Source organism: Zingiber officinale, chromosome 5A (assembly GCF_018446385.1).
Source record: "Zingiber officinale cultivar Zhangliang chromosome 5A, Zo_v1.1, whole genome shotgun sequence".
Classification (NCBI taxonomy): Eukaryota; Viridiplantae; Streptophyta; class Magnoliopsida; order Zingiberales; family Zingiberaceae; genus Zingiber; species Zingiber officinale.
Genome location: NC_055994.1, coordinates 82,468,262 through 82,540,350, shown reverse-complemented (window position 1 = coordinate 82,540,350; position 72,089 = coordinate 82,468,262). Strand labels below are relative to the sequence as shown.

Here is a 72,089-nt window from a genome sequence, read left to right as displayed (position 1 = left end):
CTTTTGGATTTGTTGGACCAGGAATAAGTACTGTAAGAAACATAAATTCATCCTTCATACACATCCATGGCGGTAAATTGTACGATGTTAATATAACTGGTCAAGATGAATATTATTGCCCTGACTGACCAAATGGTTGAAATCCATCGGCAGAAAGTCCCAATCTCACATTACGTGGTTCAATTGCAAACGAAGGAAATAAAGCATCAAGATGTTTCCATGCAGGGGAATCATAAGGATGACACATCAGCGCTCCCTCGTGCTCATGTTCATGATGTCATATCATGTGGCAAGCTGTAGCAGTAGATGCATACAAACGTTGAAGTCAAGCGGTTAACGGAAAATAATACATGACTTTCCAAGCAATTTTTTTCTTCTTCTGCCCTGGTATACGAGTACCATGCTTATAACGAGGGTGTGAACAGATTTTGCATTCACGTAGATCATTGTCTTCATTCCAAAATATCATGCAGTTGTTTATACAACAATCAATTTTCTTTACAGGCAAGCCTAAACCTCTGACCAATTTCTTTGTATTGTAAAAACTATCAGTCATTATGTTATCAGCAGGAAACAATTCTGACATCAATTGACATATGCCATTATAGCATATTTCTGAAAAATGATGTTCTGCTTTCATATTCAATAACCTAGCAGTAGCTGATAATTGAGAATGACCAGAGGGAATTCCTTCCCACACTTCTCTTTCACTAGCTTTTAACATTTCATATAGTTGCTAATATTCAGGTGTTGGTGTTTCATCTATATTGGAATAATCAACTGCAGCATTCATCGCATCGTGAGCCATTGACTGCATTGCAATATCATTAGTTGAGATATCAGGAGCAGTATAAGTTGTGGCAGATGACGTCCCACCAGAAGGTCCAATTGATTCATACACATAAGTCTCCCCGTGACAATACCAATTATAGTAATTTGGTACAAAACTATTTCTGCATATGTGAACCTTCACGGTATCCTCATCACGAAAAGCTCTATTCCTACATTTCTTAAGATTACACGGACACCGTAACTCATCACCATTCATACATTCTGGATGACTCTTAGCAAAGTTCACAAATTTTTCAACTTCAGCAATAAAATCATCTCTAATAAACCCATTTTCCAAACGATTGTACATCCAAGCTTTGTTCATAGACATTTTGACCTTAAACTAATAAATTGAAAATTAGCAAATATTACCGTACAAACACGTTACAAATGAAATAACTATATTATATTACAGAATAATATACGAATATATCTAAATTAAACCATGTTAAATAATATCCAGTACAATTTTACTAAAATATACCTGAAGATGTGTAGGTCAACCGGAAAAGAGCAGCAAATGCTATCTGTATACAAAATAAAAACACCTTAGTACAAAATTTTACTAAAAATTAACAAGTACAAAGCATAAACAGAGCAGTGTCCAACGCAGCAATGACCACCAATGCAGCGTCTAGAACAGCCGGCTCACAAGCAAGGGGCCAGCAGGCCGCCGGCACAGCGGCTAGCAGGTCGGCCGGCACAGACGGCCAGCGCCGGCCGCCACAAAGGGAAGCAGGGAGAGGGAAAAAAAGCGAGGGAGAGGAGTTCTTACCGGCGAAATCGAGGAGGAGGAAGAAGTTATCGCTGCGCGCGCGTGGAAAGAAAGGAAAGGCTAGGGTTCATGATTTAGGCGGGGTTACCGACGGAAACTAGTTTCCGTCGGTAGAACAAATTTTTTTTAAAAAAAAACATTCCCTACCGACGGAATATAAGATTCCGCCGGTAATGGGAATAATACCGACGGAAACTTTAGTTCCGTCGGTGATTGCCAATTATTACCGACGGAAATTTATGGTCGTCGGTAAAACTAGATTTTTTTGTAGTGCGTTTGTTAGAATATTAGATTTAGCACGGATGGATTAGTATTACCTTAATGCTACCAAACTAATGAACTTATAATTATATGTCTGTTAAAATCAAATTTAATATTTTTAAAAGAAATATTTAAAATTCGTACATAATTCTAGAAAATAGATCGAAGTTTATAACCCATTATCCAAAATGGCCATCGTCCGTCGATTCGTTCCGACGCCTGCACGAATCTTGACGTACAATTCATTTCTACTTCCCTGCGCGACGAGATATAAAAGGAACCCCTGAGATCTCCTGGATAGACGAGCACATCCGATTCCAAGTTTCCTTGGGAGGTCTGGCAAGAAGTGATTAGGCTTTTGGTCAAGGGAAGGACCCCAACTTTCTGCTCCTGATTTCGAGATCCTTCAGAGGGATGATGAGGAGCATGGAGAAGCAGCTGAAGGGCGAGTCTCTTTTCCATCTTCGGTTGTTTTGTTTCCCCTCTATCTCTCGCTTTGACTTAATAGATCTGGTTTTGATCCGTATATGTTGCTTTACCTGTTAGAGTGTATACTAAAAGCCTAGCTTTTGGTATAAACATTTATCTAGAAATAAGAATCACATTGGTCAAATGTCTACATTTATGATAAATGTAGTTGTTCAATTAATTTATATTGTAGATAATATGGTGTGTGGTGTCACACACAGAGGATCATGTTGTCAGTATCTTATAAATTATAAACAGTAGCTCACGACCATAATGGAAAGGAACAAACCATTGGAAGGTCGTAGTGTAATTAGGTATCAGTTTATCTTGACTGTATAATTACACTAGTACACTCAGAGTGTATTGAGTAGGATCATTTGAGGTCGTTTCTTTTATACTGACTTTATAAAGAAACAAAGACCTCGGTTATTATGGAAGTGTGTGCTCTTAATCCTAATATAATAACAAGCACATATATTTGATATTTATTTCTTTAATTTATCAATGGGTGAGATTTAGTTCGATAAATCAATAAGCCCGATAAGTTGGGAAATGGTATCACTTATAGTGTGTGTTGTTGATTATAAAAGGAAACTGTGTCCTAGAGATACTAGGTTGATAATGTCCTCAAGAGGAGCTCATAAGGATTGTCATGTTAAACCCTGCAGGTGGACTTAGTCCGACATGATAATAAGGTTGAGTAGTACTACTCTTGGACTAAGATATTAATTAAATGAGTTGTCAGTAACTCACTTAATTAGTGGGCATTCGATATCTTAAATACAGGGAGACTAACACACTCATAATAAGAAGGAGCCCAAAAATGTAATTTGGGATTGGTGCGGTAGTTCAATAATAGTTCTCTAGTAGAATGAATTATTATTGATAAAATTAAGTTGTGTGTTCGGGGCGAACACGGGATGCTTAATTTTATCGGGAGACCAAAACCAATTCCTCCTCTCGGTCCCTATCGTAGCCTCTTATTTATAGAGTACTATACCCACCTTCATACCCATGAGAAAGGGGCCGGCCAAGCTAGCTTGTGGTTCAAGCTAGGGCCGGCCAAGCCTTGGTTCATGGGTGGCCGGCCCTAGCTTGAACCCAAGCTTAGGTGGCCGGCCCCCATTAAATTAAAAAGAATTTTAATTTTTATTTTTATTATGTGGAAGATATAATTTATTACAGAGAATTAAAATTAAAATATCTCTCTTTAAAAGGATCTACAAAAAGATTAAAAGAAAGAGATTAGATCTCTTTCCTTATTTGTAGATTGGAAAGATATTTTATTTTTTCTCTCTGAAAAATTATTCACATGTTGAAAATTAAAATTATAGAAATTTCTTTATATCAACCATGAAGGGATTTTAAAAGGAAATTTTATTTTTTAAAATTTCCAAAGACAAAAAAGGAAGTTTTAATTGTTGATTAAAATTATCCTATTTGCTCTACATGAGGTGGCCGGTCACATACAATTAATTAGGAAAATTTATTTAATTTTTTCTTAATTAATTGTTGTCAAGGAAAGTTAAGGAAATTTTATTATAAATAAATTTCCTTATTAGCCAAAGCCAAGGAATATAAAAGAAGGGGTAGGGGTGCCTTCATGGTGTACAACCTCTATTATTTTTCTCCCTCTTTTCCTTGGTGTGGTGGCCGGCCCTTCCCTTTCTCTCTTCTCCTCTTGTTGGCCGAAACCTATCTTCTTGGTGGAGCTTTTGTTTGTGGCCGGATCAAGGAAGGAGAAGAAGGAGAGAAAGCAAGTCTCATCTCTAGCATCCCTTGGAGCATTGGTGGTGGCCGAAATTATTCATCCTTGAAGAATATTATTGTGGCCGGCCATCCTCTTCCTTTCTTCCTCTTTTGTGGTGGCCGAAACTTATCTCTTGCTTGGAGTTCTTGTGGTGGCCGGATACTACTTGGAGAAGAAGAAGAAGAAGGAGAGAAAGCTTGTATCCCTTGGAGCTTGGTTGGTGTTTTGTTCTTCGTCCTTGGTGAAGCTTCTTTGTGATTGGCCGAACCTAGCTAGGAGAAGAAGAAGGTGCTTGGTGGTTTCTCATATCGGAAGATCGTTGCCCACACAACGTCCGAAGTTAGAAGAGGAATACGGTAGAAGATCAAGAGGTTTTTCTACAAGGTATAACTAGTAATTTTTCTTTCCGCATCATACTAGTTATTTATGGAAATAATACCAAATACAAGAGGCTTACGATTCTAGAATTTCGAATATGTTTTTCGATGTTGTGTTCTTTTGTTTTTTTTCTTTTCCTTGTGATTTGATTGTTCTTTTCGGTTAACCTAAAGTTATTTTAGGAAATTAAATATTATCTTTCTATAAAAGATTTTGTCTAGTCGGTGGTGGTTGCTCCCATATCCAAGAAGGTCGTGTGCCTCGCCACGTCAGTACTGGGAACCAATTATGGAAATTAATATTTAATGGAATTAATAACTTAAGGTGATTTGGGTCGAACGTGTTAAGTTCCGCAGGAGATCCAAGTCAAAACCTAAAGGAACAAATAGATTAAGTTTTGGATCAAACGTGTTAAGTTCCGCAGGCGATCCAAAATTTAATTTAAAAGAACACATGGTAGCTAGGAAAAAGGTTCAGACCTTTGTACAAAATTTTTGTACAGTGGAACCTCTAGGTTTTCCGAGTAGCAACCAACATTACCTTGTTTGTTTACTTTGAGTCTATGTTCTTGTTCTCGATTTCATGCTTGTGACGCTTTATGTTTAAGATTCACGCGATCCGAGGAAGTGAATTTTCGGTTGGGAGGAATGCAAGGGGCAAGAGCTGATGGGCGTCGTGGGGAGCAAGCGAAAGCGATTTTGGAGCGGAATCTCCAGTGAATCAACAGTGGGTTGATATTTCCCCTCTTTTTGCACTCTTCGTCTCTTCTTTTCTCTGCTTAGGTATTGGAAAAGCAGGGATTTCTCTAGATTAGGAACAGTGTACGGCAAAGAAAGTTAGTGCTCGTGAATTGGTATCATCACGGTGCCTGCTTTGAACTTAATTTTCCATCTTTGGTTGATCCCATCCGGAAGTTGAGTCAGACAGAGGTTGGCCACGTTATCGCTGGTGTTGACGGAAAGTCGTTGAGACGTCCGCCTGACCGGGTACCCCCCTGGAAAGGTCTACACTGGCGGGGGGCGGGGGATGATGATGGGGATGACGAAGCGAGGGTCCTGCGCACACTCAGACAAGCCGCCTATACGTTAGAGACCCAGAACAAGAGAAAAAGTCCCCGGGTCAGGCCCTCCGACGCTCAAGTCAGGTACTTTTTCCCCAGAAGAACAATGAAAGGACGAAAAGTAAAAGACGAGTGAGAAATGACGAGTGAGCGTACTTACGTAGAGACAAAGCTTCCCTTTTTATACGGCAGTGGATGCTTTTGGAAACTGACGAGTGTTAGGGAATGTCGGGTGTCAGGATTTATCTGGCGGTGAATGACACGTGACATCCTTCTATAGGTCTGAGGAGGGATCAGAGGGCAACGAGCCACAGACCGTTAGCATATTCCCTGACAGGTGGTGATTATTCTCTGACGGGTTGTTACGATTCTCTAACTTGATTGTCGTGTAGTGCTTGTCCGCTCCGGTCTGTTAACCTTAGACTGAGTCTTCGTACATGTAAATCCTGATCTGTAGGCCCAGACCTACATTCACTAGCGCAATTCCCAGCTTGTGTTTGTTGTCCAGCGAATCTAGATCTATACGTCCCGCCCTACATTTGCTATTTGGTCTATCTCAGTATATCCAGAGTTGCGCCTACCGCCCTGCTGGATTTGTACGTCCCGCCCTGCATTTGCTATTTGGCCCATCTCCGTAGATCCAGACCTGCGCCTACTGCCCTGCTAATCGAGGCCTTTGCTTGTCGTTCCTTAAATCTCATCCGTATGCACGGCCCTATTTCGTATCTTACCCCGACCTATAAGCCCTTATCCCCATATCCTGACCCGTACTTCTCTGGTATGTGTATTATGTCCTGCGTATCTTGTCCTGTAGATCCCGGCTTGTAAGCTCTATTCCACATCTCGACCGGTATGTCTTTGGTCTGCATACCTTGCTTTGCGATCCTTGTTTTGCATATCCCAACCTGTACGCTCTGGCCCAGTTATCTTGATCTGTAAGTCTATAAATCATGCCCTGTAATCATTGGTTTGCACATCCCGACCTGTACGCTCTGGTCTGATTATCTTGCTTCGCAAGTCTATAAATCTTACCCTATGATCCTTGGTTTGCACATCCCGACCTGTATGCTTTGGTCTGGTTATCCTGCTCTGTAAGTCTATAAATCCTGCCCTATAATCCTTGGTTTGCATATCCCGACCTGTACGTCTTGGTCTGCGTATCCTGTTCCGCAAGTCTTTAATTTCTGACCTGTAACCTTTGGCTTCTGAGTTCCTACTCGACACGTAGGCCTAACTCTGGAATGTCACTCATGCCCGACCAAGACCATCCTATTACCTGGCCCTCTGAACTCCATGTAGGCGGGACTTTTGACCTCCACGTAGGCCGAACTTTTGACCACCACATAGGCTTGACTTCTGACCGCCACGTGAGCTTGACTTTTAATTGTCTCGTGGGCTTGACTTCTGACCGCCCCGTGGGTTTGACTTCCGACCGCCCCGTGGGCTTGACTTCTAGAGCCGTCAATTTGGGTTGGGCCCGTTGGGTTGGCCCGCCCCGCTAAACAATTTAAGCGGGTTAGGTTAGAATTTTATCAACCCAAGTCCGTTGTGGGTCGATCCGCCTAGGCCCGCGACCCGCATGGGTCGGCCCGCTCGGGCTTGGGTTGACCCGTGGGTTAACAAACACATGTAAGCTAAGTTTTAGGCCAATTTATTATCTTTCTTTGTTATAATTTTAAAATAAAAATAGTACTTTTCATCCAACATAAGTACCTATTTGTGTTCATTTATATTTAAAATACATGTTTATGTATACATCTAATTGTAAAAACTTTTTCAAAGTAAAATGTTGAAGATATGAAATATTTTTTATTATTTTTTAAAATTTTTAATGGGTCCGCGGGTTGGCCCGCCAAACCCGCAACCCGCCTTAGAATGAGTTGGGTTGGAAATTTCCCAACCCGCCAAGTTGGCGGGTTGACCCGCCCCGCCCTGCCAAATGGTTAGCCCGCCACGGGTCGACCCGCCCCGCCACGGGTTGACCCGTCTAACAACTCTATTGACTTCCGACCACTTCCCCTATCCGACCCCACCATCATGCGTCGTATCAAAAGTCTCCCCCTCAAGTCTAGTCGAAGGAAGCTCCAGTCCGACTAACTAGACCCAAGTCTCGTTCTTGCCTGACCTGTCCTTTGGGTCTCTTTGGCTGCTGGCCCTTTTCCCGATATCCTACTCAGAATTTATCACCTTTCCTAAGTGAGTCTTTATTGCCTGCGCGTTTACTCCGCTATTCTCGATCTTACTATTTTCCCATAAATGTCACACTATTTCCCAAATATCCTCACAGGTTCCGAAGTTAGCTCTTCAAATTCCCCTCCTTTAAAAGAGGAGTCGCGTATACGGTTGCCTTCATTTTCTTCAGGATTCCCTCCTTTGTACTTATGGAAGCAAACGAAGTATCTTCTCTGCGCCATCAACTCGCTCATTTGACCCAATCGCTAACTCACAAAAATGAGGCTCTACTTGAAATGACGCAGAGTAGAGACCTCCAATCTTCTCTCTGTCAGGAAATGGAAGAACTCTGGCTGGCAGCTAAGTCCAGGACGAGGGCTGAGATAGCTATGAAGCATAAGGCTCGCTCCGATCTGCGTACTCAGACTCATTATATTACCTATTTGAAGCTAAGGCATGAAGACGTTGTATCCCTCTTGTAGGAGGAAAAACGGATCAAAGATGAAACCATTGTCCAACTACAAAGCACCATCTAATGTATTAAGGAGGAGCTGGCTCAAGCAAGAGCTCATTTAGAGAAGAGGAATCAAGCATCTCAATCTTGTAATAATGCAAACCCTTGAAAGATGTTTCTCTACCCTTGTTAAAGAAACAGTATTCTCTGCCTGATCTGCTTATGAGGATGACTATTGTATGCAATAGACTCGAGTTTCCTAGGAAATTCTCCAAAAAGAATAATTTAACAAGGATAATTTACTTACCAAACCTTTTTCTTACCTGGAGGTTTAATATCCGTGTTGAGTTCCATCCTGGAGGTTATTAGTTTACGAAGAAGAGGCATAACTTGTAATTTTCTTCCACATCATGCTAGTTATTTTTCTTTGTATGAATTCCAAACACAAGAGGCATTAGATTCTAGTTTTTTCGGATTGGTTCGAAGTTATGTTTTTTTTGTTTTTCGAATTTGTGATTAGATTGTTCCTTTTGGTTAAACCTAGAGTTATATAAGGAAATTAAATATTAGCTTTCCTTAAAAGGTTTTGTTTAGGCGGTGATAGATGCTCTCATACCCAAGAAGGTCATGTGCCTCGCTATGCAATCATGGAAGCCAATTTTGGAAATTAATATTTAATTAAATTTATAACATAGGTGGATTTAGATCAATAGTGTTAAGTTCCGCTTGCGATCCAAGTCTAAACCATTAAGAACAGATAAGTTAAATTTGGAATCAATAATGTTAAGTTCTATTTGCGATTCCTAATTTAACTTCTAAAGAACACAATAGGTTATTAGGAAAGGTTCGACACTTGTACAAAACTTTTGTACAGTGGAACCGGTACGATCTTCCTAGGACTAACCAACAGTAGCTGCTATAACGTATAGCAACTACTGCCGATTAGCTGCTACAACATGTAGCATTTACTCTATATTAGCTTTATGTTGAAGCTGCTACACGCTATTGCCGATTAACTGCTACAATGTTGTAGTAGCTACTGTCGATTAAAGAAAAGTTAAAATTATATTTTACCAAGTTGATATACATAACAATAATATTGTTAGGAGTAATATGTGCTAGAAAATTTAGCTATTGTAAAAATGACTTACCAAGCGACAGCTAGACATTGTAGCAGCTACATGAACAGTTAGCTACTACAACGTGCTCTAGACAGCTTAACAATACATTTACAGGTGATTTATAATAGATTAATCTAGCTTTTATTTGTCCCTTATAGCAGTACTGTCGATTGACTGCTACACATTGTAGTAGCTACTGCCGATTAACTGTCACAACGTGTAGCAGCTACTTGATATTAGTTACTATACCCTGTAGTAGCTTGACAAGACATTTATAGCAGTATTACAAAATATTTACACCACCTAGGAAAAATTTATGGGATTTACAATAAATTTACAATCAGTTTTACAATAAATTTACACCACCAACTTGTCAGTAATCCAGAGTTTGTTAGTAAAAATCTTATGACCAACATGAAAATTGTATTCTCTCATTCCAGTTTGTCTAAAGTTTGTTAGTCTTCCGTACATTAAACTCTCAGCATATCGAATAACAAAAAATGCACAATCTAAACTGAAAGATAGAGTTGATTTCACACTGCTAATAATCTAATTGCAACCAGGAATATGGAGATGTATAAAAAATATGGATAAATATATACTTATGATTTTACTTGTGTTGGACCTGAAATTGTAGATACGTCAAAGTCTCTTGACATTAACGATTGTAGCCCTGGATACCACATATCGTAGTAAGATGGATCCATATTTTTTAAAAAAAATCCACCTACATTAGGATGAAGTTTGTAACCAATACACTCATAAATCCAATACATAATGATTTCTTCAACATGGCAGGTACTTACAAAACTTTGAAACTTAGATGTGTAGAGTTCTGAGGCTCCAAGGGAGTTATAATGTATATAGTGAGCTTTTTGGAGGTCTACGATCAGTAGGTGTCATTGATCGTCTGCATTATATAATGGACAAAATATATATCTGATTGGTTTGTCATTGTCAGTGCTTGTTGATAGACCAAATGCCTCATAAGATACCATTGCAAACAAATCCTGTGTATGCACATAAACATTGTTGGAGGAATATATAAAGAATAAAAAACTCGGTAGTAGGAGTTGACGTTATATTTACAACAAAACCAACAGGATAAAATATAGATGGCCAATAAGGTATACCAGAAGTTTTGGCTTCCTCTGCAATGATTGCAAAATATGCATTTATTCAATCGCCATCTCTACCCACAGTCCAATCAAAAACACACATGAAAGATGACATATTCAATGAAATCGTTCCGTTGGATCATATGTCCTTTGTCGTAGCTGTTGGTTGCTACTCGGAATACCGTCCTAATTTCCCTGTATAAAAATTTGTACAAGCATAGAACTATCCTAGCTACCCATGTGCTCTACTAAAGTTAAATTTGGATTGCAAACGATGCTTAACATTATTAATCCAAATTTCCCTTTAGAAGTTAAACTTGGATTGAGAACGAAACTTAACATTCTTACTCCAAGTTCAACCGATGTGATCTTCCTAAGTTAAACCATATTACAGAAGTTATCAAATATATATTTCAAAGATCGGCTTTCAGGTTAAATATGACGAGACACTAAGCCTTCTTGGGTATGGGATCATCCATCACTTCCTAGACAAAGCCTCACAAAGAAATCAGATATTTAACTTCTTACAGTAAAATAGGTTTAACTATAGAGACCTCAATAGAAACACATTATCGAAACAAAAAATCGAAAAATAAAATCGATAACAAAACGATAACTTAAAATCGATAACCTCTTGTGTTTATTTTTTCAAAATCTATACAAAAAATGAACTAGTTATGATGCGAAAACTAATAACTAGTTATATCTTTTATAGCTTATAGATCTCTTGATTTTCTATTGTATTCCTCTCCTTCTCTTGGACGTCGCGTGGGCGACGATCTTCCAATATGAAATCCACTCAAGCTTCTTCCAAGACTTCCAAGATCCGGCCACCAAATAACCTCCAAGGGATGCTAGACAAGAGAGCTTCCTTCTCTTCTTCTTCTCTTTCAAGCAACCGGCCACCAAGAGATCTCCCACAATTGATGTCGCCGGCCTCCAAGGGAGAAAACAAAAGGAGAGAAAAGAAAGAACAAGGGGCGACCACCAAGGAAGAATAGAGAGGAATAGAAGATGTGTTATCAAGTGAGACACCCCCCTCCTTTTTTATATTCCTTGGTCTTGTCAAAAAAGGAAAGTTTTATAACAAAAAATAAAACTTCCTTTTCTCCCATGATATGGTCGGCCACAAGCTTGTGCTCCAAGGAAGGAAAGATTTTAAACAAAATTAAAATCTCTCTTTTAAAATCTCTTTTGTGGATAGTTATAAAAGGAATGTTTTATAAATTAAAATCTCTCTCTTTTAAATCCTTTTATGAATATCTATAAAAGAAAAGATTTAAAATAAAACATGGTTACAAAAAGAAAAATTTTATAACAAAAATTAAAATCTTTCTTTCACATTATAGATAACTACAAATAAGGAAAGATTTCAAATCTCTCTTTAATTCCTTTGTAGAAAGCTATAAAAGGAAAGATTTTAAAATTTAAAACTATTTTTTAAAATCATCATAAAAGGAAAGTTTTTAACAAAATAAAAATTCCTTTTATTTCCTTTTGTGACAATCTAAAAAAGGAAAGTTTTATATTAAAATCATCCTTTTAAATCCTTTTTATGAATCTCTATAAAAGGAAAGATTTTACAAAAAAAACTTCCTTTTCTTCTTGTGTGTGATCGGCCCCTTGCTTGGGCACCAAGCAAGGTTTGGCCGGCCCTAGCTTGGGCTTCAAGCTTAGCTTGGCCGACCCCTTGCTTCGTCTCCAAGCAAGGCTTGGCCGGCCCTAGCTTGGGCCTTAAGAAGCTAGGCTTTTTAGTTGATATAAGGCTTTATAAAAGAGGCTACTGTTGGACCCAGTGGTAGTTTTGATGTGATCAACTAAGTTGGTTAGGTCCTGCTTTGTGTTTGATCCCTGTGTCTAAGTGTGCAGGAGCTTAGGAGCGCAGGAAGTCGAGCGGAAGACGCAGCTAGCGAGAAGGACGACACGGGAAGGGAGTCGACGGGCTCGGTGCGTCCGAAGGACGAGAGAGTTGCGGAAGAGTACTCCGATGGGCGTGAAGAATGTGCATGGCGTTCGAGGGACGTTAAGCCAGGACGGAAGGCTACTCGAGGAGAAGACTGGGAATTGGATTCGAGTGAGCCCTATTCCGGTTGACCGCAATCACCCAAAAGATCGGAGCGACGGAAGTCAAGCGAAGCAAAGAAACAAGCTGAAATTTTGAGCTGCCAGCTTGGAGGGGCCTCCATCAGGCTTGGAGGCGCCTCCAGCTTGAAGGCGCCTCAAAGGCAGATGAAGGCGCCTTCATCTGCCTTTGAGGCGCCTTCAGTCTTGATGAAGGCGCCTCCGACTGGTCAAAAGTGATCGTTTGCGCTGCGGATAAAGTTTTATCCGCCTACTCGATGGAGGCGCCTTGGACCCCTGTTGGAGGCGCCTTGGACCCTCGAGATCAGATTTCCAGAGGCTATTTAAAGGCCCCTGGAGCTAGGAATTCAATAACAACTCAAGCAATCAATTGTGTAGCCATTCCTAACAATAGTTCTAAGCTTCCAAAGTGTAAAAGGCTTCTCCACCTTCAGTAAAGGAGATTCTTTTTAGTGCGCTTCTCATTGCCCTGGATTAACAACCTCCTTGGTTGTAACCAGGTTAAATTCCTATTTCTTTTCTGTTTACTGCTTTATTACTTTACTGCTTTATTTGCTATTGCACTAATTGAGTTGAAAGCACGAGGAGGGTATAGTTTATTTTTATTTTCAGCAATTCACCCCCCTCTTGCCAGCCTCCGCTGCACCTACAGCTACAATAGGGACCTAGAGGAGGAATTGATTTTGGTCTCCCGATAAATTTGAACTTCCTGTGTTCGCCCCGAACACGTAACTCAAGTTCATCAATAATATCTCATTCACTAAAGAGTTATTATTGCACTACCGCACCAATCCCATATTACAATATGGGCTCCTTCTTATCATGAGTGTGTTAGTCTCCCTGTGCTTAAGATATTGAATGTCCACTAATTAAATGAATTATTGACAACTCACTTAATTAATATCTAGCTCCAAGAGTAGTACCACTCAACCTTATCGTCATGTCGGACTAAGACCACCTGTAGGGTTTACATGACAATCCTTATGAGCTCCTCAAGGGAACATCATCAACCTAGATTACTAGGACACAGTTTCATTCTATAATCAACAACATACCATATAAATAATATCATTTCCCAACTTATCGGGTCTATTAATTTAACGAACTAAATTACACCCTTTGATAAATTAAAGAAATAAATATTGAGTATACGTGCTTGTTATTATATCATGGTTAAGAGTACACACTTCCATAATAACAGAGGTTTTGTTCTTTTATATAGTCAGTATAAAAAGAAACTACCTCAAATGGTCCTGCTCAATACACTCATAGTGTACTAGTGTAATTTTATAGTCAAGATAAACTATTACCAAATTACACTACAACCACTCCAATGGTTTGTCTCATTCCATCTTGGTTGTGAGCTACTATTTATAATTTATAAGAATATGATAATATGATCTTCTGTGTGTCTTCTCACACTATGTTATCTACAATATAAATTAAATGGACAACTACACTTAGCATAAATGTAGACATTTGACCAATGTGATTCTTATTTCTGAATAAATATTTATACAAAAATCTAGGCTCTTAGTATGTATTCCAACAGTAGCCCTACATAAAAAAAAAAATTAAACATGTCTGATCCTGTCCGAAAGCTGAATCAACGGACGCTGGGCACGTGGCGCTCTCCGAGTCGCTGACGTGGATCTCCGACCGGTCGTACGGTCCTCCGGCGAACCTGCAAGGAAGTCGGGCCGGGAAGGGGTTCTCGGCGACGACCCTCCGACGCTCAAGTCAGGCAAAGCTCAACAAGAAAGTGGCTCCAAGAATCGTAGAATGCGTACCTCCGGCGAAGGGTGAGGACCCTTTATATAGAGCTGTGAAGAGGCTCGGGCACACATACCAAGGTGCATACGTGTCCTCTGTCCATACCTCGGTATGGGCTTGTCAGAAGAGCTTACCTGACACCATACTGCTACAGTCCGAGCACATCTATGATGGGACAGCGGGATCCTCTGTTGTAAGATCTTGCGTATGGCCTGGTCGTTGAACATACCCGCTGTCAGGAGATGTTCCCCCGATGTTTCCTTTGTCATTTTGTCTCTTCTGTTCCTACGCCGAGCAGCCAGCCGCTCGGCAGGCATAGGGCCGACCGGGCGTAGGTATCGGTCCGACCGGGTGCTCGGCTGAGAGTGTTCCACAGCAACGATGCTTTATGGTTCGGCCGAGCGGGCTATCCGCTCGGCCAGGTGACCCTTTTCACTATGAGCGTCGGAAACCCGCCCATGGTCGGGTTGTCTTCTGTCCGGCCCGGGAAGCTCTTGGCCGAATGTCAGGTCGGCTCGGCATCCTTCCGTTCGGCCCGGCATCCTTCCGTTCGGCCCTGCGTCCTTCCGTTCGGCTCGACATGCTTCCGTTCAGCCCGGCATGCTTCGTACGGCGCAAACTTGGGGTTGACCTCCACGTGTCTTTGACCCTCCGCCCATGAGGGTCCCCCGTCCTTACCACCGGATCAATGTCCATAAATTATGTTTTTCAACAATAGTGCATATTGCTGCTACAATTGGAGCAGTTACGGAAATTATATGTGCTATAGCAACTTCTAAATTAGCCATGGTTAATTTTATTCAATAATATGAAATGTTTGTTTTACTATACAATAAGAAGATAATTCCAATATAATTTATCCCTGTGTTCACAATAGAAGTATTAAGATAATTCATCATATATTTGTATTAAAGTAAGTGTATAACTCGACAAACATTCGACTCACTTGAGCTGACTCAGTTTCAATAATGCCTCTGTCACTATATCATCTTTATTTTTCTTAAAATATAAGGCAAGTTTCAACAAATACATAAAGACAAGTTTTCTGTGTGAGTAATTATATGTGATATAGGAATAAAAGACAAAACATTAAATCGACCTAAACCGTACCTTAATGATTTTGGATTTTTGTTTGACGAGTATATACAAGAGTTTAGTTGATGAAGATGTGGCAGCTACATCAGTAGATGAGATAGGGGCTTCTTGTACTTTAACATGAGGCTCAATATTTTTCTCTCCTTTGCCCTTAGCCATCTCTGTCTCATGCTCATCTTGGAAAGTGACTTTTTTAATCCTTTTGGCCAAGGGCACTCCCTTAATATCTTTTGAAGGTGGGGGTGTGATTCTCTTTGTAGCACTCCTCTTTGACCTTGTTATTGGCTGATTGGCAGTTAATGCTATAATATCCTTGACAAGCAACTGACTTTAAAGATCTTTGATTTTTCTATCTTGCTCTATTATAATTTGATCTTTTCCATCGATAATTCTATCCTTCTCATCAATTGTTTTATCCTTGGAAGCAATTAAAGTTTTTGAATCACTGCACAAATTTTATTCTCAACAATTAACTAACTAATTCTAGCCTCCATCCGGGCAATGAGCCGATCCTTGCCCTCAACCACAAACTCTAAATGAACAATTTCAGCCTCTCTTTCTTCACAATTTGTACAAGTCTCTTTCTCCTGAATACATTCTACAGTAGATTGCTCAAGAACTTGTTTAAGAATTTCCTTTACTTCGGCTGCCTATTTAGGAACTTGTTGGGGATTTTCCTGACCTTCGGCTGCTTGTTCAGGAAATTGCTCGAGAACTTGTTCAGTATTTTCCTCAGAAACTGATTATATAAACCCCTGAGCAATTTGTTGGTTTATATGCTCAACAACATCTTCTAGGGAATCATTCGAGAGCATATGTGTCTCTAGGTCTGAAGGACTTAAATCAACAATTATTTTGGCAGCAGGTAATTCTGCAATCCTAGACTTTATTGTCTCCACACGGGAACCTGACCACTTCCATCTGCATATTTTTGGAATAGTATGTTGTCTGTAAGGATCCATTATTTTGACATGTTCACACATCCACACCTGCAATACAATACAAATGGTTAAATATGAAATTTTCTGTATAAATCTTATGAGTATCATTAAATTAAAGCACTTACAGCGAGGAGATATGCGAACCCTTTGAGCATAGGAGCTTGATTTCCCTCAAGGCCCTCTGGTTTCAACATCTGTGAAAGCATCACACCAATGACCCCCAATTGTGGTCTCATATAGTCATATACAGCCTTACACCAATTATACCTACCTAAATTAGCAAAATCATCTACGCAATCTATTAATGATTGTACTGGTAATCTAGATATACTGCTAGTAGTAGTAAATAAAACAGAAACAAAGAAATACAATATTAAAAATTGGTAAAAGAGAGGTTGTTTGCTAGTATACTCCCCATGTACTGCTAGTAGCAGATGAAGGTTGTTTGCTGAGTCTAATTTGTTAGAGTGTATACTAAAAGCCTATCTTTTGGTATAAATATTTATCTAGAAATAAGAATCACATTGGTCAAATGTCTACATTTATGATAAATGTAGTTGTTCAATTAATTTATATTGTAGATAACATGGTGTGTGGTGTCACACACAGAGGATCATGTTATCAGTATCTTATAAATTATAAACAGTAGCTCATGACCATAATGGAAAGGAACAAACCATTGGAAGGTCGTAGTGTAATTAGGTATCAGTTTATCTTGACTGTATAATTACACTAGTACACTTAGAGTGTATTGAGTAGGACCATTTGAGGTCGTTTCTTTTATACTGACTTTATAAAGAAACAAAGACCTCGGTTATTATGGAAGTGTGTGCTCTTAATCCTAATATAATAACAAGCACATATATTTGATATTTATTTCTTTAATTTATCAATGGGTGAGATTTAGTTCGATAAATCAATAAGCCCGATAAGTTGGGAAATGGTATCACTTATAGTGTGTGTTGTTGATTATAAAAGGAAACTGTGTCCTAGAGATACTAGGTTGATAATGTCCTCAAGAGGAGCTCATAAGGATTGTCATGTTAAACCCTGCAGGTGGACTTAGTCCGACATGATAATAAGGTTGAGTGGTACTACTCTTGGACTAAGATATTAATTAAATGAGTTATCAGTAACTCACTTAATTAGTGGACATTCGATATCTTAAACACAGGGAGACTAACACACTCATAATAAGAAGGAGCCAAAAAATGTAATTTGGGATTGGTGCGGTAGTTCAATAATAGTTCTCTAGTGGAATGAATTATTATTGATAAAATTAAGTTGTGTGTTCAGGGCGAACACGGGATGCTTAATTTTATCGGGAGACCAAAACTAATTTCTCCTCTCGGTCCCTATCGTAGCCTCTTGTATATAGAGATTTATACCCACCTTCTTACCCAACCAATAGGGGCTGGCCAAGCTAAGCTTGAAGCTCAAGCTTAAGGCTGGCCAAGCCTAAATGTTGGCCTTAAGGTGGCCGACCAATAGCTTAGAGCCCAAGCTTAGGTGGTCGGCCACATCATATTAAAAAGGATTTTTTTTTAAATTATTTCTTATGTGGATATCATAGTTTTAAAAGAGAGTTTAAAAATTAAATCTTTCCTTTTAAAGCTTTCTACAAAAGATTAAGAAAAGATTTGAAATCTTTCCTTATTTGTAGATTGAAAGGAGATTTTATTTTTAAGAAAAACTTTCCTTTTTAACCATGATAATAATTTAAAAGAGAAGTTTAAAAATTAAATATTCTCTTTTATTAGTTTCTACAAAAGATTAAGAAAAGATTTGATATCTTTCCTTATTTGTAGATTGAAAAGATATTTTAATTTTTAGAGATAACTTTCTTTTTGGAAATTATCCACATGTTTAAAAGAAGAATTTTAATTTATAAAATTTCCTTTTTATTAACCAATCATGAAGGGATAAAAATTATTGGAGAAATTTTTATAAATTTCTAGAAACAAATTAGGAAGTTTTAATTCTTGTGTGAATTAAATTTTCCTTGTTTTGGGGAATTAGAAGTGGCCGGCCATTATTATTAAAAGAAGAAAATTGTTTTTTAATTAAAATAATTTTTCTTTTTTATGACAAAAGAATTAAGGAATTTTTTATTAAAATTTCCTTATTTGTCAAGACCAAGGATTATAAAAGAGGGGGTAGAGGTGCCTTCATGGGTGATCAACTCTATTATTCTTCTCCTCTCTTTTCCTCCTTGGTGGCCGGCCCTAGCTTCTTCCTCTTCTCTTCTTCTTATGGCCGGCGGCAACCTCTCTTGGAGCTCTTGATGGTGGCCGGTTCTAGCTAGGAGAAGAAGGAGAGAAAGGTGGTTTTGTTTCTTGCATCCCTTGGAGCTTGGTGGTGGTGGCCGGACCTCTACTTCTCTTGGAGAATTGTGATGGCCGAAACTTGCAAGGAAGAAGAAGATGCTTGGTGGTTCTCATCTCAGAAGATCGTTGCCCACACAACGTCCGAGGTTAGAAGAGGAATACGGTAGAAGATCAAGAGGTCTTTTTAGAAGGTATAACTAGTAATTTTTCCTTTCCGCATCATGCTAGTTATTTATGGAAATAATACCAAATACAAGAGGCTTACGTTCTAGTATTTCGAATATGTTTTTCGAAGTTGTGTTCTTTTATTTTTTTTTCCCTTGTGATTTGATTGTTCTTTTCGGTTAACCTAAAGTTATTTTAGGAAATTAAATATTAGATTTCTATAAAAGGTTTTGTCTAGTCGGTGGTGGTTGCTCCCATATCCAAGAAGGCCATGTGCCTCGCCACGTCAGTACTGGGAACCAATTATGGAAATTAATATTTAATGGAATTAATAACTTAAGGTGATTTGGGTCGAATGTGTTAAGTTCCGCAGGAGATCCAAGTCAAAACCTAAAAGAACATATAGATTAATTTTTGGATCAAACGTGTTAAGTTCCGCAGGCGATCCAAAATTTAATTTAAAAGAACACATGGTAGCTAGGAAAATGTTCAGACCTTTGTACAAAATTTTTGTACAGTGGAACCTCTAGGCTTTCCGAGTAGCAACCAACAATTGGTATCAGAGCTAGGGTTTTGCCTCTGTGTATTTGGTATTAGTTTAATTATGCACATGTCATACATAATTTAGGCAGGATAATAGTAGGATGTGCTAACTTTGTGGATGCAGGATCCAACTATTATGGCTTTTAGTTATTATGTGTGTGATTGGACCCTTGGACATGTCAAGGGCATTTATATGTGTGTGCATGATTGTATTAAAAATACAGCAGGAGCTGTATTTAGTTTTATTAGGATTTTATTTTTGATCTAGATACATGTACATTTCTTTTATGGAATATAGGATCAAAATGTAAAATTCTATTTATGTCACGGATCAAATCTTGCAAAGCGTGGAACCTTCTAAGGACCAGAGGCGTAGTGGAACTAGGAGCAAGATGGATGTGACAGCTAGACCCGGTGGCGGTGGCCAAATATGGCAGCAGCTTGGGATGACAACACACGGAGGACAACTAGAGATAAAAGCCATAATAGTTGAAAATTAGATTTTCTATTTATTGCTTTTATATTGTGCTGTGTGTGCATGTTAGTTTACAAGTTTAGTAGGCTAGCATAGTTAAAATTCCTCATTTTTAAATAACTAAGTGGGAGAGGGATTTTAAGTAAATCCCATGGTCTCCATTACTGGTTTGTAAGTGATGCAAATAAGCTTGCGCGTTGGCTCGAGTGCCTTCCTCCATAACGGATGAGCTTGTTTGTGGATCACTATAACAGACTTCCATTTTTGGATGACTATAGGAAGTTAATTAAGAGCGTGTGATCTTCCACAACGGAAGGGGCATAATCTTATTAATGGACTTAGTGTCAAGTAATGGTATACACTTAGACACATTTAATAGTATCCTCCCCAACGGAGTCACTACTATCACTTGTGTGACCAAAGGGAAACCAACTATTGATTTGTCATAAAACTAGATTGGCAATATAATAAAATTAATAAACCCCTCTTACAAATGTTTGAATTTGTATACGTCCACACTAACGTGGCATACAAGATTCATGGTGTTTGAGGTAATTTTATTTGTCAAAAAGTTATATTGACAAGATAGTCAATGGGTAAAACCCTCCTCTTACAAATGATGAATTTGTATACGTCCACACTAACGTGGCATGCAAAATTCACGGTGTTTGAGGTGTTGGTGAATTTAAATAATATTGTTTGAGGAATCAATGTTATTTTAAATTCAAAGAGTTTTGACCAAATATTTGATCAAAGACCGATCAACTATTAATTTTATTCGTCATAAAGTAAAGTTGACGAGATAATAAAATTAATGAATAAAATCTTCTCTTCGATTTTGTATACACAAAATTCATGGAGATTTTAAGGAGTTGATCTTGACCAAATATTTTTGTGATTCTTAGGATGTTTGTCAATCCCTAGTAGTCATACTATAGAAAAAGACTTAGTAGTCCAAATTGTAATGATTGGAAATAGAACTTGGACATTAAGGTAGACTGTCTTCTTAGAACTAAGAACAATTTAGGTGTATTTAATTCATTAGTTGAAACATGTCTAGTGGTGTTATCTACCAGAACCTAGAGTGTAGATACAAGATGCCATTAATCATGTCTGCAATTCATTGCAGGGTTCCAGGAAACCCGACAACTAAATGAAAGGTAAATCACCATCCACATGGGCACTACTGTAATAGTGGTAGCTGTTGCAGTGGGAGATGTTTATCTTTTGATAAGAATAAAATTTGGATTTTAAGTAATTGTCTTTACGTACCAAGTTTAGAAAGAACCTGATTTCAGTTTCTAAACTATTATAGATATTGTGTCTATTTTGATAACAAAGTTGTTATCAAGAAAAATAGGGAAGTTATCTATTCTGGTATGATGGTTGACAATTTATAATCCAATAACTCCCACGATGCAACAAATGGAAATTAGTAACACATCTTCTAATTTTAAGAGAAAGCAACCTTCGGAAATGAACCAATTATATCTTTGGCATCTAAAAGCTAGGTTATACTTGAGTAGGATTCATTGGTAGCTAATGAACTTTTGGGTTCATTGGTAGTGGAAATATTTCCAACCTGCAAGTCTTACTTGGAAGGAAAATGACCAAGAAGCTTTTAAGTCCAAGGGGTATGGAGTCAAAGATATGTTGAAATCGGTTCATTCTGATTTGTGTGATCCTATGACTATCCAGACAAGAGGTAGTATTGAATATTTTGTCTATTTTATAGACAACTATTCAAGATACAAATAAATTTACTTAATGTACCGCAAGACTAAGTACTTTGATTAGTTCAAAGAGTACAAGGTTGATGCGGAGAAATGTTAAAGTAAAAAGTCACTATGGAAGATCGTAGTGGCAAGTACCTCTTGAGAGATTTTAGGAGTCACTTATCAGTTGGATTTTAATCCCAACTAACTGCATCTGGTACACCCCAACAGAATGGTGTAGTAGAAAGAAGGTAAAGGACTCTTATGGAATAATTAGATAGATGATGAGTTATTCAGAAAATTACCAAATTTGTTTTAAGGATAAAACTCTGAAAACGAAAGTGAACATAGTACCTTCCAAGCTAGAACTCTCTACTCATATAGAATTGCTGAATAGGCGTAAGCCTATTTTGAAGCATATTCGGATTCGGGTAATCCAGCACATATGTTAAAGAGAGATAATAATAAGTTGGATAGGAGTTCACTTGTTTGTAAGTTATCCTAGATAAACAAAAGTAGATTTATAGTCTTAAAAATCAGAAGGTCATTATTAGCATCAATGATCGATTTTTAGAAAAGGACTATGTAATAAATCATGTGCCCATAAGAAAATTTGTTCTTAAGGAAATAATAAAAGACATGTCTAATCTAGTACCAACTGTACAAGATGAGATACCACAAGAAAACTGCAACACGTATCACAAATGATACACAATTACAGAAAATGTCTTGTCGTAGTGGGAGGGTTGTTAAGCAACCTTAAAAGATTCATGTTTTGGGAGAGTTTTTTGAACTCGATCCCTGAAGGACATGAACCTGATCTCCGGACATATGACGAAGCACTCCAAGATAAATATGCAGCATCTTGGCAAAGAGTAATGAATAATAGAATTAGAATATATGTATTCTAATAAAATCTGGAAGCTTGTAGAACCACCAAGTGGTGTAAAAACCTTTGGGTGTAAAAGGTCTATAATAGGAAAAAAGAGGGATAGACAGGGAGGTAGAAAACTTCAAAGCAAGCCTTGATGAAAAAGGAAACTTTTTTCACTGGTAGCTATGCTTAAGTCTATCCGGATTCTTTTATCTATTTGGCAAGTGGATGTCAAGACAGCATTCCTTAATGGAAGTCTTGAAGAAAGCATCCATATAAAGCAACCAGAAGGGTTCATTGCAAAGGGCTAAGAGCATCTTGTGTAAAGCTCAATCAGTCTATGGACTGAGGCAAAGCTTCAAGGTCTTGGAACATCCGGTTTATCAAAGTAATTCAGACCTATGGATTTATTTAGTAACCGGGTAAGTCTTGTGTATACAAAAGGTGTGATGGAAGCGTGGTGGTATTTCTTGTACTATACGTAGATAACATTTTTGGTAGTTGGAAACAATATCAAAATGTTGTCAGAAGTAAGGGTATGGTTGTCCAAACAATTCAATATAAAGGACTTGGGAGAATGAATATATTCTTGAGATCAAAGTAATAAGGGATCGCAAGAAAAGAATATATTTTACTTATCCCAAGCTTCATACATCGGAAAAATCCTTGCTCGTTTTAAAGCATGCAAAACTCAAAGAAAGGTTTCTTACCTTTTCAGGATGGAGTAACTTTATCTAAAGATATATCTCTGTAGACATCAAAGGAGATAAAGGAAATAAAGGCAGTTCTTTATGCTTTGGCTGTCGGAAGCCTAATGAATGCTATGCACGAGATAAGAAATCTGTTTTGCCAAGGGCATAGTTGGCAGATATCAAAATAACGCTGGACAAGGACAGTGGACTGCAGTAAAGCATATATTGAAGTACCTTAAAGGCACTAGAGATTATATGCTAGCTTACAAGGCAGTTAATTTGGTCCTTGTGGGTTGCATGGATTTTGACTTCCAATCGGATAGGGACAATAATAAGTCAACCTCGGGGTTTTGTGTTTACTTTAGGAGGTAAAGTCATAACTATGGAAGAGTGATAAGCATAGGTGTTTTTCTGGACTCCACCATAGAAGCTTAGTATATGGCAAGCCTCTGAGGTAGCTATAAAAGCTGAATGACTCAATAATCTCAAGATAGACTTAGATATGATTTCTGGCTTATCCAAAGATTATTACAATTTATTGTAATAATATTGGTGCAGTAGCAAACTCGAAGAAACCATAAGTCTATAAAGGCAAGTAAACACAATAGAGCGCAAGTACCACCCAATACGAGAAATCGTATAAACGAGGAGAAGTTGTTGCTGCCTAGATTGCATCAGGTGATGACCTATAGATCCTTCCACCGAGGTCCTTAAGGCAAGAGCTTTTGATGGACATGTTGAAGGCTTAGGAATCAGATGTATGGCAGCAGATATAGCAGCTTAGTCTTTTAGTATAAGTAGGAGATTGTTAGAGTGTATACTAAAAGCCTAGCTTTTGGTATAAACATTTATCTAGAAATAAGAATCACATTGGTCAAATGTCTACATTTATGATAAATGTAGTTGTTCAATTAATTTATATTGTAGATAACATGGTGTGTGGTGTCACACACAGAGGATCATGTTATCAGTATCTTATAAATTATAAACAATAGCTCATGACCATAATGGAAAGGAACAAACCATTGGAAGGTCGTAGTGTAATTATGTATCAGTTTATCTTGACTGTATAATTACACTAGTACACTTAGAGTGTATTGAGTAGGACCATTTGAGGTCGTTTCTTTTATACTGACTTTATAAAGAAACAAAGACCTCGGTTATTATGGAAGTGTGTGCTCTTAATCCTAATATAATAACAAGCACATATATTTGATATTTATTTCTTTAATTTATCAATGGGTGAGATTTAGTTCGATAAATCAATAAGCCCGATAAGTTGGGAAATGGTATCACTTATAGTGTGTGTTGTTGATTATAAAAGGAAACTGTGTCCTAGAGATACTAGGTTGATAATGTCCTCAAGAGGAGCTCATAAGGATTGTCATGTTAAACCCTGCAGGTGGACTTAGTCCGACATGATAATAAGGTTGAGTGGTACTACTCTTGGACTAAGATATTAATTAAATGAGTTATCAGTAACTCACTTAATTAGTGGACATTCGATATCTTAAACACAGGGAGACTAACACACTCATAATAAGAAGGAGCCAAAAAATGTAATTTGGGATTGGTGCGGTAGTTCAATAATAGTTCTCTAGTGGAATGAATTATTATTGATAAAATTAAGTTGTGTGTTCAGGGCGAACACGGGATGCTTAATTTTATCGGGAGACCAAAACCAATTTCTCCTCTCGGTCTCTATCGTAGCCTCTTGTATATAGAGATTTATACCCACCTTCTTACCCAACCAATAGGGGTCGGCCAAGCTAAGCTTGAAGCTCAAGCTTAAGGCCGGCCAAGCCTAAAGGTTGGCCTTAAGGTGGCCGACCAATAGCTTGGAGCCCAAGCTTAGGTGGTCGGCCACATCATATTAAAAAGGATTTTTTTTAAATTATTTCTTATGTGGATATCATAGTTTTAAAAGAGAGTTTAAAAATTAAATCTTTCCTTTTAAAGCTTTCTACAAAAGATTAAGAAAAGATTTGAAATCTTTCCTTATTTGTAGATTGAAAGGAGATTTTATTTTTAAGAAAAACTTTCCTTTTAACCATGATAATAATTTAAAAGAGAAGTTTAAAAATTAAATATTCTCTTTTATTAGTTTCTACAAAAGATTAAGAAAAGATTTGATATCTTTCCTTATTTGTAGATTGAAAAGATATTTTAATTTTTAGAGATAACTTTCCTTTTGGAAATTATCCACATGTTTAAAAGAAGAATTTTAATTTATAAAATTTCCTTTTTATTAACCAATCATGAAGGGATAAAAATTATTGGAGAAATTTTTATAAATTTCTAGAAACAAATTAGGAAGTTTTAATTCTTGTGTGAATTAAATTTTCCTTGTTTTGGGGAATTAGAAATGGCCAGCCATTATTATTAAAAGAAGAAAATTGTTTTTTAATTAAAATAATTTTTCTTTTTTATGACAAAATAATTAAGGAATTTTTTTATTAAAATTTCCTTATTTGTCAAGACCAAGTATTATAAAAGAGGGGGTAGAGGTGCCTTCACGGGTGATCAACTCTATTATTCTTCTCCTCTCTTTTCCTCCTTGGTGGCCGGCCCTAGCTTCTTCCTCTTCTCTTCTTCTTATGGCCGGCGGCAACCTCTCTTGGAGCTCTTGATGGTGGCCGGTTCTAGCTAGGAGAAGAAGGAGAGAAAGGTGGTTTTATTTTTTGCATCCCTTGGAGCTTGGTGGTGGTGGCCGGACCTCTACTTCTCTTGGAGAATTGTGGTGGCCGAAACTTGCAAGGAAGAAGAAGATGCTTGGTGGTTCTCATCTCGGAAGATCGTTGCCCACACAACGTCCGAGGTTAGAAGAGGAATACGGTAGAAGATCAAGAGGTCTTTTTAGAAGGTATAACTAGTAATTTTTCCTTTCCGCATCATGCTAGTTATTTATGGAAATAATACCAAATACAAGAGGCTTACGTTCTAGTATTTCAAATATGTTTTTCGAAGTTGTGTTCTTTTGTTTTTTTTCCCTTGTGATTTGATTATTCTTTTCGGTTAACCTAAAGTTATTTTAGGAAATTAAATATTAGATTTCTATAAAAGGTTTTGTCTAGTCGGTGGTGGTTGCTCCCATATCCAAGAAGGCCATGTGCCTCGCCACGTCAGTACTGGGAACCAATTATGGAAATTAATATTTAATGGAATTAATAACTTAAGGTGATTTGGGTCAAACGTGTTAAGTTCCGCAGGAGATCCAAGTCAAAACCTAAAAGAACATATAGATTAATTTTTGGATCAAACGTGTTAAGTTCCGCAGGCGATCCAAAATTTAATTTAAAAGAACACATGGTAGCTAGGAAAAGGTTCAGACCTTTGTACAAAATTTTTGTACAGTGGAACCTCTAGGTTTTCCGAGTAGCAACCAACATAATCATCTTGTTCTCTAACTCCTTCTGTGTATACTCCCCCATTACTGAAATATTAAAGAAATAGTGGGGTGATGGCAGCATACTGCTGTAAATTTACTTTATCGCCTTGGTCTAGGAGTCCTAGAATCAGTGAAAAATCTTTCCTTGTGAAGTTGATCTCCTTATTATGAAAGATGAAACATCTGGCTTCAACACCCCAATTGTCAATATATTTTGTATAAGGCTTCAGATAATTTGCAAATTCAGGCATGACTACTGTCCAAGCAAATGAGCTTCAATTAATCAACTCTATCTGTCAATCATTTATGTGTAGTGATGATAAAAACCCCTTGAAATAGGGGTAATTACTTTTCTAATGCACTTTCTTATGATATGCACGAGAAGTAGAAGTTCTCTGTCTTGCCATGTAATTATGTCAAACAAATACATAAGATCTTAGTGATACTCAGTTGTCTTCATTGCAATGCAGTTAGTTTTCACCAATACTATGATACATTACACTGTTATTTTGTAAACGTAATATGATACATTACAATGTCTATAATTTCTCCTAAGTAGTACAATGTGATGAGTAGCTGCTACAATATGAGTACTGATCATGTTGTAGTAGTTGGGGGTCAAGTAGCTGCTACAATAATGAGAAGCCAATAGTGATTGTAGGGTTTAATCATGTTGTATCAATCATTAGAGTTTAACTACGTTGTAGGAGCTACGCGACGATAGCTGCTACAATAAAGATAAATTTTTTTAAACACTCTATTCCCTAAAACAAAATCTTTAATCCTCAGCCCTAAAATCATTAAACCTCATTGTAACAACTAGGAGACAAATCAAAACCATAAAAATTTAAACCCCTAAACAAAACAAAAAGAATCAAAACTTTAAACCAAACACCATACTTACGATGGAGGCAAAGATTTGGATGAGAAACAAGTTGTCACAGTGAGATTGATTGACGAAGACACTGTGTGGGCACCGTTCTACTATGATTGAAATTCTTTTGAAATATTTGTCACACGGCGAGTTTGGGAGTAAAACTTTGGCCGATAAGGATAAAAAGGTAATTGCATAGTATATTTGTGCATAATAATTGTAAAATTATAATTGGTAAGAAAAGATTATTTGGAGATCAACAGTAGTTACTAGGCATTGTAGCAGCTATTCTGGAGTAGCCGCTACAATGTGTAGCAGCTAATCTGTAGCAACTGCAACACAATATAGCAGCTACTCTTGAGAAGCTGCTACAACGTGTAGCAGCTTCTGACGACTAGCTGCTTCAATGTGTTGTAGTAACTACTACAACGCGTAGCAGCTTCTAACTATTTTTTTATACATTAACTGATATAATGTGTAGAACCTCTTTTAATTGATCTAAATAAAAACTGAGATTGCTATGATCTATTAATGGTTGAAAATGCAGAGTAATATCTTATTGAGCGTAAATGAAGAAAGATCTAGTACAACGTTGTAGCAGCTAACATTCCAAGTTAGCTGCTGTAAGTTGTAGCAGCTATATGGACAGTTAGCTGCTACAAGGTGTAGCAATTATTTGTTGAAGTAACTACTACAACGTGTAACAGCAAAGCAAAGACGCTACAGTAGTAAAAATAATTTTAAACAATTTTTTATCAAGTTGATATACAACTACAAAAATATTTTTAGGGGTAATATCTGCTAGAAAATGTAGCTACTAAAAAAATAATTTACCAAGTAGTTGTTACACGTTGTAGCAGCTAACAGTTAACTGTCGAAATAGCTGCTATAACTTGTAGTAGCATTCGATGTCCAAGTGGTTGTAGGCGTTTGTAGCTTGTGTTGGCCTTGCACGTCGTAGTATAAATCCTTCCTTCCTTGTACGACCACCATTCTAAATTAGCTGCTACAAGTTGTAGCAGCTATATGGATAGTTAGCTGTGAAGTTGTTGTTGTAATGTTTAGCAGCAAAGTAAAGGCGCTGCATAAAAAAAAATAATTTCAAATAATTTTTTACCAAGTTGATATACATCAACTTAAATATTTTAGGGGTAATATCTGCTACAAAATGTAACTACTACAAAAATGACTTAGCAAGTGACTGCTACACATTGTAGCAGCTAACATGTAGCTGCTATAAAGTGTAGCAGTTAATTGTCGAAGTAGCTGCTACAACATGTAGCAGCTACCTTTTCAAGTGGATGCAGCCTATAGGCGTTTGTAGCAGGCGTCGTCCTTGCACGTTATAGCATTAATCCTTCTAATATATGTTTGGATCATGGTGGGAAATAACAAATTAAAATGAAATGAATTACCATTGTGTATGAAATAAAAGGAATTAAAGACGTCATCCTTACGATCGAGATTGGAGGGAGGTGGTAAGCACAACAGCATCTGTCAGACGTGGCCTTGCCGGTAAAGGAAGAAACGAGAGAGAGAGAGAGAGAGAGAGAGAGAGAGAGAGAGAGAGAGTGGTGAGATAGAGAGTGGCGAGTCAAGTAGCTTGCAGCACCTTTGCTTTACTTTCGTAGGAGGAGCACGAGGTTCAACGAACGACGAAGAAGGAAGGCGCGAGAGAGAGAGAGCCGCGAGGGAAATTTAGAAATTGGAAAATTTCGCTCGATGATGTTTTGAAAAGAAGGCCAGAGGGGAGAGAGAATAAATGGAATATTTTTTTGAAAAGAAATCGAGCTGGCAACGTCACGTCTGCATGTCACTCACAGTCGCGCACAAAGCGTCTCTTAGCATATCAAATCTCTCTCTCTCTATATATTGATATGTTGTGCGACGCTACAGTGCATGACTGTGCGCGTCGCGTAGCATATCAGTTTTTTTGTTTTTTGTTTTTTGTTTTTTTTTTAATTTTTAATTAAAAATAATTAAAATATTTTTTTTAAGATTTTATTTCTAGGGTTCAAGCTTCCTAATAAGGTTATAATTTTTCAGCTATTTTTTTAAAAAGATTTTACCTCTAGGGTTTAAGTTTCCCAATTAAGTTATAGTGTTTACTTAAAGAAAAATTTAAACATGAAATAAATTTAAGTATTTATGAAGTATTGTAATATGTTTAGGGGATATATTACTGTTTAGGGATTTATATAAGAAAATGTTGATTTTTTTAAATTCAAAATAAAAAAATAATAGATATTGTTTTTTTAATTTTGAATTAAAAAAATTAATTAATTTTTTTTTAAAGATTTTATTTCTAAATTCAAGCTTCCAGCATATCAACTTTATCTTTTTTTTTTTAATTATTTTTTTAAGATTTTAAATTTTAAAAATTTATCATTTTTTATATAAATCCCTAATACATATATATCCTCTAAATATATCACAATACTTCATAAATACTTAAATTTATTTAATTTTTAATTTTTTTTTAACTAAACACTATAACCCAATTGAGAAGTTTGAATTCTAGAGGTAAAATCTTAAAAAAAAAATAACTTAAAAATTATAATTCAATTAGGAAGCCTCAACCTATAAATAAAATCTTAAAAAATATTTTAATTAATTTTTTAATTCAAAATAAAAAAATAATATCTATTATTTTTTTCAATTTTGAATTAAAAAAATTAACATTTTCTTATATAAATCCCTAATACATTAGTATAGCTCCTCAACACATTAAAATACTCCGTAAATATTTAAATTTATTTTATTTTTAATTTTTCTTTTAACTAAACACTATAACTCAATTAGGAAACAAAAATCTTAGAGATAAAATCTTTAAAAAAAATTAGTTTAAAAATTATAATTCAATTAGGAAGTTTGAATCTTAGAAGAAAATCTTAAAAAATATTTTAATTATTTTTTAATTCAAAATTTAAAAAAAAAAAATAAAAGACAAAAAAACGGACGATATGCACCGTCGAGCACTGTAGCGTATATATATCTATAACTAAAATTTTCTATATTTTGTATGACAAACGATCTGGCCGGTCTTTGATCCAGCCCAAGAAGCTCATCAACCGCCTATAAAAGGAGAGTTCTGGCCCCTTCCGTATATTCTCCTTCGCCGCATCTCGGTTTGCTGTCCTAGGGCTAGCGGTCAGCTCATAGGAGCTTTCCCTCCCTCAACGCTTTACGCCATCCGCGATACCCTTCTGCCTGATGGCCTCCGCTAAGGTGATCTGATCTCCCTCGTTCTTCCCTTTCCCGACCTCATCTCTCGGTCCTTCTCATGCCAGTGCTACTTGGAGTTCTGATTTGGTGGCCTGCCAAAATTTAGGGTTTTGGTTCACTTCTTCAGTCCGCTGTATTCATATTTCTGCTTAAGGGGTTTACTTGTCGTCGTAACGTTTGGTTCTTCTCGTGTTTGTTTGTTTAGGTGGATGATCGTGGCTTAGGGTCCAAAAGGTCGCGCAGTGAGGGTAGGGTTTCTATTAAGACAGTCGTCGCAAGTCTCCTTTCTTTTACTTGATGTGACTTTTCCTCCCTACATTTGTTGTATGCCTCTTTGTTCCTGTGGTTAGTAGTTTGTAGAGTTCATGCTCACTTGATTTGGTTGTTTTTGTTTTGGATCAGCGTACTCACATTTAAGGAATGATTACGCCATCTTTTCTTCACATTTTGTTATATAGTTGAAGAACCCAATGAGCAATTTCACTATAGTTAGTCTGTAGGTTAGTTCAGGAATCTTTTATTCTTTAATGCATCTAGCAATTGCACAATGGTTTGTCTGTGGGTAGTTGTCATATTCTGTAAATAAATTTGGATACCACTCTTGGTTGGTTGCAAAATTAGGACTAATGTCAGTGAACTTTTTTTCTAAGATGTTTCCTTACTGGACGGGTTTGATACTGAGTTACGAATTCTGGTGTGTGCAGTGATCAAATTTGGTTGAGTCCACAGAGCTGCGAAATAATTAAATTTGAAATTTGGCAATAGTGAGATTGTATCATCATGTTGGTGTTAACTTACATGTGTATTCCGATAGATCTAGTTGCAGATTAAATTGTTCATTCCATATTTTCATCAGTTTATGAATTGTAATTTCTTGATTGTCGTTGTGTTTCCATTTCATTGTTTGTTGTTGTTCCATTGTGCTCTTTCAGTCAAATCATTCAAAAAAATTTATTTGTACTGCTGTTAACATTTTCTTTTGTGGATGGATGGTTTAAGGTTTTAGGCGTGATGGAGATTGGACCTGCCCTCAATGTGGAAATGTGAATTTCAGTTTTAGAACAGCATGTAATCGTGGAAGTTGTGGTGCTGCGCGTCCGTCAGCCAGTCCTGGTCCTGTGAGTTTGTAATTTACTTGTTATGGTTTTGGTTATTTTCATTGCATTATTAGTTTAATGGAGTTTCTCATGATTCCACACTCTTGGTTCTAATATATACTGGTCCATTAAATATGTTAGCGTGAGACATCATTCTTAGTTTAGCAAAGTAACAGAAGCATCTCACTTGAAAATTTTAAACATCAGCTCCCTATTATTTAGGATGAGTTGTTACACAATGCATAGAGATACACAGTTATTTGGTTTTAATCAGTTTTTTCTTGCACAAGTTGAGGTTAACGACCAACAACTTGACTTTGCTTCATGTGTAAATCTCTGGTGTCTTTTCATTATGACCTTTTATCAGTGTATATGCTTCGACAAGTGTTCCTTCCTGGAATATCCTCAGCTTGGATCAGAGAGTTTTATTCACATTCAAATTTACTCATGATATGTTCAAGTTGGTCTGGTTAGTATAACTCAATTTTTCTGTACTGCAGAGAACTGGACCGGTACCTTATCTTGGCAGTTTTGATCGTCCATTGCCCAATTATTATGGGGGTATGGGAGTTCCACCCGCTACGCCATTTGGTGTGTCAGGTGGATATGGTTCTCCCCTTCCTCCTTTTCATGGGATGCGCTATGATTATGGGCCACCCTCAGGTGCTCCTGGCCCATACAGTCTTATGTCTCCATATGGCCCATCAGGACCACTAAGAGGTCTTTGCTTGCCTTTTTTCTTCATGCCTGTGCATTTTGTTTGATGGTCCTCTATTTTGTGTGTACCTATGATTTATTATACTTGTTGTATTTGTTTAAAATTTTTCTTAATGCCGGTTGCCATAATCTTGTCGCTCACTTCTTTGCTTGCACATAGGTGGATATAATATGTTAACACCTCTAAAATTGCTTTATTTTGTTTTTTTTTTCCCTTTTGCATTTGTATACTGTAGGTTATGGTTATGGGCCTGGACCTATCATGGATAGATATGGTCATCCCATTATGGACAGATATGGTTATGGTTATCGAGGTTCCCCAATGCCTATGCCTGTACGCCTTAATTTCTTCCACTTGCTAATTCCATATCCCCATAAAGTCTATGATGTTTAATTAAAATTGTTTTGTGTAGGTCCCAGATTCAACATCTGGAGAGCTGTTGGATAATAGTGCTTCTCGTAAACGTCGTGGAGGTGATTTCAGTTTTTGTTCTTAAATATTTAGCGTGGGACAATTTTCTTGTTTAGTATTTGAATATCATGCGCCAACACATTAGTTTGGCTAGTAGTGATGTTGACAATATTTTTACTGATGTGCTTTTAAGAGTCTTACATAATTTGACAAAGAAGCACATCTACTAAACTTGTTAGCATATGCCTCTGAGGCAGGATGTTACAGAGAAAAAGAAGCTGGATTTTCATTTCAACCTTTTAAATTACTTTAAACATTATGGCTTTGTATAGCCATTAGACTGCAAACCAAAATCTTTATCTACAGTACTTTATTTGTTAAATTATGTATCTTGTTAACAGTATTTTATATAGCTGTTCCTTGTTGCATATACTGTTGGACATAAGTCTGGTTGTTCCTTCAATGGTGCAACTTCTGTTACTTTTCTTGTGCGTACTTCTTTTTAATGGAATTCTATGTGATTTGTTCCTTTGCTTTGTGTTAGTTATCTGATGGAGCACTTTAAATGATTTTTCTGGTTCCATTTGTCTATTTATTGATGACCGGAGAGAAAAAGGATTTGTACTTTATACGATCTGACATCTTACTATTTTAATTGAATTGTGTGTAGGTCCTGATGGGTTATTTGAGGGTGATTGGGTGTGTCCCAAATGTGAGAATGTTAACTTTGCTTTCCGAACAACTTGTAACATGAAGAAATGTGGAGCTCCTAGACCTGCCTCTGTAAGTTCTTTTACCCTTGTTATTCTTCACTATCACCGAAGGCATAATGTATGGTGCTCAACGTATTTGCATGGTAGTTTGGTCTAAGTTACCATATAAGCTGGAAAGGAGCTGTTGAAGTCTTGGATGTTTGATGTCATGGTAAATTTTATAAAATTATAATATCAACATGGATTGATAATAATATAGCAAGAATGTTGAAATGGTTAAGTTATTAGAAAGATATATATATATAAAGACAATTATGTGTAAGATGGTATAATGAGAGAAACACATTGATTCAGCTGGAACTTGTAAAATGAAAAAAAAAATCATTGATGTATTAGAAGATAATATAAACATGATGGAATCTATTATAATAATTGAATAAATGAGTTGTAGGTGTATTAGGTAGATGGAGAGAAATAAAAATTTTAATTTATGATTAAAAAACAACTTAATTAATTAAACAGTATTAAGAATATACTCTTGCACATAACTCAGTAAGGCAAAAATTTTATTTAGCGGACTCTAATTAGTTTGGATAAATAGGATATTACTGTTTGATGGTATTGACTTGGATAAATAGGATGATAATACTGTTTGATGGTATTGGCGATTAATGTACTTAAGAATAGGGATTATCAATTAGTTTGGTTTCTCGTCTTTTATCATTTGTTTCCACAAAATATGAATCTCTTGCAAATCTTGGTTTCTATCGCGACCATCCATTTATGTTAACATTGATTCGGATGAATCTTAGGCGAGTAACCGAACCAGCGGGAAGGATAAAGTTGATGCTCCTGAAGGCAGCTGGACTTGTGACAAGTGCAACAATCTCAACTACCCATTCCGCAACATGTGCAACAGGAAGGGATGTGGAAGTGAGAAACCCTCATTCAGCAAATAACTATAGGAACAAATACCTCCCTCCTTGCACTGTCTATGCTACATGAAGTTGGATCGATCACCCATTGCATTGCAATGTACTCAATATATGTTTTACATTTGCTAGTTCCCTACCGCTTTAAGACATGCACGCCTGGCAAACTGTAGCTGTCATAGAGCTAAGAACTATGTTCACCTTGATTAGTTGTATTTTTGGCTGACTTTTAAATTTTATCTTCATTAGGCACAATTAATGTTCATAGTGCTTGAATTTTATTACAACTGTTGGGAATGACGATGTTAAAGCCATCACAAATGTTGTCATTCTCAAATACATTCTCTCTTTTATCAAAGAATCAGCATGAAATGGTACGCAATTTGTGATGAGGTAGGATCTCCTAGATCACTTTTTGTGATCTTGGGGATGTGTCATTTATATTTGTGGTCGGATTGTGGATCTTCTAGATCATTTTTTGCAGTCCAGGGGATGTGTTATTCGTATTTACGATCGGATTGCGGTTGTGATCCGATCGTAAATAGTTGTGATCCCTTTTTGGGTTTATCGTCTTCACCAGGTTATAATTTTTATTTGAAACGGGTGGCTGGAGGTCGTTCGGAGAACATCTTCGCTCGGCGTCTAGTAACTTGGTCATTTATCCACCATCGGAGGTCCTCGGTCCTTCGCTTTGAATAAAAATTATAATATGATGGAGACGGTGAACCCAAGAAGGGATCGTAATTATTTGTGGTCGGATCATAATCGCGATGCGATCGTAAATACGAGTGATACATCTTCTGGACCATAAAAAAAATGGTTCAGAAGATCTGTGCTCGTCTGTGATAGAGATACAAATATGTCTGAGAAATTATGATAGAGTTACAAATACGTCTGAGGAATAGTCTAGAGTTTTATTTATTGATAAGACATGATGAATCTTATTTTCTTTTCCTTTTTTTTTTTTTTTTTTTTTTTTTTTTTTTTTTTTTGACAAATGGTAATTCTATTTGTTTTGCACACAATTTTATGAGATAATTTGATCGGCTGTACATAATTTTTTTTTTTTTGCCCTAGTATTCAATTATATTTTATATAAGAAAATTGAAATAAAACCTCCATGTCACATTTTTTAAAAATAAAATATAAAACTTTATTAGAGTTCAATTATTTTTATTTAAACAATTTATAAATAGTTTGTATTATATTTTACTTAAATATATTTCTTTGGAGGGACAAGTTAGTTTACATATATTTTTGTAAGGATAGAAATAATTTTGGAATTTCAGAAATTTAAGGCCGTTTTTTAATTAAACTAAAATAATTAAGAGAGATTTTACTACATTTTCCATATTTTACTAATATCGAGTTCGGCCAAATATGGAGCGTCTTTTTAATTCACTCGAATCATCCTTCCTTTGCGCCTTGACCTTTCCATATCGGATCCATGGCTTCGTCTAGGGTTTTCTCGTCCCGCCTCTCCTCCCGCCTCTCCTCTCTCCTCCGTCCCTCCGCCGCGTGCGCCTCTTCTACTCCTCTTGACCCACCTCGCCTCCTCATCGACCTGTGCCGCTCCAATTACCCTAAGTTCTCTTCTTCCCCGGCCGCCCTCTTCCTTCGGCACCTCTCCACCGCCTCCCGTCGTCACCCCTCCTCCCGCCCCCGCACCGTCGATATCGGTGCCCGCGCGCGGCAGCTTCAGAACCGCCGCCTCTTGAACTACGGCCTTACATTCAGCTGCCTCGCCGGGTTCATCGTCATCGTCCTTAGCACCTTCCAGGACCAGCTCGTGTTCTATATCACCCCTACCGAAGCCATGGATCAGTTCGCCGCTAACCCCACCAAGAACCGCTTCCGCCTCGGCGGCCTCGTCCTCGAAGGCAGCATCGTCGAGCCCACCTCCACCTTTCCTGAGATGGAGTTCGTCATCACAGATCTCGTCACAGAAATCCTCGTCCGCTTCGAGGGATCCGTCCCTGACCTCTTCCGGGAGGGCCACTCGGCGGTCGTCGAGGGCTTCTTGAGACCTTTCGATGAATCTGACGGGCCTGCCACGCGTGGACCAGTGGTGTCGGAGACGGCGAGGGCTCATGACTGTTACTTCAGGGCTGTTGAAGTGCTGGCAAAGCACGACGAAAAGTACATGCCCAAGGAAGTTGCGGAGGCGATCGAGAGGAATAAAAAGCTAATTGAGGCGAAATCCCAAGCAGAAGCCGCAGAGACTACGAGTTGAAAACACATTCCAAATTCAGGTTTATTCTGTCAGTACAAGTTTTGAATTTTCCAATTGATTATGCTGGTTGGTTGCCACCAACCGATAGATGAAAAAACATAATCTTATCATGATTTTGTTGTAACTTTTAATTGATCTTCTGCGGGTTGAGAATGAAAGAGAATATAGTATTTTTGGTTGAGAATAGCATAGAAATAAAGCTATTTATCAGCACAATTATTCCTTGCTATCTGTTTCTTCACTTTTATCAGCACTATGCTGAACTTTGTTATGTAGAGATTGTATGGCTTTATGCTCACTTTGTTTTCCTTACTCTATCAATTTTTAAGCTTTTTTGAAATTGTATGTTAGATTCAACTTGCTATACAAATTAAAATGCCTCATCATGGTTTTAATTATTTTTGTCAAACTTTCTGAAGCAACTTTCAGTCTTAGCCGTTTAAATTTATGGTTCCTTTTAGTTGCTAGCATTGTAGTTTTGCTATAATTTTTTTTGCGATTACATTTCTTGGATAGCTTCTCTTCTATGACTGTTGGTAAAATTAGAAGAATCCTCGCGACTTGTTTAAAATTAGAAGAATCCTCATGACTTGTCTAGAAATTTGCTATAAAGATGCAAAGTTTAAATGATGGGGATGGTCATCCTCTCCTACCGTCTCCAAAGTCAAGGTGGAGTTTGCGATTAGATGCACGGTCCTGTTAGAATTGCTTCATAAATTTTTGATATTTTTGATGAAATTGAGCCACATCAATGGCATGTTATGTTTACTTGTTTTCGTACTATGGTTTTGCACGGGCATTGGTTTTCATTCCATCATTTTTCGTCTTTCACCCTATTTGCCATAGCTATTTGTGTAGATGCAAAACCTTCCAATGCCTTTCTGTTTCTCCTAAACTAACTGTACTTGAGTTGTTGGCAATCAAGTGGGGAATTCATCAAATTTCAATATATTTATGTTTTTCATAACTGATGCATACGAGTGGAGGAAGTGTAGTTTTATGTTTTGTTGATTGTGCTTGTTTTTTCCTGCTTAGTTTAATTTTAACTTGCATATTTCTAGGTTGTAATTGCTACATCAATTTGTTGGTAATGGGAACATGGGAATGTGAGTTACCCATGTTGTCCATATTTCCATTTCCATTTCCATTTCCATGGAGCAATTTACTAATATACCCCTAGGTATTATCATTATATAAATCGTCCAAGTCTTTCATCGAGAGATAGAAAAAGAAAGAAAAAAGAAAAGAAGAACATTCATTAGGCGGTGAGATTTGATTTGTGGAGTCGTCGAGAAGCGTTTGTCATTGTAGCATTCTCGCAGATGGTAAGAGATGACTTCTCCCATCTAGCGTTTTGCTTCAAATTTTACCGTAACGAGATATAATTTATTGTTTTGTATAGTAAATTTTTTATAATTCCTTCATTGATATCAGAGCATTAAGAATTATATCGCAACGAGTCTTCAAATTTCCCGTCATTGGGGACTGACCACGTGAGTGTCAAGTCGTGCGAAATCCTTACAAACCCTAGTCGGCATGTCCCTGTGCTCCGGAGGTTGGCGACTGTGTGTCGTGTCAGTGGAGTGCTGGAGACCGCATTATGGCAGAAGGATGCCTATGGAAAGCAGAAGGATGCCTATGGAAGAGTCGCGTAGATCAGTTGCTGCAGAGCAGCATGCTTTGTCGGACAAGGAAATGATGACAGTATCGTGATTTCCATCAGAGTCAGGCTTGCGTCACGGAGGTACGTCGACGAAGGTATCCCAGCTGGCCACGATGCATCAGTGGTCGGGGCGTGCTGAAGAGCGCTAAAGCTCACCTCTCGCAGTGGCTGATGTTGCGTCAATGTTCGGGGCGTGATGCATCAAAGGCCGGTGATACGTCAGTGGCTGACGAAGTGGCCGTCCGATCGACAACTACATCTGTACGTGGTAGAGGAGGTGTGGGATCGTGTGGCAAAGAAAGCGGTGAAAAAAATAGTTTTTTATAAATCAAAGTGTTTTGATTTTAGAAAATCAAAATTTAAGGGAAAGAAAACCGTGAGTGTAAAAAAAAACTATGCAGGTTGATATTAAAAACATATGAGCAGAACAGTAGGTTTAAAATTTTCTTTTGTCGGTCAGGTTGAAGCCAAATTGGATTTGAATTAAATTGGTCTAATCAGGACCCAAATTTAATTTAGATCCAAATTTAATTTAAAGGGTTGATTTAATTAGATTATTTTGATTCAATTATATTGGTTTAAACTATTAGTTAGTTTAACCAAATCAGTTTGATCCTAATCGGAAGTTATTGGACTTGAACCAGATATGATCAAATGACTATATTTATTTAATTGAGTCAAATTTGATCAAATAGATTGGATTTATTCTAATAGGTCAGATTTAAATCTAATCAGTATTGGTTTGATCAAACGAATTTGAGTTTGATCAATAAGTCTGAAATTGACTGTCATGGACTTAGATTAAACAATAACAGAACATAGATATAGAAAATCCTTATTTAATTAGATTAGTTCTAACGAGAACAATGAATCAAGTTTAAGATCTGAATTCCCAATCGACCAGTCCAATGGGTCAGTTAACTTAGACTCTTAAAAATTGAGAAGATTTATTTTTCTTGATTTATTATGTTGGTTCTATACCTGTATAAATTGAATTAAGTCGATTTTGTACTGGTTAGTTGGTTTTGTACCAACTTATTTAATTTTAATTTTTCAGATGGCACAGACGATTACCACATTGACTCCTCGCAAAATGCGACGGAACCAGCTCAGGGAGGAAAATCAGGAGATAGAGTATAACTTTGCTTATGAAATTGATGGACACGTTGGACGACTTGATGATCTATTTTGAAAATTTGAGCGAGAAGAGTTTTCAGTCTTGGACAGTTATAGGATCTGGATTTTAATGCGTTCATTGACAGAGTATTCTAAGGTGATAGCAGATTATGTCTGGGGGTGTCATGAATGACACGTCACATATTTAAAATTATGTGAGGAATTATTTCACCATATGGCTGAAGAGGATCCTGTAGAGTTCAAAAAGGATTCGGAAATGATTGAGGAAGGCCCAGAAGAGGATTCGATTGTGGATCTGATAGAGAATCCTGAAGTTGTCCCACCTGTGATTACTCCAAATGAGTTCAGGTTGAAAAGAATAATGTGTGCCACTATACTAGTGTCTGTCCTAATGGGAGTAGTGTTAGCTTATCTAATTTATTAGAGTTTTGTTATTGTTATTGTTACTATGTATGAACAGTATTAGTCCATTTAGTTCATGTAAGCTTGTTATATGTTAACAATATGTAACATATTTTTATGTTAATGATATGTTCATTCATATGTTTATTTTACATGATAAATGATTAGTTCATTTTATTAAATGATTAGTTCATTTAATTAAAGAAATCATAATATAATAAATGATTGGTTCACTTATTGGGATGTGCGTAATAGAATTGATCAATATTGATTTGCTTGGTCATACAAATGATGAGTGAAAATTCAGTTATCACTTATTTTGTAAATCGATTCAAATTAATATTGAGTTAATCATAAATTGCATGTATATGAATTATACTGAATAATAAATAATATGTTTATTTATGATAAGTTATGGTAATTAAAAATATTATAACTGAACTCAACAAGGGTGAAAAATTTACTAGGGGATAACTATAAGATCTGACATCTCAGGATATAGTATACACTTGAGGAACAAGAAGTTTTGGAGGTTGTAAATCAAATTATTGTAGAACCTGTAGATGGTCCCATTGCACAACACAAACAAGATATTGATGTTTATAAGGCATGGAAGAAAAAAAAACTCCATTGCAAAGAGCATATTGATTAGTTCAATGGTAGATGACCTAGCTTTTGAGTATGAGTCATATCTTTCGGTTCATGCAGTCTGAGTAGCCCTTAAGGAAAAATACAGTAGAGTAAGTCTGAGCAAGCTTCGACAGTTGACGATCAAGTTTGACAGTTACAAGAAACATCTGAATGTTTTAATGGTTCAACACCTCAGGGAGATGTCGAACATGATTTAGCTGTAACGCCCGCCCCTTTTACTGCACTCCTGCCTAGTGAGGGCGGGGTTACTTTCTTACCCTTAGACTTAGTAAACTTAAACATTCATACATACATACAGCGGAAGCATATCTATGTTTGCCTAGAATCATACTAAGCATAGAATAACATACTAAGCATATGAGTATGAAACACATGGTTCAACTTAAATAGTCATAGTATTCATTTCTAACACATGCATAGGGAATCATAAAAGGCATAACATAACATAACATATTATTCTAAGTTCACTTCAGCAGGTCATTTTATTTCTTTAGCCAAGTCACCATCACACATCTCTTGCCCCTTCCTCCTGCTCCTCTAGTTTATCCATCCTTTACCTTTATCTGTGGTACAAGGAAAAGTATCTGTAAGCACTCAAGGCTTAGTGAGATCCTTTCCTACTCACAAAAACCAATATATCATTTAAAATCATCATATCATACATCATGGAATAGATGACACTCATATCATATAATTAAAACATATCATATCATGACATAAATCTTATCATGGTATAAGTAACATCATATCATAGCATAACTCATATCATAACATAAGTAATCATCATATCATGGTATAAGTAACATCATATCATAGCATAAATCATGTCATAACATAAGTAACCATCGTATCATGGCATAAGTAACATCATATCATAGCATAAATCATGTCATAACATAAGAAATCATCATATCATGACATAAGTCATATCATAACATGGGAAATCATCATATTATGGTATAGATCATATTATAACATAAGTGTACATCATAGCATAAGTGAAAACATCATGACATTTCTTTTTATAACATCAAGACATCATATCATAGCATAACAGTAAGCATCCTTTCACATCATTTCGTAAGCATGGATTGCAAGATGTCCTTTAAAACATGGGTAATGTCATGTGCAATATGTCTTTCAAAACATGGTTTATGTCATGGGTGAGATGTCTTAAAACAATATCATATAGTACTTGAAAATAATCTCAACATGAAGGGGCCCGGCTTAGTACCACATACATACATAATGCGCGCATCCTAAGTAGACCCAAGGTAGCTAGTCTTGAACCTACTAGGAAACTAGGCCTGTAGCTCGGCCTAGGGGCACGTAAGGAGCTCACCCTTTACTAGGCCCGTAATTCGACCTAGGGGCGCATAAGGAGCTCACCCTTTTGGTACAAGCCATTCAAAGTAAAATACATGCCATATCATATCTCTATCATTTCTTAACACATTCATGTCCTTCATAGCATATCTTACTCATGTTATTCATAGCATATCATGTTCATGTCATTCATAGCATATCATGTTCATGTCATTCATAGCATATTTCGTTCATGTCATTCATAGCATATCATGTTCATGTCATTCATAAGGTATGCATAAATGGGCACATAGCCATGCATACTTGGGCACATAGCCATCATACTTGTCTTGGGCACATAGCCATCATATTTTGGGCACATAGTCATTTTAGATATCATTCTCATGCATGGTTCATAAGCATATTTAAACGAGCAATATAATACATCATGAAAAGAAAAAGAAAACATAATCATGCATGGATCACAAGTTAACTTCTTCTAATTCATATCATGGCAAGAAAAGTACATATTGAGTCACAATTTAGTCTAAATCCACAACCCACTAAGGGTGGCCGAAACATGCATAGGCTCATTTAGGTTACATGAAATCATACAAGCATATGAACCCACATTCATTCCTATAACATTTATCATAAGGAACATCATAAGCATATTTGATCTAGGTTCTATGCTTCCTAGGTTTTAAAATCCATCTTGGCCGAAATATACAAGGTCCAAAACTTGGTTACAAATAGCATGTAAACATGTGAATCCTAATCAATTTCCATGCATTTATCATAGACATTCACATGAGCATATTAGGTTAAAGTTCAAGCTTCCTAAGTTCACCAAGTGTAAGTGGCCGAATGCTACAAAAGCATAAGTTCTAAGCACAAGAGTACCCTATAAATTTCATAGCATATCATAGAGAAAAACATAAACATGTTAGGGTTGAATTTAGGCTTGCCTAAGACCTACATTTCATGTTGACCGAAAGTTCATCATGGAAAAAAAAACTAACCTTAAGCAACATGAAATCTCAAGTGCATTATGTTATCTTCATATCTTTTCATAGGGTAAAACATAAACAAGGTAGATTTGAGGTTAAGCCTCCTTAAGGTATTTAATCCCTTAATGGCCGAAACCTTAAGGTAAGATCCTACTAGTTCTAAGCAACATACAAGTATAAAACATCAAGAGAACATTCACAACATATTATGGAAAACTTCATACTTGATACTTCTTCTAGAATTTACAAGCATGTGAGTACCTTATGAATTTCATAGCATATCATGGGGAGGAACATAAACATGTTAGGGTTGAGTTTAGGCTTGCCTAAGCCTTACATTTTATGTTGGCCGAAAGTTTATCATGTGAAACCTAACCCTAAGCAACATGAAATCTTAAGTGCATTATGGTATTCTCATATCTTTTCATAAGGTAAAATATAAGCAAGCTAGATTTGAGGTTGAGCCTCCTTAAGGTATTAAATCCCTTCATGGCCGAAACCTTAAGGTAGGGTCCTACTAGTTCTAAGCAACATACAAGTATAAACATCAAGGAAAATATTCATATATCATTGATCCTGTCCGAACCAGGGGTCAACGAACGCTGGGGATGTGGCGCTCCCTGCTGGATCCTCGAGTGCTCCGGCGAACCTGCAACAAAACCGAGCCGGGGGGGGGGGGGTGTCCCGGCGACGGCCCTTCGACGCTCAAGTCAGGCGAGGGAATAGATGAAGAAAGTGGCTGCAGGATCAAGACTAGCGTACATCCGGCTGAAGAAGTGGAGGCCTTATATAGACCTCTCGAAGGAGCCTGGGCACACCAATCGAAGCAATCGCCTGCTTTCGACCATGCCCAGGTGTGGGCCTGTCAGAAGGGCATCCATAAGGCCATACCACTACTGTATCAACCTTTCTGTGACGTGATGGTGGGGTCTTTAATAGTGCCATCTTGCGTACAGTCTAATCATCATGCCTTTGCTGACATACCATATCCCGGGCCGAGCGAATAGGCCGCTCGGCTAATCACTATTCCCTCGCCATGATTTCGGCCGGGCGGACACCCCCGCTCGGCCACTCGGCTCCGGTTCTACTGCTTTGGCGTCGGAAACCCAAACCTTTGGCTGGGTAATCTATGGTTCCGCTCGGACGGGACCCCATCTGTGGGCCCCCCATTCTTACCGCCGGATCACTTGCCTCCCCTTCAAGTCTAGTCGAAGGAGGCAGTGAGTCCGACTGACTGGACTGTATGTCCGAGCGGGTGCTCGTCGCCTTTTGTTTTAAAAGTATTCCACAGGTCACTCGGCGTGTGCGCCGAAATAAGCCGTTCGGCGCTCGTTCAGATATGACTCTTGCGGCCTGCCGTCGCTGCCGCCTGTCCGAATCCCCTCGGGAACGGCAGCAATCTATTCCATTAAGGCTGCGCGTGCGTGGTATGGTGCACATTAAATGCGCCGAATCATTAAGTGCCACGTGTCGACCATTGCGTGGCAGCAGCGCTACTTATGATGGGACGCCACCGTTTGAAATGGACGGCCCGATGGCGTCCTTGTTTCTCGCGACCTGGATCGGATGGTGGGGGCCTATCGGCCTCGGCCGTATAAAGCCTCAGTCCCCCTCCTCAGTCGCACGTCTGTTCGTGCTTTGTCCTCTTGACTCTTCTGCTGCTGCGGCCTCCGGCGATCCAGTTCCTGTTTTTCGGCGGCTACCATCTCACCGGTGATCTTCTCCGCCCATCTCCTTCTTAGTGAGCCTTCTTTCCTCGCTTACTAGGTCTTCCCTACTCGTTTTACCTCTCTTTCGTTCCCATTCCTCCGATTTCTTGCTATCCTTTTGTCTCTTCGAGATGGCGAGCTCTTCCGAACCCGCTACCCATATTCACAGTCCATGGTATATGAGTATGGAAAGTAGGTTCGATGAGGAGCACGCCCGGCGCGTTGTTAGGACCTACGGGATCCCTGATGCCCATGAAATAGTTGTAGCCGGCCCGACCGATCGGCCCCATAACCCTCCGATCGGTACCATTTGTTTTTTTCTAGACCAATTCCAGGGCGGCCTTAGATTTCCTACCCATCCATTTATTTTGGAAGTTTGTAATTATTTCCGCATCCCGCTCGGCCAACTTGTGCCGAACTCCTTTAGGCTGCTGAGCGGGGTAGTCGTCCTCTTTAGGCTGCACAGTATCCCACTTGACCCCAAAATATTCCACTTCTTCTTCTACCCCAAACAATCCGAGTTGGGCACTTTTATTTTCCAAAGTAGAATAGGCTTTAAATTTTTTGATAATATGCCGACCTCCAACAAGCACTGGAAGGAGTTTTTCTTCTATATACGACTTCCCGAGCGGCCAGCATTCCGAACCAAATGGCAGACCGCCGTGCCGACCCAGCCGGAGCTCGGCAAATTCAGAAGCAATCCAGCCTACCTTCATGCGGCGAACTGGTTGTCCGGTCAGCGGTACAAAATTGACCAGTTGCTTCTCAAGGGGGTGTTGTACATTTTTGGATTATCTCCCGTTCGGGCCAATCTCCCCTACCGCATGGGTAAGGACTCTTTACTTTCTTCGCCTTTTTTGTCTAACTGATTTTAATTTCTTCAGTTGAAGTCATGTGGCGCTCCAAGGCTCTTGATCATCTGAAATTGAAGGTGGAAATTGAGGCGACCAAAAAGAACTTGCCGGCGGGTCTTATCCACAAGCGCGGCGGGAGAGGAGGGCGGAACCCTCCCCAAAGTTGCAATCCGCCAACGGAGGTTGGGCGGATCCTATTCCTCTGCTCGAGTGAGTCCCCAGTAGGGATTCACCTGGAAGTTCGGTGGAAATGTCGAAGAGACCCCAGCCTTCCGCCAAGGCGAACCACAGCGCCGATCGACCTCGCCGCCAGATCGCACGCCGTCGCAGATCGGGACCCCGGTGGCCTCGCCCACCGCACAGACCCTCCGGCTCTCCTCCACGGACTCGTCGTCGCTTACGACGGGTGCAAAACTTCAACCATAGGGAGTCGAGGATGACAAAGAAGTCTGGCCACCCGACCATCAAGACTACCCTTCGATTCCCATCGAGGAATATTTATTGTCCGCCGATCGGCCATCAAGCCCCGTTCATGAAATAACCTTGACGGGTCCGATCGCCAAACTTTTCGAGGACGCCCAGATTCAGGTGGCCCTCATGACGCCCAAGCACTCGGCGATAACCACATGCAACAAGCCACTCAGGTTCATTTTTCTTCCTGTGCCATGCTACTGTTTAGTTCCTGATTTTATTATTTCCCTGACAGCATTGGGCCGAGCAAATCGCCACTAGCCATCGGCTAGCCGAGCTGGAGGATCTCATGGAAAAACTCCAAGTCTCGGGGGGTCCATCGGCCGAGCGGGGGAAACAAGCCCTCGAGGCCGAACAGAAGAAGGCCGCCGACTTGGCTACAGAGGTGGCCCGACTTGAAGACTTGGTGAAGAAGCGCGACGGAGACGTGAAGCGCTCCGGTAGCCGGAAGAAGCGGGCGATTGCTGATCTGGACAAGATGAAAGTTGAAGTCCGAGCCCTAGATCAGCAATCTAAGAAGCTAGAAGCCCAACTAGCTGCCGAACGGGATGAGCGCTCTGCTGAACGCACTAAAGCGGAGGTGGACCAGAAAGTTCTCCAAGACTCGCTAATTGCCTCCCGGGCGGCGCTCAGAAAATATAAGGAGGGAGAGCCGAGTCGCCTAGCAGCAGCGCGCCAAGAATACCTTCGCTCGGAGCGGTTCGACTCAAAATTCGGTGTCAACGTCTCCTCAACTTTCGCCGAGGCGGTCAAGGTCACCATGGCGTACTTGAAGAAGGGGGGGCACCTTCCTGCTGACCTGAGCATTCCCTCTTCAGATCTGGCGACTATGATTGACGATATCCCGGACGCCTTTTTTAATTTTGAGGACCCGGAGTGAGGCGAGTTCTTCCAAGTACTTTCTGTATTTCATCCGCTTTGCTGATGTAAAATTTTTGCATGTGCCGATCGGCATAATTGTGTTCCTTTGCCTCTATTTTTGTTTGCCCTTCATTGCCGTCTTTTGTCTGTTTGGTGCTTTTTCGTAGAGTCAGTTAAGCTCCACGTGTTTCCCACTAGACGACCGATCAGGTCAATCAATTGACTCGATTTCCTTGAAATCATTTAGCGATTGGCTATACTGTTTACATTCAGTGAATGCGAAGTATTGGCAAACTGATGGTCGATCGGACTTAATCAATTTAGTAGTTGCGAACGCTCGTTATTTGGCGTCCTTAGTTCCGTCCAGTAAGTTCACAGTCGCGGGTTCGGCGTGGATATTTATAGCCGATTGGCGCGGCTCTCGATCTTTAACGACGGAGCTCGTCGGCGCGGATATTTATAGCCGGTCGGCGCGGCTCTCGATCTTTAACGACGGAGCTCGTCGGCGCGGATATTTAAAGCCGGTCGGCGCGGCTCTCGATCTTTAACGACGGAGCTCGTCGGCGCGGATATTTAAAGCCGGTCGGCGCGGCTCTCGATCTTTAACGACGGAGCTCGTCGGCGCGGATATTTAAAGCCGGTCTGCGCAGCTCTCAATCTTTAACGACGGAGCTCGTCGGCGCGGATATTTAAAGCCGGTCGGCGCGGCTCTCGATCTTTAACGACGGAGCTCGTTGGCGCGGATATTTAAAGCCGGTCGGCGCGGCTCTCGATCTTTAACGACAGAGCTCGTCGGCGCGGATATTTAAAGCCGGTCGGCGCGGCTCTCAATTTTTAACGACGGAGCTCGTCGGTCGTCGGTCTTCTGCTCGGGGATTTATAGACGCCGGCTCGTCTCTACGGTTTAACGTCTGGGCTAGACGGTCTTTCGCTCGGAGAGTTTATAGACGCCGGCTCGTCTCTACGGTTTAACGTCTAGGCTAGACGGTCTCCCGCTCGGAGAGTTTATAGACGTCGGCTCGTCTCTACGGTTTAACGTCTGGGCTAGACGGTCTCCCGCTCGGAGAGTTTATAGACGCCGGCTCATCTCTACGGTTTAACGTCTGGGCTAGACGGTCTTCAAGGCTAATTTTGACGCTTCCGTTCGGTGAAGCTTTTTGTCATCCTTTTTATCACTTTTGCTTCCTGCATTATGAGGATATAGGCTAACAGAAAATATACAAAGAATTAGCGCCATATTACACCACTTTACTTCCTGCACGTGGCCTTCGATTTTTGTGTCGACGCTTGGGTATCGTACGCCCGGCCGAACGGCACGGGGTCTTCAGCATTGAGCATTTTGACTCGGATAATTTACCTCCGTCCGAACGATACGGGGCCTTCGATCCTCGAGCGCTCGGCTCGACCAATTTACCTCCGGCCGAACGGCGCGGGGCCTTCGTTCCTCATTGACGATGCCTTATATTTGTTCTCTTGATTTTCCATTTCTGCATTTCAAGTATTAAGTCGAAAAAAGTACACAGGATGATTTACATTGGCACACCTTTCACCCTGCCCGATAAGGCTGGAGGTGGTTCGCGCTCCACGGCCTATCTAGCTGCCGACCGTCCTCATCCTCCAAATAATACGCGCCCGAGCGGAGCTTTTCGATGATTTTGAAGGGGCCTGCCCACGAAGCTTCAAGCTTGCCGACGTCGCCGACCGGCTTGACTTTCTTCCAGACAAGATCGCCGACCTGGAATGATCTGGGAATGACGCGCCGGTTGTAGTTTTGCTTCATCCGTTGACGGTACGCCATCAGCTGAACGGATGCCTTGGCCCGCTCCTCATCAACCAAATCCAGCTCCATGTTCCTCCGCTCGGCGTTGCCTTCATCGTAACATTGGACCCGGACGGACTCGACGCCGACTTCAACCGGAATGACCGCTTCGCCGCCGTACACTAGATGAAAAGGTGTGATGCCCGTTCCTTCCTTAGGAGTCGTTCGGATGGCCCATAAAACGCCCGACACTTCATCCCGCCAACTTCCTCCCAAGTGGTCGAGCCGAGCGCGCAGAATACGGAGAATTTCCCGATTGGCTACTTCGGCTTGACCGTTGCTTTGGGGGTAAGCCACGGACGTGAAGTGTTGCTCGATGCCGTAGCTTTTGCACCAATCTTCTAGCACCTTCCCTGTGAATTGCCGCCCATTGTCGGAAACCAATCGGCGAGGGATACCGAACCTACAGATGATGTGTTGCCAGATGAATTTTTTGACCATATGTTCGGTGATCCTGGCTAGTGGCTCGGCCTCCACCCACTTGGAAAAATAATCGACCGCCACCAGCAAAAATTTCCCCTGCCCGGTCGCCATCAGAAATGGACCCACAATATCCATTCCCCATTGATCGAACGGACATGAAACGGTTGATGCCTTCATTTCCTCTGCCGGTCGGTGGGAGAAGTTGTGATACTTCTGGCACGAAAGGCACGCAGATACTGTCCGAGCGGCGTCTATTTGTAAGGTCGGCCAAAAGTATCCAGCTAGCAGGATCTTCTTAGCTAGTGATCGTCCGCCCGGATGCCCTCCGCACGATCCTTGATGTACTTCTTGGAGAATGTAAGCTGAGTCTTCCGAGCTCACGCATTTCAACAGCGGGCGAGAGAAAGCCTTTTTGTAAAGTTAATCGCCGATGAGTGTGAACCGACCGGCTCTTCTTCTCAGCAACTGGGCTTCATTCCGGTCGGCTGATGTAGCTCCCGAGCGGAGGAACTCTATGATGGATGCCCTCCAGTCGCTTGGAAATGTGAGGCTTTCCATCCGGTCGACGTGCGCCACCAGCAGTACTTTTTCAATTGGTTGCTGAATGGCGACCGGCGTTATAGAACTTGCTAGTTTGGCCAACTCATCGACTGCCTGGTTCTCCGTTCGGGGAATCTTCTGAATAAGGACCTCTCGGAAAGTGGCTTTAAGTTTTTCAAAGGCCTCAACGTAGAGTTTAAGCCGAACGCTGTTGATCTCAAAGGTGCCAGAAAGTTGCTGAGCGGCCAACTGTGAATCCGAATAGAGAGTCACCCGACCGGCTCCCACATGCCGTGCTGCCTGCAATCCGGCTATGAGGGCCTCATACTCTGCTTCATTGTTGGTGGCTTTGTAGTCCAGCCGGACGGATATGTGCATCTTTTCTTCTTGGGGTGAGAGCAGCAATATTCCAATCCCACTTCCGAGCCGAGTGGAAGACCCATCCACATATATTTTCCACATAGCTTCCGGCTCTGGCCTTTGCACTTCGGTCACAAAATCAGCCAAGGATTGCGCTTTGATCGCCGAGCGGGGCTGGTATTGGATGTCAAATTCACTTAGTTCTGTCGTCCACTTGATGAGCCATCCGGACGCTTCTGGATTCAACAGTACTCTTCCTAGTGGACTGTTCGTCCGGACAATGATGGTGTGAGCCAAGAAATATGGTCGAAGGCGCCGAGCGGCTAGAACCAAAGCAAAGGCCAACTTCTCGAGCCCAGTGTAACGAGATTCGGCATCTTTTAAAATGTGGCTCAGAAAATACACCGGTTGTTCCTCGCTGCTGGACCTTACAAGTGCCGAGCCTACAGCATGCTCGGTTGAAGACAGATAAATATAAAGTGACTCACCCCCGATCGGCTTGGCTAGTATAGGCAGAGAATTAAGATATGTCTTCAATTATTCGAATGCTCGGTCGCATTCCTCGTCCCAGTGAAATTTAGTGGCCTTGCGCAAAATTTTGAAGAAAGGGAGGCTTCGGTCGGCAGTTTTGGAGATGAATCGGGACAATGCGGTTATCCGACCGGTCAAACGCTGCACTTCCCTTGTACTTCTTGGAGGCGGCATGTCTTGTAGAGCTTTCACCTTGCTGGGATTAGCTTCAATTCCCCGCTCGGTCACTATATACCCAAGAAACGCCCTCATTTTGCTCCGAACAGGCACTTCTGGGGATTTAGCTTGACTCCATATTTGCGTAGCGTTCGGAAGGTTTCTTCCATGTCCTTGAAGAGATCGGCCGCTCGGGCGGATTTGATAAGAATGTCGTCCACATAAACTTTCAGATTCCGCCCGATCTGCTCCCTGAACACTTTGTTCATCAAGCGTTGATAGGTGGCCCCGACATTCTTCAATCCGAACGGCATCACATTATAGCAATATGTGCCGTCGGCCGTTACGAAGCTTACTTTTTCTTGATCTTCCCGGGCGAGCGGCACTTGATGATAGCCTTGGTAGGCGTCGAGCATACAAATTAATTCGCAGCCGGCCGTAGAGTCCACCAGCTGATCTATCCGGGGCAGAGGATAAAAGTCCTTGGGGCATGCTTTGTTCAAGTCCCGAAAATCAATGCAGACTCTCCACTTGCCGCCCGGCTTGGAGACTAATACTACGTTAGCCAACCAACTCGGGAACTGTACTTCTCGTATATGGCCGGCTTCCAGAAGCTTCTCGACTTCCGCCCGGATGATGGAGTTCTGCTCGGCACTGAAATCTCTTTTTCTCTGCTTTATCGGCCGAGCGTCCGGTCGGACATGCAACTCATGCTGCGCTATGCTCGGCGAAATTCCGGGCAACTCATGTGTCGACCAGACGAATACATCATGATTTCGTCGGAGGCATTGGATCAGCTCCTCCTTCTGCTTCTCCTCCAGATCAGAGGCAACAAAAGTCGTGGCCTCCGATCGGGTCGGGTGAATCTGCACTTCCTCTTTTTCTTCATAAATTAAAGAGGGTGGCTTTTCAGTGATGGCATTTACCTCGATTCGAGGCGCCTTCCGAGCGGAGTTGGATTCTGCTCGGATCATCTCGATGTAGCATCGCCGAGCTGCTAACTGATCTCCCCGTACTTCTCCCACCTTGTCTTCGACGGGGAACTTCATCTTCTGGTGGAAGGTTGAGACGACCGCTCGGAATTCGCCGAGCGCCGGTCGTCCCAAAATGACGTTGTAGGACGAGGGAGAGTCGACCACCACGAAATTTATTGTCCTGGTTCTCCTGAACGGCTCTTCTCCCAGCGAGGTAGCCAGCCAGATCTGTCCGACCGGCTGAACTTCGTTACCCGTAAACCCGTAGAGCGGGGTTGTCATGGGGAGCAGCTCGGCTCGATCAATTTGCAGCTGGTCAAACGCCTTCTTGAATATGATGTTGACTGAACTCCCTGTGTCAATAAATATGCGGTGAATAGTATAATTTGCTATTACCGCTTTGATGAGCAGAGCGTCGTCGTGGGGCACTTCAACTCCTTCTAAGTCCCCGGGCCCGAAAGTGATTTCCGGTCCACTTGCCCGCTCTTGGCTGCAACCGACTGCGTGGATCTGGAGCTGCCGAACGCCCGCCTTTCTGGCTCGGTTGGAGTCTCCTCCGGTCGGCCCACCAGCAATAACGTTGATCTCGCCACGAGAAGTATTGCTCCTGTTTTCCTCTTCCCGTGTGGACGGTCGGGACCGTTCTCTGGACGCCCGGCGATTCTCCTGTCTTGGAGATCGGTGCCGATCGGGCGTCTGTTGATGTCGCCTCTCGGTGCGGGTCCGGTCGACTTCATGGGTCCTCTGTCTCCTGTCGATGGGAGGAGACCGTCGTTCGGCATTCCTGGGAACGGGATTAGCCACGAAGGGAAGACTTCGACAATCCCTCGTGTTGTGCGTATCCGTCCGGTGGAAGGAGCAGAACATAGGGGTCCATCTCTTCTTTGGCTTGGGCCGAGCAGCAGCCACCTCTTGTACGTGTGATCTGGCGTGGGGGGATCAGATTGCTTCGACCCTCGGTCCTCTAGGCGGCTGATGAGCGGCGTGCTGTTTCCGTTCGGCATGATTAGGTGCCCGCTCGGTTAGAGTTTCCTTTTTCCGAGCGGCTTGCGCTTCTTCCACGTTTATGTATTCGTTGGCCCGATGTAGCATGTGATCATAATCATTGGGCGGCTTTCGGATGAGGGACCGGAAGAAGTCCCCATCCACTAGGCCTTGTGTGAAGGCATTCATCATGGTCTCCGATGTGGCCGTTGGAATATCCATCGCCACTTGGTTGAATCGCTGGATATAAGCTCGGAGCGATTCACGGGCTTCTTGCTTGATAGCGAACAGACTAACGCTAGTTTTTTGATATCGCCGACTGCTTGCAAAGTGGTGGAGGAAAGCCGTTCGGAAGTCTTTGAAGCTGGTGATAGATCCGTCCGGCAGCCTCCGAAACCACCGTTGAGCCGATCCCGAGAGAGTGGTAAGAAAAACTCGGCATTTTACTCCATCTGTGTATTGATGGAGTGTAGCCGTGTTATCAAACTTACCCAGATGATCATCCGGGTCTGTTGTTCCATTGTACTCGCCGATCGTCGGAGGCACGTAATGCTTGGGCAGAGGGTCTCGTAGAATAGCCTCCGAAAATTGGCGATTGATCCGCTCGGGGGGCTTTCCCCTTTCTGTCATCTCGCCTAGGCATCTCGTCTGAAGAAGATCCTCTATCTCTTCGAGCTGGTACGGCTTCAGGGGTGCGAAATAAGGCTCGATGGAATGCAACGGTGGCTGGAGGTGCTTCCGCTCGGCCACCCGACGCAGACGTTGCTTGTTGCTCCGGCCGCTCGGCTGCTGCTTTCTGTTTTTGCTCCACAAGTTTGGCGACCCTTATCTTGACCAGAGCGTTGAGTTCTTCCGTGGAAAGCGTCACCGTGTGTTGTCGTCCAGCCTCGTCCATTGTTCCCGTTCGAATGCAGGAGCGTTCCCACAGACGGCGCCAAATTGATCCTGTCCGAACCAGGGGTCAACGAACGCTGGGGATGTGGCGCTCCCTGCTGGATCCTCGAATGCTCCGGCGAACCTGCAACAAAACCGAGCCGGGGGGGGCGGCGGACGCTCAAGTCAGGCGAGGGAATAGATGAAGAAAGTGGCTGCAGGATCAAGACTAGCGTACCTCCGGCTGAAGAAGTGGAGGCCTTATATAGACCTCTCGAAGGAGCCTGGGCACACCAATTGAAGCAATCGCCTGCTTTCGACCATGCCCAGGTGTGGGCCTGTCAGAAGGGCATCCATAAGGCCATACCACTACTGTATCAACCTTTCCGTGACGTGATGGTGGGGCCTTTAATAGTGCCATCTTGCGTACAGTCTAATCATCATGCCTTTGCTGACATACCATATCCCGGGCCGAGCGAATAGGCCGCTCGGCTAATCACTATTCCCTCGCCATGATTCCGGCCGGGCGGACACCCCCGCTCGGCCACTCGGCTCCGGTTCTACTGCTTTGGCGTCGGAAACCCAAACCTTTGGCTGGGTAATCTATGGTTCCGCTCGGACGGGACCCCATCTGTGGGGCCCCCCATTCTTACCGCCGGATCAATCATCATAGAAGAGATCATAGGCATGTTAGTTTTTAAATTGAGCTTCCCTAGGATTTTAAGCCTCTTCATGGCCGAACCCTAAGGTAGGGTATTACCTAACTCCAAGCCTTGTACAAGCATGAAATATCAAGGTCATATTCATAGCATATCATGAGGAAAAACTTAAACATATTGGTTTTTATTGTAAGCTTCCATAAACTTTACAAGTATCATGACCGAAATTTCTAAAGGAAACTATAGGTTGTAAATTCATCTAAACTCGAATAAAAATCATATAACAACTTGTACCACAGGTGAGGGGATACTCACATCCTCTTGCTTGGTCTTTTCCTAAGAGAAGGTACCCTTTGTGAAGAGAAAAAAGAGAGCTTCTCCTCCTAGTGCTCCTTTGTGCTTCTCTTGCTTGTGAGAGGTAGATCTTGAGGGTTCCTTCTTGTTGGTTTGGTTTTCTTAGGTAGAAAACCTTAGTTGGATTTTCGGGAAAGAAGAGAGGATGCTCTAGGTCACGGCAATGGTGAGGGAAGGGAAGAAAAATGAAATCCCTTATTTATTTTTTCCTCTTATGCTAGGTGGGAGTAAGAAGCAAAAAGAGACTTTGCTTTCCCCTCTTCTTAACTCATCTTTTATTCTCTTAATGATGAAGAAATGTCTTCATTCATCCTCTTACTCCCTCTCCTCTCCTTCCCTCTTGGATCTTCACGAAAATGAGAAAGAGTGAGGAAGGAAAAGACAACTTGTCTTGCTTTTTAATCAAGAGAGGGAGGAAGAAAGTTCCTTGATGTTTCTTGCTTCCTTCTCTTAATCATGGTTTTATCTATATCTACAATATCCATTCTCTATTCAACAATAACTCATGATGGTCTAGTGGTAATTCCAAAATCCTTAGCTTAAGAAGGTTCAAGGTTCAATCCTTGACCAATTCTCTTTTTTTTATATATATATTTTTGGTTCCATCTTGTCTTCTTTTATTCTAAGAGAAAATCTTCACATACTGAGCTTAAGAAATTCGTGGGTATTACATTAGCAGCTTAAAATTGTTGGTCATGAGTTGATCGATAAATAACAAGTTCAAATAGTTATTCATTCTCTTTCAGATTCTTGGGAGACCATGTGAGAGTATCAAGACTTTCACTGACGTCTCACACCATATAGAATTGGAGGCGGAGAGAGTTTAATTCGTAAGGATTTCTGGACTAGCCTATGTGGCTGTTGGTTCTGTTGGATCATCTAGATCCATGAAAAAAAATGGTTCAAGAAAGGGAAAGGAAAGAAGAAAGAAGCTGCTACTATGGGACATGACCTAATCAAGAAGGTAGGAAAGAAAACTAGAAAGTGTTAGCTAGAGCCCTAGAGCCAATCATTTGATGATTGTATTATGACCTTATTGTATCATATTCTTATATTAATAAAGGCATTTATTTGGTTATTATACTTACTTGTATTGGTGTAAAATAAACTAAGTATAATAATGTCCTTGAGTAGACAGTTCTCACCTATATCAATCGGTTAGTTGAACCGATAGTGAGATGATATAGGGAACACTATTCTTAATCATTCCTAGTCGAGTATTAACATTCAGGGACAATGTTAATGCAATAAGACTAGCATGTAGGTCAACTCGATGACTTGATCTCACAAGTCATTGATATAGAGATATCAAGTTGACACATGAGTATGCATTGGAGAATGTATACTGAATGACCCGCCATGAGAAAGTATCATTGATCGTTATATGAGTGTCATATACTTTCTCATGTGGCTATTAGTATGACTACTAGTCCTTAGACCTGAAGTCACCATGGTTCCCTACATAAGGAGTTATGTACTTTGGTTTCGTCAAACGGCACCCGTGACTATAAAGGCGATTACTGGGTATGTAACAAATTATGCGGAGGGATGTGAGTGATGTAGATGGGATCTATCCCTCCTATATGACGGGAGAGACATCGGTATTCTTGATAGAGTGAGACCACGAAGTGCATGGCCATGCCCAAATGAGTCAATATGAGATATTGAGCTCATTTGATTCAGTGAGTCTACTTGGAGTTCAGGATTTAGATTGATTAGAGGATGACACGGTCTATGCCTCACATTTATCAATCTAGATGTCTAGGATAGAAGGACACTTGTCATATATTGTGAGGAGTCACAATTAGTAGTCACAAGGTGATGTTGGATCTCAACATTCTTGTAACTTGGGTAGTAATGATGTATTGCTAGATACCGCTCATTACTTATGCTTCTAAATAAGTTTAGGGGCATTGCCAACGTTACAAGAACCTATTGGGTCACACACAAAGAACAAGTGGATGGAGATTAGGTTCATATGATGAACCAAGAGGATTAGATTCATTTGATTAATCAAATTGGATTAAAAGTAATCCTAATTGGGCTAATTGAGTTGGACTCAAGTTGATTCATGTGTTCAATGAGTCTAATTTAGATTATACTCATTGAATCAATTTAATTAAATAAATTAGATTCATTATATTAAATTGGCTTGAATTAAATTGTTGGATTAGATCAACCATGAGAGAGATTAAGTCAAGTTTGACTTGACTTGAGAGGAAGATGAAGAGTCAAGTTTGACTTGACTTTATGCCACCTCATTGGTGAGTTGGCATTAAGTGGACCAATGATGATGCTCCACATCATCATGGTTACTTAAGTGAAGTGTCACCTCATGGGAGTTACCAAGAGTTGTGACTCTTGGTATCCCATGGAGGTTACAAACCACTTAATTAGATGAAAAGAGTTTCATTTTGCAAGTGTAACTCTCATTCAAGTGATCTTCCTCCTCCTAAGCTCTCTTCTTGCTCCTTCTCTTCTCTTGGTCGTGGGTTTCAAGCAAGGGAGAAGAAAGGAGAGTGAATCTAATCCAAGAAGAAAGGTTAGTGAAAGTCACATAGAGATTTTAGAGGAGTGTGTTCTCTTATTTTCCTTTCTTCTTCTTCCAATCCTACCCGAGAGCCCTAGAGAGTGCTAGCACACTTGTGGTGCTCTCTTCTCCATCCTTGTGTGTTAGAGAACACATCTTGTTCGTGTGGATACTTCTAGAGGATTGTCTACGTTGACAATCACGAGATCCGGCGTACCTTGGACGAGCGGGATTCACGAAGGGCACGCATCGAAGGTATAAAATGTTTTCCCCTTTGTAGATCTACTGTAGATCATAGTTTTAAACTCGTACTCGTATTTTCGAAAGTTTTTCTTCGCATGAGATCCAGTGGCATGGGTGATTCGGGGTTTTCGCGACGCGAAAACGCTGTTTTCGCGGCCCGAAAAACCCAACAGTGGTATCAGAGCCACGTGCGAAGCGAGTACGAGTTTAGATTCGTATTTTTATGAAAAATATAGATCTGTAAACTTTCTGTAAATTCATGTTTTTATAGTTTTTATGGGTAATTTTCTCGTAGAAGCGAAGCACAAGTGTTTCGGCGCTTGTAGGCTTCCGCTACCGGGAAGATTTTTCCAAAACGGCCAAGTTTCGCCCCAAAACTTTTTTAGACAGCGGGCTAAGGTGCTGTTTGATCGCAATGGAACCCTTGTGATGGTTAGATCGCGGGTAGGGGCGCTGCCCCTGGCCCCGCAAGGGAATTCGTTCCGCGATTGCGCCCGAAAACCGCTAAACGGAACCGCCGGGAAATTGTACTCGTAAAAATTGTAAAAATTATAGAAAAAATTACAGAAAATTATAGAAATATATAATTTTGAATTATATATTATTTTTGTGATAGTCATGGCCCAAAGACCCAATTTGATTGGATAATTCGTGTTGTAATTCATAATACGGCTTGCGTGCCGTGATGTGATGTGCGTGTTGTATGTTTTTATTTTTCGCGACCTACGCGTCGTGCCTTTCTCTTTTATTCTTGTTGTAAATTAGATTTAGACTCGAATGTAACTCGAGTTTCAAAATGTAATGTAAATTTTGAAGCGGTGGAAGGTCCACTCGAGACGGAGTTACGAGGAGGGCGCGAGCAACACGAGGTGGTCAAAGGAAGGAGCTTGAGAAGTTGTTGACCTTAGGTTGACCATCCGATCTTCTCATTGGCTTGAGAAGATTGTAGTAGGGCCATGACATAATCACAAAATTATTTGATTAATTATTTAATTAATTGTTTTGTGTGTATGTGATGCATGCTAGTTAATTAAGTAATTAATTAGTGCCTTACGATTAGATTAGATCTAAGTCGTGCACATGATGCACCCTTCGATTAGATTAGATCTATCGAGTATATGATATGCATCATCGTTTAGATTAGATCTAAATCACGTCAACTCGTAATGCCTACCATGCCGTGATACCTACCACTACCTCGATCGCATGTTGTTGTTGAATCTGCCAAAGCAGAGCAACACATACTATCTTGGTAGGGTACGGAGGGACAATCTTGGTCCCGCCTATCAACGCATGGGTGAGTACAACTCAATTAGATTGAGTATTCCTAGTTTACTCGGTTGGATCGAGTACAACTATAGACATTCTTCCAACGGTTGGAAAGGTAGGTCAAAATCATGCTTATATTAACTCTTGGGCGTATTAGCCAAAGCTAACTCGAGTTTTAATATAAATGCAGATTTTATCCTATAAACAAGAGTTGCATAGAGATGTAATTGGTAATCGTTACCTACCGATCATACTAAGTCTTGGGCGTATTAGCCAAAGCTAACTCAAGGGTTAGTATGATGTGGATCTTGTCCCACATGAATTATAGAATTCAGTGGGAGCATCATTTAGTTAAAGGCCTAATTAAATGATTAAGAATATGGTATTTATTTTTGCATTTATTTATGTTGTAGATTACCATGACATCTAATACGAACACCTTCTCTCTGCGATCTGTCCTTAAGAAGGACAAGCTCAACGGAGCAAATTTCCTGGACTGGTACAGGAACCTGAGAATAGTTCTCACCCAAGAACGTAAACTGTACGTTCTGGAGCAGCCCATTCCGGAGGCTCCTCCTGCCACTGCCACGCGAGCAAACCGAGATGCTTACAAGAAGCATCAAGATGACGCATTAGATGTGTCCTGTCTTATGCTCGCAACCATGAACTCTGAGCTTCAGAAGCAACATGAGTTAATGGGCGCTTATGATATGGTTGAACATCTTTGTCACCTATATCAAGGACAAGCAAGGCATTGGAAGAGGAACTCCAAAGAATACCTGGAAGATCTTAAGAAGAAGAGAAATAAGATTTCTACTTCAGGTATACATGTTATAGAAGTCAACCTCTCTATTTCTTCATCGTGGGTATTAGATACCGGATGTGCTTCACACATTTGTACTAATATACAAGCGCTGAGAAATAGCAGGGTATTGACGAAGGGTGAGATAGACCTACGAGTAGGCAATAGAGCACGGGTTGCTGCTATTGCTGTAGGAACTTACCATCTATCTCTGCCCTCTGGGCTTGTACTAGAATTAGATGATTGTTGTTATGTGCTTGCTTTAACTAAGAACATTATATCTGTTTCTTGTTTGGACAAGAAAGGTTTTTCGTTTATAATAAAGAACAAATGTTGTTCCGTCTATTTAAACGAAATGTTCTATTGTAGTGCACCTCTGATAAACGGACTCTATATTCTAGACCTTGAGAGTCCTATCTATAACATTAGTACCAAGAGGTTCAAGTCAAGTGACATGAACCAAACCTATCTCTAGCACTGTCGCTTAGGTCATATAAATGACAAGCGCTTATCCCAGCTCCATAAGGATAGTTTGCTGGACTCATTTGATTTTGAATCTTATGAGACGTGCAAGTCATGCCTACTAAGCAAGATGACAAAGACTCCCTTTAGTGGGCACAGCGAAAGAGCGACTGATTTGTTAGGACTCATACATAGTGATGTATGTGGCCCTTTCAATGTCGCTGCTAGAGGCAATTATAGGTACTTCATCACATTTACTGATGACTTCAGTAGATATGGTTATGTGTACTTGATGACACATAAGTCTGAATCCTTTGAAAAGTTCAAAGAATTCAAGAATGAAGTACAGAACCAGCTTGGCAAGAGTATTAAGATACTTCGATCCGATCGAGGTGGAGAATACCTTAGCCATGAGTTCCGTGACTACCTAGCTGAGTGTGGGATTCTATCCCAATTCACTCCTCCTGGAACACCACAGTGGAATGGTGTATCCGAAAGGAGGAATCGTACCCTATTAGATATGATGTGATTTATAATGAGTCACACAGATCTTCCGACATACCTTTGGGGTTATGCTCTAGACACGGCAGCTTTTATACTCAACCGAGTTCCATCCAAGGCCATGATAAAGACACCATATAGGATATGGACTGGGAGAGATGCCCAGGTGTCTTTCATGAGGATTTGGGGTTGTGAGGCTTACGTTCGACGTCAAGTCTCAGACAAGTTAGGACCCAAATCCGACATGTGCTATTTTATTGGATATCCCAAGAAAACTAAGGGATATTACTTCTACATTCCCAGTCAGCACAAGGTAGTTGTGGCAAAGACTGGGATCTTTCTAGAAAGGGACTTTGTTTGTAGAAAGACTAGTGGGAGCACGTTCGATCTTGAAGAAGTTCAAGATGCGAATAATAGCACTGAAGCCTCGATGGAAGTTGAACTGGAACCACAAAGTGTTGTGGATGATGTTGTTCCACAAAGAGTTGAGGAACAACAACCAGTTCAAGTAGACATACCTCTTCGCAGGTCTGATAGGGTACGTCGTCAGCCTGAGAGATACTCATTTCTCTTGTCCGACTATAATGGCGTTGTGCTCATAGAGGATGAGCCTACCACTTATCAAGAAGTTGTGATGAGACCAGATTCTGAGAAATGGCTAGAGGCCATGAGATCCGAGATGGAATCCATGTATACCAACCAAGTATGGACTTTGGTTGATCCACCTGAAGGGGTAAAACTCATTGGGTGTAAGTGGGTCTTTAAGAGAAAGACTGACATGGATGGACTTATCTATAAGGGTTGCTTGGTAGCTAAAGGTTTCAAGCAAATTTATGGTATTGACTATGATGAAATCTTTTCTCCAGTAGCGATGTTTAAGTCCATTTGGATCATGCTTGCTATTGCAGCTTACCATGACTATGAGATATGGCAGATGGATGTCAAAACCGCGTTTCTGAATGGAAACCTACTCGAGGATGTGTACATGACACAACCTGAGGGTTTTGTAGATCCACAGCATACTAGCAGAGTATGCATAGGTCCATTTATGGACTAAAGCAAGCTTCTCGGAGCTGGAATCTTCGATTCGATGATGCAATCAAACAGTTTGGTTTCATCAAGAACGAAGATGAGCCTTGTGTCTACAAGAAGGTTGTAGGGAACATAATTGTCTTCCTCATATTGTATGTGGATGACATACTACTCATTGGGAAGGACATCCCTTTGCTTCAGTCTGTCAAGACCTGGCTAGGGAGTTGCTTCTCAATGAAGGACTTAGGTGAGGCATCCCGAATTCTAGGGATACAGATCTATAGAGATAGATCTAAGAGATTGCTTGGCATAAGTTAAAGTACATACATTGACAAGGTACTCCTTCGGTTTGCCATGCAGAACTCCAAGAAGGGATTTCTGCCGATGTCACATGGTGTGATTCTTTCGAAGACTCAAGGTCCCTCTTCTAGAGAGGAGAGAGACCGCATGGATCAGATCCCTTATGCCTCAGTCATAGGATCGATCATGTACGTCATGCTATGTACTCGACCTGATGTCTCGTATGCTTTGAGCATGACGAGCAGATACCAGTCAGATCCAGGTGAAAGTCACTGGATAGCGGTCAAGAATATTCTTAAGTACTTAAGAAGGACTAAACAATATTTCTTGATATATGGAGGCAATGATGAGCTAGCTGTAAAGAGTTATAGTGATGCTAGCTTCCAGACCGACCAGGATGACTATAGATCGCAGTCGGGGTTCGTGTTTTGCATTAATGGTGGTGCTGTGAGCTGGAAGAGTTCGAAGCTGGACACAGTAGCTGATTCTACAATAGAGGCCGAGTACATTGCTGCATCAGAGACAGCAAAGGAGGCAGTTTGGATCCGCAAGTTCATCACTGAACTTGGGGTGGTTCCTAGCATTGCAGACCCCATTGAGCTCTATTGTGACAATAATGGAGCTATAGCACAGGGGAAGGAACCTCGCTCACACCAGTGGACCAAACACATACTATGGCGCTTCCATCTCATTCGAGAGATCATCAAGAGAGGAGATGTGAAGATTTGCAGAGTACCTACAGAGGCTAACCTCGCAGATCCCTTGACCAAGGCTTTGGCACAAAGGAAGCATGATGGTCACACTAGGTCATTGGGGCTTAGAGCCTACACTGATTGGCACTAGTGCTAGTGGGAGATTGTTAGCTAGAGCCCTAGAGCCAATCATTTGATGATTGTATTATGGACTTATTGTATCATATTCTTATATTAATAAACGCATTTGTTTTGGTTATTATACTTACTTGTATTGGTGCCAAATAAACTAAGTATAATAACGTCCTTGAGTAAACGGTTCTCACCTATATCAATCGGTTAGTTGAACTGATAGTGAGATGATATAGGGAACACTACTCTTAATCATTCCTAGTCGAGTATTAACATTCAGGGACAATGTTAATGCAATAAGACTAGCATGTAGGTCAACTCGATGACTTGATCTCACAAGTCATGGATATAGAGATATCAAGTTGACACATGGGTATGCATTGGAGAATGTATACTGAATGACCCGCCATGAGAAAGTATCATGGATCGTTATATGAGTGTCATATACTTTCTCATGTGGCTATTAGTATAACTACTAGTCCTTAGACCTGAAGTCACCATGGTTCCCTATATAAGGAGTTATGTACTTTGGTTTCGTCAAACGTCACCCGTAACTGGGTGGACTATAAAGGCGATTACTGGGTATGTAACAAATTATGCGGAGGGATGTGAGTGATGTAGATGGGATCTATCCCTCTTATATGACGGGAGAGACATCAGTATTCTTGATAGAGTGAGACCACGAAGTGCATGGTCATGCACAAATGAGTCAATATGAGATATTGAGCTCATTTGATTCAGTGAGTCTACTTGGAGTTCAGGATTTAGATTGATTAGAGGATGACACGGTCTATGCCTCACATTTATCAATCTAGATGTCTAGGATAGAAGGACACTTGTCATATATTGTGAGGAGTCACAATTAGTAGTCACAAGGTGATGTTGGATCTCAACATTCTTGTAACTTGGGTAGTAATGATGTATTGCTAGATACCGCTCATTACTTATGCTTCTAAATGAGTTTAGGGGCATTGCCAACGTTACAAGTGTTGGTTGCTACTCGGAAAACCTATAGGTTCCACTGTACAAAAATTTTATACAAAGGTCTGAACCTTTTCCTAGCTACCATGTGTTCTTTTAAATTAAATTTTGGATCGCCTGCGGAACTTAACACGTTTGATCCAAAACTTAATCTATTTGTTCTTTTAGGTTTTGACTTGGATCTCCTGCAGAACTTAACACGTTCGACCCAAGTCTCCTTAAGTTATTAATTTCATTAAATATTAATTTCCATAAAAGGTTCCCAGTACTGACGTGGCGAGGCACATGGCCTTCTTGGATATGGGAGCAACCACCACCGACTAGACAAAACCTTTAATAGAAAGCTAATATTTAATTTCCTAAAATAACTTTAGGTTAACCAAAGAGAACAATCAAATCACAAGGAAAAGAAAAACAAAAGAACACAACTTGAAAAACATATTCGAAATTCTAGAACGTAAGCCTCTTGTATTTGGTATTATTTCCATAAATAACTAGCATGATGCGGAAATAGAAATTACTAGTTATACCTTGTAGAAAAACCTCTTGATCTTCTACCGTATTCCTCTTCTAACCTCGGACGTTGTGTGGGCAACGATCTACCGAGATGAGAAACCACCAACCACCTTCTTCTCCTCCAAGCAAGGTTCGGCCACAAAGGAAGAACTTCACCAAAGAAGAAAATCAAAATACTAACCAAGCTCCAAGAGATGCTAGCTTTCTCTCCTTCTTCTTCTTCTCCAAGTAGTATCCGGCCACCACAAGAACTCCAAGAGAGATGAAGTATTCGGCCACCACAAGAGGAAGAGAGGGAGAGGGTAATGGCCGGCCACAACACCAAGAAAAAAGGGAGAGAAAACAATAGAGGTTGTGTCTCATGAAGGCACCCCTACCCCTTCTTTTATATTCCTTGGCCTAGGCAAATTAGGAAATTTAATTACAATAAAATTTTCTTAATTTTCTTGACATGAATTAATTGAGAAAAATAAAACAAAATTTTCCAATTAACTTGAGATGGCCGGCCACATCATTGGAAACAAAAGAGGACAAGTTTTAATCAACAATTAAAACTTCCTAATTTGTTTCCGGAAATTTTAAAAAATAAAATTTCTCTTTAAAATCTCTTCATGGTTGATAAAAGGAAATTTCTATAATTTTAATTTTATCAACATGTGAATAATTTTTAAAGAAAAAACAAAACATCTCTCCAATCTACAAATAAGGAAAGAGATCTAATCTCTTTCTTTAATCTTTTGTAGATCTTTTACAAGAGAGATATTTTAATTTTAATTCTCTTTAAAATATATCTTCCACATAATAATAAAAATTAAAATTAAATTTCTTTTTAATTTTATTTGGCCGGCCCTACTAGCTTGGGTTCAAGCTAGGGCCGGCCACCCAATTTTATACCTAGGCCGGCCCTAGCTTGGTTCCCAAGCTAGCTTGGCCGGCCCCTATTGGGTGGGTATAGAAGGTGGGTATAGGTGGGTATAGAACTCTATAAATAAGAGGCTACGATAGGGACCGAGAGGAGGAATTGGTTTTGGTCTCCGATAAAATTAAGCATCCGTGTTCGCCCGAACACACAACTTAATTTTATCAATGATAATTCATTCCACTAGAGAACTATCATTGAACTACCGCACCAATCCCAAATTACATTTTTGGGCTCCTTCTTATTATGAGTGTGTTAGTCTCCCTGTGTTTAAGATATCGAATGTCCACTAATTAAGTGAGTTACTGACAACTCATTTAATTAATATCTAAGTCCAAGAGTAGTACCACTCGACCTTATTGTCATGTCGGACTAAGTCCACCTGCAGGGTTTAACATGACAATCTTTATGAGCTCCTCTTGAGGACATTATCAACCTAGTATCTCTAGGACACAGTTTCCTTCTATAATCAACAACACACACTATAAGTAATACCATTTCCCAACTTAACGGGTTTATTGATTCAACGAACTAAATCTCACCCATTGATAAATTAAAGAAATAAATATCAAATATATGTGCTTGTTATTATATTAGGATTAAGAGCACACACTTCCATAATAACTGAGGTCTTTGTTCCTTTATAAAGTCAGTATAAAAGAAACGACCTCAAATGGTCCTACTCAATACACTCTGAGTGTACTAGTGTAATTATATAGTCAAGATAAACTAATATCTAATTACACTACGACCTTCTAATGGTTTGTTCCTTTTCCATTTTGGTCGTGAGCTACTGTTTATAATTTATAAGGTACTGATAACATCATCTTCTGTATGTGACACCACATACTATGTTATCTACAATATAAATTAAATGAACAACTACAAACAAATGTAGACAATTAGACCAAATGTGATTCTTTATTCATAATAAATGTTTACAAAGCTTAGGCTTTCGATACATTCCAACAATCTTCTACTTATACTAATGACTAAGTGCCATATCTTCTACCATACATCCGATTCTCATTCCTCCACATGCCGATCGAAAGCTTTGTGGAAGGGCCTTAGTGAAAGGATCGCCAGGTTATCCGATGCAATCTTGGCGATGACAACTTCTCCTCGCTTCACAATATCTCGTATCAGGTGGTACTTGCGCTCTATATGTTTACTTGCCTTATGAGCTCGTGGTTCCTTCGAGTTTGCAACTGCACCACTATTATCACAATAAATTGTGATGATTTTGGGCAAACCAGGAATCACATCTAAGTCCATTAGAAAGCTCCTGAGTCATACTGCTTCTTTAGCTGCCTCAGAGGCTGCTACATACTCAGCTTCCATGGTTGAGTCCGAAACGCATTTCTGCTTAACACTCCTCCATGAAATGGCTCCACCTCCTAAAGTAAACACATAGCCTGATGTAGACTTACTGTTATCCCTATCTGATTGGAAATCTGAATCCGTGTAACCCACAGGGAGCAGATCGTCTACTTGGTAAACTAGCATATAATCTCTAGTCCTTCTCGGGTACTTCAATATATGCTTTACCGCAGTCCAATGTCCTTGTCCAGGGTTACTCTGATATCTGCTGACCATGCCCACGGCAAAACAGATATCAGGTCTCGTACATAGCATTGCATACATTAGGCTTCCTACAGCCGAAGCATAAGGAACTGCTTTCATGTCCTCTATCTCTTTTGATGTCTTTGGAGACATCTCTTTAGATAGAGCTACTCCATGTCTAAAAGGTAAGAAACCTTTCTTGGAATCCTGCATGCTAAAATGAGCAAGGATTGTATCTATATATGAAGCTTGGGATAGACACAACATTCTTTTCTTACGATCCCTTATAACTTTGATCCCAAGAATGTGTGCACATTCTCCTAAGTCCTTCATATCAAATTGTTTGGACAACCATACCCTTGCATCTGATAATACCTTGACATTGTTGCCAATTAACAAAATATCATCTACGTATAGTACAAGAAATACCACCACGTTTCCGTTACACTTCTTATATACACAAGACTCATCCGGACTTTGAATAAATCCATATGACTGGATTACTTCATTAAACTGGATGTTCTAAGACCTTGAAGCTTGCTTCAGTCCATAAATGGACCGATTGAGCTTGCACACTAGATGCTCTTTGCCTTTTTCAATGAACCCTTCTGGTTGCTTCATATGGATGTGCTCTTCAAGACTTCCATTAAGGAAAGCTGTCTTGACATCCATTTGCCAAATCTCATAATCCATATGAGCAGCAATGGATAAGAGTATCCGGATAGACTTAAGCATGGCTACCGGTGAAAAGGTCTCCTCATAATCGATTCCCTCTTTTTGAGTGTACCCTTTTGCAACAAGCCTAGCTTTGAAGGTTTCTACCTTCCCGTCTGTCCCTCTTTTCCTTTTGTAGATCCACTTGCATCCAACGGCTTTTACACCATCAGGTGGTTCTACAAGCTCCCAGACCTTATTAGAGTACATAGACTCTATTTCAGAATTCATTGCCTTTTGCCAAGATGCTGCATCTATATCTTGGAGTGCTTCGTCATATGTTCGTGGATCAGGTTCATGTTTACCAAGGATCAAGTCCGAAGACTCTCCCAAAAACATGAATCTTTCAGGCTACCTTACAACCCTCCCACTACGACGAGGCACTGTCTGTGGTTGTGTATCATGTGTGACACATGTTGCAGTCTCTTGTGGTACTTCATCTTGTACTGTTGGTACTGAAGTAGACGTGCCCTCTCTAAGTTCTTCTAAAACAACTTTACTACTGGGCTTGTGATCCATTATATAGTCTTCTTCTAAAAACTGGGCATTGGTGCTAACAATGACCTTCTGGTCTTTAGGACTATAAAATAAACCACCTTTCGTTCCTTTGGGATATCCTACAAACACGCAAACTTCTGTACGAGATTCTAACTTATCAGCATCTGGTTTCAGCACATGTGCTGGACTACCCCAAATCCGAATATGTCTTAGACTGGGTTTTCGCCCATTCCACAATTCTATGGGAGTAGAAGAAACTGATTTAGAAGGTACTAAGTTCAGAACGTATACTGCTGTTTCCAGAGCATATCCCCAAAACGAATTTGGTAATTCTGAATAACTCATCATCGATCTAACCATTTCCATAAGAGTCCTATTCCTTCGCTCGCTACACCATTCAGTGTTCTGTTGAGACAATTGGGATTGAATCGACCTCGATAAGTAATTCCTAAACTCTCCTAAGAGGTATTCGCCACCACGATCAGATCGTAGTGTCTTGATACTTTTACCTAATCGTTTCTCCACATCAGCCTTGTATTCTTTGAACTTGTCAAAGCACTCGGACTTGCGGCGCATTAGGTAAATGTATCCATATCTTGAATAATCGTCTAAGAAAGAGACAAAATATTCAAAAGCTCCTCTTGCCTGGACAGACATAGGACCACACAAATCAGAGTGAACCAACTCTAACACTTCTTTCACTCTATACCCCTTGGCCTTGAACGGCCTCTTGGTCATTTTACCTTCTAAGCAAGATTCACAAGTTGGAAAATTTTCCAACTCTAATGAACTCAAAAGTCCATCGGCTATAAGCCTCTGAATCCTACTTAAATTAATATGACCAAGTCTTAGATGCCAAAGATATGCTTGGTTCATTTCTGAAGGTTCTTTTCTCTTATTAGAATTAGAAGATGAGTTATAAATTTCCATGTTTTGCTTTGTGGAAGAAATTGGATTTAAAGTATACAAATTGCCAACTAATGCACCAGAATAGATAATCACTTTATTTCTTTTAATAACTACATCGTTACTAAAGGAAACTGAATATCCATCTAAAAACAGTTTAGAAACTGAAATTAAATTCTTTCTAAAACTGGGTACATAAAGACAATTTCTTAAAACCAAATTCCTATTTCTACTAAAAGATAAGTAGACGTCTCCCACTGCAACAGCTGCCACCTTAGTAGCATTGCCCATGTAGACGGTAATTTCTCCTTCAGATAGTCGTCGGGTTTCCTGGAGCCCCTGCAAGGAATTGCAGACATGATCAGTGGCTCCCGTATCTACACACCAGGTGCTGGTAGATAACACCGCTAAACATGTTTCAATAACTAGAGTATGAGATATACCTTTGTTTTGGTTCCTACGAGGACAGTCCGCCTTCCAATGTCCTGCTTAGATGAAGCACTTGCCCTTGGCTTCTTCATTCCAGCTTTAACCCGTACACTGAGATTTATTCACTTTCTTTCTTGAACCACTTGTTTCTTCTTCTTCTTTCCTTTCGGTTTAGAAGTAGAACCATTTTCGATAGTGAATTTGAGCATTGTGACGAAATAATCCTTCAGCTGCATCAGTAGTTCCGCTAATGAATAAACCCTCTTATTCATATTATAGTTCAAACGGCCCAAAACTTCTAGGTAGCGTTTGGAGGATCATATCGATCCGGGTTTCCCATCAATTTCTCCTCCAAGGATCTCTATCTCGTTCGGATAAGCCATCATCTTTAGGATATGATCCCTCACAGGAGTACCCTCTTGCATGGTGGTGTCATTATCTTTCTCATGGCTTCTTGCCTAGAAGCCCTATCCGATGACCAAAGAGTTCCTTGAGATTGTTCATAATATCATAGGATGTTGGTAAATCTTGATCTTGATGTTGCAATACATTTGACATTGAAGCCAAAATGTAACACCGCGCCATCTCATCCGCTTACCCATTTCCTATGATATTCAATCTCCTCTTGGGTAGATTCACCAGTGGGGTACATATTTATAGCTTTCAGCAGTAAGAACAATGTCCAGGTTTCTTTTCCAATCTATGTAGTTTGGTCCAATAAGTCTATTCTGTTGAAGTATGATGGACAGTGGGTTGAAAGACATCCTAAGAATCACAAATAACTTTTGGTCAGAACTCTAAATTTAGAATAATATTGATTCCTCAAACAATACTATTTTAAATTAACCAACACCTCATAACACCGTGAATTTTGTATGCCACGTTAGTGTGGACGATACAAATTCAACATTTGTAAAAGGAGGGTTTTAACCCATTAATTTTATTATCTTGTCAACCTAACTTTTGACAAATAAAAATAATAGTTGGTATCATTTGGTCACACAAATAATAACGGTGACTCCGTTGGGGAGGATACTATTAGATGTGTCTAAGTGTATACCATTACTTGACACTAAGTCCATTAATAAGATTATGCCCTTCCGTTGGGAAGATCACACGCTCTTAATTAACTTCCTATAGTCATCCAAAATAGAAGTCTATTCTAGTGATCCACAAACAAGCTCATCCGTTATGGAGGAAGGCACTCGAGCCAACGCAAGCTTGTTTGCATCACTTACAAACCAGTAATGGAGACCATGGGATTTATTTAAAAATCCCTCTCCCACTTAGTTATTTATAAATGAGGAATTTTAACTATGCTAGCCTACTTAAACTTGTAAACTAACATGCACACACAGCACAATATAAAAGCAATAAATAGAAAATTTAATTTTCAACTATTATGGCTTTTATCTCTAATTGTCCTCCGTGTGTTGTCATCCCAAGCTGCTGCCATATTTGGCCACCGCCACCGGGTCTAGCTGTCGCATCCATCTTGCTCCTAGTTCCGCTGCGCCTCTGGTCCTTAGAAGGTTCCACGCTTTGCAAGATTCGATCCGCGACATAAATAGAATTTTACATTTTTTTTTTGATCCTATATTCCATAAAAGGAATGTACATGTATCTAGATCAAAAATAAAATCCTAATAAAAACTAAATACAGCTCCTGCTGTATTTTAATACAATCATGCACACACATTAAATGCCCTTGACATGTCCAAGGGTCCAATCACACACATAATAACTAAAAGCCATAATAATTGGATCCTGCATCCACAAAGTTAGCACATCCTACTATTATCCTGCCTAAATTATGTATGACATGTGCATAATTAAACTAAATACCAAATACACAGAGACAAAACCCTAGCTCTGATACCAATTATTGGTTGCTACTCGGAAAACCTATAGGTTCCACTGTACAAAAATTTTGTACAAAGGTCTGAACCTTTTCCTAGCTACCATGTGTTCTTTTAAATTAAATTTTGGATCGCCTGCGGAACTTAACACGTTTGATCCAAAACTTAATCTATTTGTTCTTTTAGGTTTTGACTTGGATCTCCTGTGGAACTTAACACGTTCGACCCAAGTCTCCTTAAGTTATTAATTTCATTAAATATTAATTTCCATAAAAGGTTCCCAGTACTGACGTGGCGAGGCACATGACCTTCTTGGATATGGGAGCAACCACCACCGACTAGACAAAACCTTTAATAGAAAGCTAATATTTAATTTCCTAAAATAACTTTAGGTTAACCAAAGAGAACAATCAAATCACAAGGAAAAGAAAAAACAAAAGAACACAACTTCAAAAAAACATATTCGAAATTCTAGAACGTAAGCCTCTTGTATTTGGTATTATTTCCATAAATAACTAGCATGATGCGGAAATAGAAATTACTAGTTATACCTTGTAGAAAAACCTCTTGATCTTCTACCGTATTCCTCTTCTAACCTCGGACGTTGTGTGGGCAACGATCTACCGAGATGAGAAACCACCAACCACCTTCTTCTCCTCCAAGCAAGGTTTGGCCACAAAGGAAGAACTTCACCAAAGAAGAAAATCAAAATACTAACCAAGCTCCAAGAGATGCTAGCTTTCTCTCCTTCTTCTTCTTCTTCTCCAAGTAGTATCCGGCCACCACAAGAACTCCAAGAGAGATGAAGTATTCGGCCACCACAAGAGGAAGAGAGGGAGAGGGTAATGGCCGGCCACAACACCAAGGAAAAAGGGAGAGAAAACAATAGAGGTTGTGTCTCATGAAGGCACCCCTACCCCTTCTTTTATATTCCTTGGCCTAGGCAAATTAGGAAATTTAATTACAATAAAATTTCCTTAATTTTTCTTGACATGAATTAATTGAGAAAAATAAAACAAAATTTCCCAATTAACTTGAGATGGTCGGCCACATCATTGGAAACAAAAGAGGACAAGTTTTAATCAACAATTAAAACTTCCTAATTTGTTTCCGGAAATTTTAAAAAATAAAATTTCTCTTTAAAATCTCTTCATGGTTGATAAAAGGAAATTTCTATAATTTTAATTTTATCAACATGTGAATAATTTTTAAAGAAAAAATAAAACATCTCTCCAATCTACAAATAAGGAAAGAGATCTAATCTCTTTCTTTAATCTTTTGTAGATCTTTTACAAGAGAGATATTTTAATTTTAATTCTCTTTAAAATATATCTTCCACATAAT

The 72,089-nt window shown here is 39.9% G+C and overlaps 2 protein-coding genes across 2 annotated transcripts; both read left to right on the top strand.

The window, feature by feature from the left end:
- The first annotated feature begins 30,426 nt into the window (after positions 1-30,426).
- LOC121980754 (ranBP2-type zinc finger protein At1g67325-like) lies at positions 30,427-34,683 on the top strand. Its single transcript, XM_042532949.1, has 8 exons — positions 30,427-30,560; positions 30,763-30,805; positions 31,557-31,675; positions 32,155-32,374; positions 32,608-32,705; positions 32,785-32,845; positions 33,454-33,566; positions 34,309-34,683. The coding sequence occupies exons 1-8, from the start codon at positions 30,546-30,548 to the stop codon at positions 34,453-34,455; spliced, it is 816 nt and encodes a 271-aa protein (XP_042388883.1). The 5' UTR covers positions 30,427-30,545; the 3' UTR covers positions 34,456-34,683.
- A 1,133-nt stretch (positions 34,684-35,816) lies between these two features.
- On the top strand, positions 35,817-36,959 carry LOC121982953 (cytochrome c-type biogenesis protein CcmE homolog, mitochondrial-like). Its single transcript, XM_042535951.1, has one exon. The coding sequence runs from the start codon at positions 35,876-35,878 to the stop codon at positions 36,659-36,661; it is 786 nt and encodes a 261-aa protein (XP_042391885.1). The 5' UTR covers positions 35,817-35,875; the 3' UTR covers positions 36,662-36,959.
- The last annotated feature ends 35,130 nt before the right edge of the window (positions 36,960-72,089 follow it).

Coding starts and splice junctions, on each gene's coding strand:
- LOC121982953 (XM_042535951.1), top strand. CDS start 35,876: ATGGCTTCGTCTAGGGTTTTCTCGTCCCGCCTCTCCTCCCGCCTCTCC.
- LOC121980754 (XM_042532949.1), top strand. Junction 32,706..32,784: donor GTTCCCCAATGCCTATGCCT/GTACGCCTTAAT, acceptor TGTTTTGTGTAG/GTCCCAGATTCAACATCTGG. Junction 32,846..33,453: donor TTCTCGTAAACGTCGTGGAG/GTGATTTCAGTT, acceptor AATTGTGTGTAG/GTCCTGATGGGTTATTTGAG.